Here is a 72,089-nt window from a genome sequence, read left to right as displayed (position 1 = left end):
CACTGCACACGAAGTTATGAAAGGGTTGTTGGCAAAGAAACAAGTAAAGCTAAAGAAAAACCAGTCAGAATCAGTAGGGAAACCAAAGAGGATGAGGGATATGTACCATTCAGGGCTAGATATTGAAGCAAAAAGATCTGAAATGGAGAAAGACCATCAAGTGACCAAAAATGAAAGAAACAGACCAAGAACAGTAACGGCTACCAACTTTGCCAGTGCCGCAGCCAGATTAGGAACATAGCAACCCTCACTTCAATGACAAATTTAATATATAAAAAATTATATAAAAATTACGCCCGAGTCATGTTATTGCTCAAATTGAGACGTTAAAGGAGTTGAGCTTGACTGAGTATGCTTTTTTCATTCGTGATCTCTATGGTTAATAATATGTTTAAAACTTATAGATTTTTCCTCTGCTGAACTTGCTGCAAGGATTGGCAAAATCTAGGCTGCTTGTAAGAGGTGGTATCAATGCAAACAATTGTTTAGGTTACATAGAAGAAAGAGCCAGCCATATCATTGTCACTTCAGTATGTTATTACTTTAATGGTGCTTCATGTTTGAAGCAAGTTTCTTATAAAAGAGTGTTCTACTTGTGACAATGGGTAATATTTACAGTTTCTATAGTTTAAGGTATAATAAGTGGCAAATGATAAGAAATATGTTATCTATTGCTCTGACACAGCTACTTGGAATGAACATGCATTTTTTTATCAGATGACTGCCAATATCTTTAGCGAATTGCCATTTTCACATCTCAATGTGAACAATAACATGACTCAGGCATACTCAACCAGTTAATCATTTTTCCATTTCTAGCAATGCTTATATGAGGAACAGATTAGTTTTTCTGCACACAAATCCATACCTTTATTTTGAACCTGCCAAATTTAATATACACAGATCTTCCATCGAGGCAGCTTATAGCTACCATTATAGCAAACTCAATCTCTGCCAAATTTAATATACAAAAGACTGAAACGTTTACAGTACTTAAAAGAACCACAAATCACTATTAACAATGGATTAAAACAAACCAAAACTGTTGGAAATAAAGTACCAGGGACTGGTTCGAAAAGTGCTATGGGCTCTAGAGATGAAGAGGAAGGAGAGAGATTGACAGATTAAATATTTATTCGTTAATTTATAATTAAAAAATATTGTTAATTAAAAATTAATGCACGTAGCACAAACCTAACTTAACCACAGACCCTAAAGTGCATGAAACCACAAACAATTTTATCTAAAAAATTAAAAGAAGAGCTAAATAATTAAAGAGACAACTCATAATACATAATTATTAGGGAATTGTCATTCAATTAATTGGAATTCCCAAATCTCATCACACACGAAAACCAAACCAAGAACATAACAGATGCAGATCCGATTGTATCATGATTCATAACAAGAAACACAGATTTAGCCTTAGGGACCAACGAAAACATGATCTGCCAAGTAATACAAAGATAATTATTATAATTGAGGGTATAAAAATGAAGAAAATCTTACTATAATTAACAAACACATTTGAGCTTCTTGAGATCTCTAATCCTTTCCTCCCATCGTTACGTTACATCAAGAAGTGAAGTAGAAGACTGGGTGGAGGAAGAGGTGGAGAAGCTTGAAGCAGGTGCATGAGAAAGACAAGAACACCACACCATATACGATCCTCAGAGCCATTGAAGAATTTGCTGCTTAATGTGAAATGTTTGATGCAGACTCAGAGATTTTTAGAGAGAGGGATGGGTTTGGATTTGGAATTTGAAAGCACAAGAAGATAAGGTTTTTTCTTTTTGGGAATTTGAAAGATTTGATATTTTTTTTTTATTTTAATTGCTGAATCACACGTGTATTGAAAAGGAAGTGTTGTGAGTTGCCACGTGGGAATTCTGATAGGAGCGTGACGTATGATTTAAAGCAAATTAAACGTTTAGGAAAATGACAAGTTGAAATCAAAATTAAAATCACAATATTTTTTTTTTATTGTTGGAGATATTTTCAAACCTCGTCTTCTCTCTGTTTTGGAGAGAAAAGTCTCTCGTTTTAGTTTTTCTTTCTCTATTCACTAGGAGCTCTGTTTTGGCCCTTAGCGGCTCTCTCCTGCCCCTTCCGAGCAGAGGCTCTTCCCTAGCGAGTTCTGGGTTTACCCTACTTGTCATCGGGTGAGGTGTGTATATATTATTTTGATTTTTGTGGCTTTGGCATATAGGCTTGAGCAAGCTGAGAGAGTGATTATTTGAAAGACCTGCTTTGCATTTGTGTTGTGTAGGTTAGCGACTTTGGTTCTTTGGTCGTCTGTCGTCTCTGGGAGCTGGTTTCATCTCTATAAGATCTTTGGAGACAACACAAATGGCTTACTTCACCCCTTTCCCATAGAGTACTTGAGAATCTTGATATGTTTTATGATTGCGTATAGATCCTTGGACAGTGCCTTTGTAGAATGCTCTCTAGTTGTTGTTATGGCTCTATCTTTCGTTAGAAAAATATTGTCAAGAGTTATTCTTCAGTTAATTTTTATATATTAAAATTAAATTCTCTTCCCTCATGATCTTAAAAGCACTTCCTTGTATCAATTTGGTGCATTCAAAATAAGTGCTCTTAAATGAAATTAAACCCTAATTGATAAGACAGGAGGAGCTTTCATTCTTATTAAATATATATGCTAATTTCATTAAACAATTCAGTTACACTTAAAACATGAAGAATAAATAATTTAGTATTCTCCTCGATCAACTCGTTTCAATTCTCAATTGTCCAAATGGGGACTAATCTAGAGATATATATTAATGGGTTATGTATGCATACTTGTTATGCAAATTCTCACAAATGCATTGGTCATTAACTAGTAATAAAGTAAAGAGTAGAGTATCGTTCTTATGATTATCGTGTTAAATATAAAATTATAATAATTTTAATTATATAGACTATCGATAAATAAGAATTAAATTTAATTAAAAAAAACTAATAACTAATAGATAAAATATGCTAAGACTAGGGTTTTGTTATATCAACTCACTACTAACCAAGACTTAACTCACTCTTTCATGCATGGCATTGCCTTCAAGGTGAATCATCCTAAAATATCTAATGTCCTCTTTTAAGACACAAAATATGCGTTAGAATTAAAATCTTATCTATTTTCATGATATTAAGTTAATTAAAACTCATTAGACTCTTTGATATTTAGTTTACTAAGGAGTTAATCCTATCTCTAAGTCATAAATTCCTAAGTTCATCAATTGCTAGAGTTCCAACATCAAACTTCATCTTTCGAACATTCATTCAATATCTAAAATTATGCAATTATGGGATCTAAATATAATGTAAGCACTAAGCATATTAGAATTGAATCAAAAGTAAATATCAATCCATTGATTAAGTAAAATTAAATTAAATCCACAGTTGAAGTTAAAGAGCTACATCCCTAACTCCAAAATAAAGAAAATTATTTACTAATGGTTAAAATTAATAAGCAAATTGATCAAATAAAAGAAATAAGACATGAGAAGAAATATTATTGAAGAACTTAGAAAAGATTTACAGCCTTGATCTTCTTGAAGTTTAGCTGGAATCTCCCACTGTGCAGAAAAAGTGATTCTTCTCAAGTTTGATCTCTCATGTGTGCATTGCATAAATACACATATGTATATGTGTATGTATATTTATATATTATAAAATATTGATAATTATGAATGAGATTTGAATTCCTACTCCCTCTTGTGTATTTTAAAGTAAATTATTAAGTAATTATTTAAGAAATTATTATTTAAGAATTTCTTTTATAAAAATAGTGTTATAAAAATATTACTACAAATTAAGATTATGATAGATATAGGAAAAAAAATATTAATAAGCAATTTGCAACTAAACTTAATATGTATTAAAAAAAAATTAGTAGTATTATTTATTTTAATTAATAAGATGAAAAATTAAAATAAATTAACAAAGTGCAAGAAATAGTTTTATTTTAGTTTAAACATTTAAATTATAAGTTTTATTTAAGTCATAAAAAAAGTTAATTAACAATTTCAATTTTTAAGTTTGTGCATAAATTTAATTTATTAAGTGAAAAGAAGTATGGAGTAAATAAAAATTTTTAACATAATTTCAATAAATAAAAAAATTTACCATATAATTTAAAAGTTTTTTTTTTTGGGGTCATTGTAGATCAGGATTCGTTCATATGCCATAAATATAAATAACTTAAGAACAGATGCGCATCAGGGGTCCATAGCTCAGTGGTAGAGCATTTGACTGCAGATCAAGAGGTCACCGGTTCGATCCCGGTTGGGCCCTACTTTTCAATTTTTTTTTCATTTTAATTATTTAATTTGCATCAATTAATTAGATTTTGGAGCCTTTTAGGTCTGGCCCATTAGTAAGCTCCACCCAATGGGCCAAATTATAGCTCTCTCTGCGCACGTAACGATTAATATGCTTCAAAATTTCTGCGAAATTAATTAATTGAAAGCTAAAGGAATCTTTCTTTTCTTTCTTTATTAATGGTGTATCAGTCTTTAAAAGGCTTGAAAACAAAGCAATAGAAGAATTCAGCATCTCATTCTACCCCAAATAACAAAAATTATCTCGTTATGGTGTGTTGTAATCTAATGGTTATGTACTGTCCATGATACAGGCAATTGAAGAGTTTAAGGGCACCTGGCTCTGGAGGAGCATAACGGCTACTACGTGGAGAACCACAAGTTGTCTTGACACTTGACAGCAGCTAATTAGCACATTTGTTTATTATTGTTGTCCTTGGGTGGACGAATAAATGCAGATCGGCTTATAAATAATTTTTATAATCCCTCCATAAATTTTAATTTTATTTTATAAAAAATTTCTATAATTTATTATAAATTAATTATTAAATTTAAAATTTCTTTAAATTATAATGTGATGTTTATAAAAATAATTTTAATATTTTTTAATAAATGATAAATCATTTTTTTAGAATATAAATCATTGTGCTATCATTAATATTTTTTTGATAAATTTAAAATATGAAATGAAAAAAAATAATTTTATTATTATTTTTTAATCTAAAAATCTGTTTTAATAGATTAGAAGGATTTTTGTTAAATAAAATTAAAGTTTAAAAATTTTCTTAATAATAAATTAAAATTAAATGACAAAAATAGAATGTAGACCAAAGTTTAGAGACGGTACATAAAAATTACCCAAGATTATGAGAATGGTTGAGAGATTATGCAGTACCATAAATACAAGATAATCTCCAATACTATCCACCAAGAAAACAACTTTAGAAATGAAAATTTCTCATGGAACACATGTATGAACGTCGGAGCTTTTCCTAAATTTCTATTTGATGTAATCATTTATTAATATATGTATCTTTACATACTTGATGTTCATACATCAATCTTAGAATTACAAAACTGGAATGTTTCTCATTCAATTGATTTTATTTTAATGGATTAAAGTTTATAAAATTGCCATCTGGAGGGAGCACTGGGGTGAAACAAACAAATCTAGAAGAGCCAGGTTGATTGGTCTTTGGCTCCTGATCCTTCCAACCATGTCTGATGTATGTGCATGTAAGTTGCAACCGCTACAGCAGAGTCGGCCGAGTTCTACACAAAAAAATCAACCGTGTCAGAGAAGATGTACTTCTTCAGCATGAATCATAAGTCTCAATTTTACCTTTATATTTATTATAGCAGTGTTCACACAACCTTGCTGCTCCTCACCTGCACGGAGTTGAAAAATGACTACTTGATGGAGAACCGAGAAAAGTTGTGCAGACATAAGCAGAAAACCTTAGCAGTCAATAGGTAGTTTCCAATATTTATCAGATGAAACAAAAAAAAGGGAATATGCAAAGATCCCAAATTGTTAGAAAAATAAATTAGCATGTTATGAAATAAGCAAAATTACACATTAACTATGCTTAAACTACTTCAGTTGCTATCACAAGACAAGTGTCAAATGGAACTATGACACAAATCAAAGTAGAGTTGCTATAAATCTACATATAATATGGACATATTTAAAGATTTAAAAAAAAAAAAAAAAGAAAATCTATTTGTAGGCCTTATCTTCTGATATTTTAATCATACAAAGTATAACAACTCATTACCTAGTTAATAAGATCCCATATTGTCATTATTGCATAATTGTGATAATATGCTCCAATTGCACATTCTTAAAACTACTATGATTTCCAGAGATTGGAAGAAATAATTAAGCGCCTAGAGTGTTGCCTGAAATACTTCACAACAAACATATGCTATTCAGGCTTGTATATCACCGTTTTGCATGGATATATTATCAAGATCTCAAATTATTCTACGTTTAGAAGGTTTCTATTATTCTGGCATCTCCAGCAAAAACACCCTTCTGGCCAATGTCAGTTCAAGCTAAGGATTCAGGTGCAAAGCTTTACAAATAGCAAATCAGTTTAATGTTGATGATACTGTAGTCATGTAATCATAACAAAGAGAAAAGACACAATACAGAACTTATAATCAAACAAGTAATAGTGAGCCACAAATTTCTTATATTTCTTATACCTTCATAGTTGTTTAATAGTGAGCCATAAATTGCTCATATTTCTTATTCTTTCATAGTTGTTTTGATTGAATATGGTTACTTACAGGAAGTTTTTCTCTAGCAGATCCAAACATTCACTGACCCAAATAAAACCACAAAGCATCTCGTTGGCCTACAAATGGATCATACGGGCAGTCTAAATTCAACACATGATCCCGTGGCATATTAAATATTGTTGCACTTCACTCTAGGAAATCATTGAGATCAAGTATTAAATTCACTTTCACTTCCAATCTAGAAGCATCATTCATGTGTGACCTAGAGAGGAAATTGAGAATCCAATACCAATGGCAACAAAATGAGATCCCTGATGAATTAAAAACACCTAAAAATATACTACAGATGAAAACATGGGCTCCAAACACTTACATTGGTAAATAAAATGCAGAAGAAATTATACCTCTGGTTTTACAAAGAAAAAGAAAATGCACCAACAGTATCAGAAAATATATCAGACAATGCACACAAGAGAGACAAGAAAGCACCAAAAGAGAGGACATGTCATCATCATTATTGTTATCACTTAGAAGTCTCACCAGATAACTCCCACTGCTTGAACTTTACTAGCCATGTATCTGAACCAATCTTTGTAGATAATATCTGATCAACCCAAATCCTAAACAGCTTGCCCTGTTTGTCACCATAGTGACTCTTTAACCCATTTATAGCATCATGAAGAGAGAGCTCTGCACCAGAAGGATGGACAAGGATACCAGTTGAATCCTGCCACCAAATAGGGAATGTGTCAAAGATAGAAAACTCATAGCCAAGTTGATGCCCCAAATTAGGAAACATCCATATGGGAAAAAAGCAAATAATCAATGAACTACAGAAATGATAATACAGATGTTTCAATACAAGAGCTGAACTCCATAAAAAACATTTGAAATTTATAACATTTTCAGGAAAATCATCCAATTTACTCAACAGTAACCAATTCTATTCAGCAAGATTCTCATCTCTCTCAATGCCACTGTGCTAGGACATGTACACATAGATCACATTTTGTGCGCACTAGGCAAACCAAAGAAAGGGATTATGCCTGTGTACATACATATGCATCATTGAGACAAACAAATAAGATGATTGTGAACATAAAAATTTTTATAACAACTATGAGACAAATAAATTGTTTCAATTGCACTATCTTAGAAAAAAACTAACAAGCAGTGAAACAATCTGCATTCTGATATTCATCTAATGTGAATAGTAATTTATCATGCATGCCTATAGCTCGCCATAGTTTTAGAAAAATTCACCAAGGTCCTTCACTCAGGAGTTGAGTCAAGTGGATTGGGATTGGCAAGATCTCAGGCTCACCCTTGTCTACCAGACATATAAATTCAAGCCCAAAGTTATTTTGAAAATACTGATGGAATCTTGCTAGTCTGCTATATTGCCATAAGTTTTAGTTATCTCTCTCACTTTTTGGGTCCAAGAATTTTCTTAGATAAATATTCAAAAATACTTTGCATAAAATAGAAGAACCACAAAAAAAAAAAAGGAGACAGAAAGGGGGAGAAAAGGAAAAAGAAAATAGGGAAAGAAAGAAAAGAATATCTGAGAATATTGCATGCTGAAAACATAGAATAACAAAAAGAGGATGGTAAACATACACAATCAGCTTTCATGCTTGCTAAGTACATTTCACAATTCTCAACTTCTGCACGCCTCCACCTCTCAAGGATCAAGAAAAATTTCACCAGCACATTGCTAGGACTAACATTTTCCAACTCATGGTTTGAAAAGTCAGATGAATCTCTTGGAGAAGTATTTGGACCAAGTTTAAAATGACCAATGGCTTGTATGATACCAGCTGCACACCTTTCAGTTGCATGAATTATTTTAGGATTATTTTTAGCATTTTCAGTGTGCCAGCGCAACAATTCTTCTTGTGCATTGCTAACCTAAATAACACAGACAAATTTTGGGAAAAAGTTAGAAAGAGAAACACTTGAAAAGGTAACTTCAATTTTCCCAATGCAGAGATTGGCTGAACAGTAGTTATAGTAAAGAACTAGAAAAAGTTCCTACCATGACTCCATATACATCCGGAATGCTGAATAGTTCAGCATCATTTCCAGAATCACCACAGACAAGAGTGTTGGTAGGTAGTTTTCCCTCAGTCTTAAACTTCTTGTGCAAATATGCAAGAGCCTGTCCTTTGCCAGCACCTTGTGGTAGTATGTCCAAATCCATTCCCCCACTATAAATTATTTTAACATCCAACTGGTGAAGAAAATAGGAAGGGAGAGGGGGGGGAGATGTTGGGAGAGAGAGAGAGATTTTAAGTCAAGTTAATCAACACAACAGTAGTTGAGGACTTGAGCAAAGAAGAAAGAAAATGACAGGATAAAAGGGAGATGGAAGAAAAAATGAAGCGGAAGAAGATCCCAATACTGCCATAGTTTGTATTAAGAAAAAGCACACTTCTACTTGGGAAAAGATATAAAAACTTCAAGCACAATATAATTCATGTACAAAACTTGAATCTTACCCCTCGTTTTCCCAATATCTCTGAAATTGCCGTTGTTACATTCTGAGCCTTGTCTTTATCAACATAAAAGCTAACCTTATGTGGTCGTTGCTCTGTTTCTGACTGCATTACCGGCATTAATTTTAATTATTCATTTATTGCAAATACCAAGATAGCTTTATAATAAGCCACTTACCTTTTATTTTTTTGAGATAATGTCAAGGAAAACGAGAAGAATCAAACTAGATGCCCATTGACAAAGTAAAGCCTTAAATAGGGGAACCAAATGCCAGTATCTTTTAATTTATACCTGAAGAGTAAGTTCAGGGAACTTGCTTGTTTCCTCAGTGACTATTTTCCTATCCCATTTTTTATTCAGAAATTCAACCCAACCATCATCTGGCACCATCTTGTTACCATATGTGATCTCAGTTCCCACAGACATTATGGTTATGTCTGGTGTTAACATGGGCTTCTCTTTCCTCAACTGTTTGTAAAGTGTAGGTGATCTTCCAGTGGAAAAAACCAACAGAGAATCATGACGGTAATGGGCTTCCCATAATGCATTGAACCTAAGAATAGACATGTTCTCAGGATCGTGATGATCAACCTGCAAGAAGACAAGATTGTCCAATAAAACAACTGCAGCAAGGATTGCGAGGTAAACAAGCAGAAACCAAACAAGTATAAAACCTACCATTGTATGATCAAGATCAGAAACTATCATGAGGCGAGCAGGAGCCTTGAGCCGATCCATTTCTACTCTATCCCAAACCTCAACCCCTATAATGAAAAGGCATCATCAAACAATACTTCAACTATAGTTATAAATATCAATCCTAAAGGATTACAACAAAAATTTTCTTCATTTTGTTTCTAAGATGAATCACTGGTATCAGATGTTGAAGCCATGAGAATGGAAAATTGTCCTGTTTTGACATGAAATTGGAAAACCTCCCAAATTTCAGATAAAGTATTATTACAAATCAATGGATTCACTAACCTTCAACTTAATAAGCTGAAGCAGAGTCTCACAAGTTAAGGGGGAAAAAAAATTCCACACACAAAAATTACATGAGTGAAAAATTAGCATTTCTTAGAGCTCAGAAAATTTCAAAAAAAAAAAAAAAGAAGCATGAAATTCAGTGATTAATCAAGATTCACAAACTGTTCTATCAATTGCCAAAAAAAAAAAAAAAAATAAATTAAAACTGATGCTTATACATGATGCAGTATAGTTTCCAAACTCGGCTAAACGAAGACTCCAAATTTAAAAAATTCACTTCCTTTTTCCTTTCCCACGTTTCGAAGCAACCAAACACAATACAGCTATTTAAAAAATCATGAATAATATTAGAGCGAGACATAAGAGCAGAGAAATGTGAAAATTGAAATTTACTGAAATTGAAAGGAAAAGAGAGCAGAAATTACCTTATCGGAATGCCAAGATTGGAATTGCGTTGGGATGGGAGATAAATGGAGGAGAGAATTGGATCCAAATTCGTTGGCGCTTTTTTTTTTTTGTGAAAATAAAAAATATTTATATAAAAAAGGAAGATAAAATGCTAAGCAAGAGATTCAAGAAACAAAAATCATAAAAACTGCACTCGGACACTTGTACCAAAAAGACAGGGCCACATGCCAGATGGCCCCACTATTATATCACCATCATTTACTGTAGAGGAGCATATTCTTGTGCAGGTACTTCCAATTCTAAAAGGTTCAAGCGACGTCGTTTTACTCCCAAAAGCATTCACTGCTATCGCTCTAATGGCCCGTAGCCCAACCCACTAAAATTCAGTGGCCGATTATACCTGAAAAACCGTTAGTATAATCTTGTTTTGTTTGTCCTCGTCTTCCCTCCATTGTGTAAGAATCATGACTTGGAATCACACAAACTCATCCTCCACTACCCGATTCCACTTCTATATTCAGCGATAACACCCAAATAATTTAGCTTTTCACCCACGAAAGCACCTAACAATTGATTGCTTTAAGATCCACAAGCCAAAACCTTTGATTGCCGCAGCTTCAACCTTTACCGAAATGAGTTCAGGACTCAGCAGTATTGTGCAGTTGGGTAGCTTCAGACCCAGAAGCCTGAAATGTAGATTTTTCTCTTTTGAACCTGCCAAACCTTCCATTTCCTTCGATTCTTACAATCTCAATAAATATAATTCCATACCCGGTTTCGATAGTAGTCAGAAGCTTGGTAAAGTGAAGTCAGGCTTTTGCCGGTTGAATAAAGATTTTGTTTTGAGGTCAAAGCCAGTTTTGAGTCTGGATAAAGATGTGGATGTAGAAGGGAATGGAGGAGTCAGCAGGGAGAGTAGCAACTATGATGCCATTGTTATAGGGTCTGGTATTGGCGGTTTGGTTGCTGCCACACAGCTGGCGGTGAAGGGAGCTAGGGTTTTGATTTTGGAGAAGTACGTGATTCCTGGTGGTAGCTCTGGGTACTACCAGAGGGATGGTTATACTTTCGATGTTGGGTCTTCTGTGATGTTTGGTTTCAGTGATAAGGTCTGTAGTTATTTTGCACGTCTTGTTGTTAGAGATTAGATTGATATTATTAGATTGCATTTGAGGATGATTGGATTCTATACTATATATTATGTGAATTTTGAGTTCTAGGATGGTCATTTGAAAGATGAGAAAGATTAAATCTAGGCAATTAGGCTTATGTGTAAATTTAAATCCATTCAACTGGTAATGAGAATGTTGTTGTGGAGCACTTATAAAAAGAACTTGTGGATTACATGCAAATTGCAGAGTACTATTAAATCGGTTGCAGCTATGTGCTTGTTTTCCATTATGAGATTGGACATATGATTCCTCTATTTAACTTCAGTTTTCTATATACTTTATTCAGTCATCACTGCTTCCAGAGTCTTGCAGTTGATAATGATATATGCCTCATATTTGGCAGGGAAACTTGAATTTGATAACACAAGCATTGGCAGCAGTTGGTTGTACAATGGAGGTGATTCCTGATCCAACCACTGTCCATTTTCATCTACCGAATAATCTTTCTGTTCAAGTTCATAGAGAATACAGTGACTTCATCTCAGAACTTACTACTAGATTTCCCCATGAAAAGGAAGGGATCCTTAAATTCTATGGTGAATGTTGGAAGGTCTGTTTTGATTAAGGTGACTGCAATTTCCTATGGGCATTTTGATCTCTACTTCTAGTCCATAACTTACTTTGACTTGTATGTATCCTTGGGTAGATATTCAATGCCTTAAACTCATTGGAATTGAAGTCACTAGAGGAGCCAATTTACTTGTTTGGACAGTTCTTTCAGAAGCCCCTCGAATGTTTGACACTGGGTATTAGTTTCTTACTTTTTCTTTTTCCTTTTGAATCAATTAATCAATTTAAATGTGAATTTTATGGTTAATACATTTTTTTTTCTTGGCTTTTCATAATCTCAATTGCAGTACAGGTATGGGGTTCTTTTAGTTCTCCAACTTCATTTGCTAAGGAAAATCTGTCAGATATTTATATTTATGAATCCATATGGTGCTAGAAAAGTTATTTAAACAAGAGGAAAATACACCATTCAGTTCCATCAAACTTGTAAATGATGAAAGATATATTGATGCGCAAAACTTATTGCTGTTGCAACTTAAAGTATTTTATTTCCTCTCTGCTCAAGGACTTCTCATTGTAATTGTAATGTCTAGGTCATTTTAGCATAACATATGTTTCTTCTGGACTAACCACTTGAACAGACAACATGTTGGTGAAAGAATGGAGACTGGAACATTCATATGATTACAGAAAGTTTGAATGGTTTAGAAAATTTTGCAACTTGTATGAATACGGAGCCTGTTACAAGTGATTATGATGATCTTCTAGGTTAGTTATGATCTAGTAGTGACTGGGACTATCAAGGGTGGAAGTTACAGCACTTTGGACATTAGCTCCTCTGTAATACCTGCTTATATCTCCTGTTTTTAGCAGTGATGACTGCATGAATTTCTAATTTTTCAGATCTCTCTTCTTGTAATTCTTGCTGCCCATGAAATCCTTCTTTTTCAGTGAAACTTGGTACATTGCTCTCTTCTCTCACATTTATGTGGATCCATAGGTAAATTTCATAGGTGGACCACACTTAAATGGAAGAGCAGTGAGCATTGTGCTAGTTTATATAATAATTTCTCCTATCATAATGCTTCTTTTTCTGCAGCTTATTACCTTCCCCAAAATGCTGGAGACATAGCTCGAAAGTACATAAAGGATCCTGAGTTATTGTCTTTTATTGATGCAGAGGTTTGATAAATTTGTTTCTGTGATAATATTGGTATTTGATTTCTTGGTCTTTGGGGATCTGGAAAGGACCTGTTCTGAAACCTCACAAAAAAACAGTTTTATCTTTTATTTCTCTGCAGTGTTTTATAGTGAGCACAGTTAAGGCATTACAGACACCAATGATTAATGCGAGCATGGTAAGTTGTTTATATAAAATTTCAATCTCTTATATATTTTCTTTTTTTTTTGCTTTCCCCCAATAATGTTTTGCATCAGGTTCTATGTGATAGGCATTTTGGAGGGATTAACTACCCTGTTGGTGGTGTTGGTGGTATCGCTAAGTCCTTGGCTAATGGTCTGGTTGAACAGGGGAGTGAGATCCTATACAAGGCAAATGTGACTAATGTCATACTAGAGCATGGAAAGGCTGTGAGTTGACCTTCATGGGTGTGCTAGATATCTATCCTTGGTGGTTATATGAGTAGAGATGATTTTGCTTTCTTCTAAATTTTGGATGAATTTGGTAGGTGGGAGTGAGGCTGTCAGATGGAAGAGAGTTCTTTGCCAAAACCATAATATCCAATGCTACCAGATGGGATACCTTTGGTTAGTTGTGGCAAGAAGCTTCTTGACATTGACTTGACTTTCATCATGGCTTTCAGCTGCTTTCACTAGTACTGGTTTCTTCAGTTCTTATGAACTAGTTAATTGTGTTACAGGAAAGTTGTTAAAAGGAGAAAAGATTCCAAAAGAAGAAGAAAATTTCCAAAATGTTTATGTTAAGGCTCCATCTTTTCTTTCCATTCACATGGGTGTTAAAGCTGATGTTCTGCCACCAGATACAGATTGCCATCATTTTGTGCTTGAGGTACTTCTCCTTTCTGTTAGCTTTTTTGCGTAGCAGCTGCCAGAGAGCATTTATGATCAACTCTACGTTGGGCATTTATCAATAATTATTAACCTGATAAGCTTGTTGTAATTCTTTCGTTTCTGTTTTAGGATGACTGGGCAAGATTAGAGGAGCCTTATGGCAGTATATTTTTAAGCATTCCAACCGTTCTTGATTCATCACTAGCTCCCAAGGGGCACCATATTCTTCACATATTTACAACTTCTTCCATAGAAGACTGGGAGGTGACTTCAGTAACATTTATTATTATTTTTTAAAAAAAGTTACATCCAAGATGGGTATTATTGCCACACAATCCCTACCATCTCCTGTTCCCCCACCCCTCACTCTCTCTCTCTCTCTCTCTCTCTCTCTCTCTAAGTTGCTGGATTTTATTGTTTAGGAACTCCCTCCAAAGGACTATCAGGCAAAGAAGGAGCTTGTGGCAAATGTGATTATAAGCAGATTGGAGAAGAAACTGTTTCCAGGGCTCAGATCATCAATTTATTTTATGGAGGTATATGTCACACTTATATTAGTAATCTAAATTCATTGAAGGGTGTCCTGTCCCAGGAGAATGGCAAATGCAAGGATATAATCTTATCTTGCTGAACTTAAATCCTGAATGGTGAAAATGGATTCACAGACTTGCCTCAAGTAGTTGAGTTGAGTCCTTTGGAAGGCTATGACTCCAATTGGGTATTCTAGTAGCCTTGCATTCACACACACACACACACACACACACACATATATATATTTCTTTTCCGTTGTTCATCCAGCATTACAAAAGTATTAGTTACAAGTGTTTTAGTAACTCATTGCTGTACCAGTAGGACCTCATTCAAATTGACCTCTTATTTCAAGTTGTCATTGAATGCAATAGTCTGCTTTAGATATCTGATGCTCTTGAAACATTGAAATCTGACTTTTCCATAAACTGTTTTAATCATTATAATAGGTGGGGTCACCGAAGACACACAGGCGATACCTAGCTCGTGATAAAGGCACCTATGGACCAATGCCACGTAGAACTCCTAAAGGTTTGCTTGGAATGCCATTCAATACAACAGTAAGTATGAAAGACCTCTGATAAATGATGCAATGCTTGTAGCTTATGATATCTTTCAAGTGTATCAAATAAGCTGTTTCACTTGACAATGAAACTTGCAGGCTATAGATGGTCTTTACTGTGTTGGGGATAGCTGCTTTCCAGGACAGGGTGTGATAGCTGTAGCCTTTTCAGGAGTTATGTGTGCTCATCGAGTAGCTGCTGACATTGGTAAGATAGAGGCCATTTTCATATGTAAAATAAGTTTCGTATTGCCTGGAATAATTCTGCTGTTTATCTACTTCATGATTGGGTCATAGAATATGTAGAAATTTCAATTTAGAAGCAAACTCGTCCCATTGGACAATATTGGAATGTGTTTTGCCGTAGGAGGATATTAAACCTTCCTGTTGCTTTCCCAGTCAACATCGTTTTAGTGTAGTCTTTTGCCTCAAGGTGCAAGGATTGAAAAAGTAACTGAATCATTACTTCTTGGTGTGAAAATCCAAAGGGGAAGAAAAGAAGTAGAAAATAAGTTTTTCCCCCATCTGTTGACTTTCTTTTATTTCAGGACTGGAGAAAAATTCCCCTGTATTGGATGCTGCTCTCCTTCGACTTCTTGGCTGGTTAAGAACATTGGCATGAGTTGTGCGATGGGGAAAGCAAAAAACACAACTTACATTGTGAAATTTTTACTGATAAGCATGGAAGGGTTGCTGAGTGGCAACAACGGTCAAAGCCAAATGAAAATCTCCTAGCTATTGAAGTAAGGCAGGTATCCTGATATGTAACAAATTTTCACGCACTTGAATCATCTTCTGTATTACTCATTTACATGTCCCCGAGGTTGCACCATGTACATAGCTATAGAGCAGTCTTTCTTTCTCTCTTTCATTTCATTTTATTTTTCGTTTATTTTTCCCCCCTTCCATTTGTGCATGATTACCGGTGGTTCTATGTATATGTACATGTATCTAAGTGGCAGCGCTGCAAATTTTCTGGGAAACAAAATCACCAGGTTCAAAAAAGCTTTCATTCTCTAAATACTTAAGAAGTACATTACCAAAATCAATTATTATGGATGATTGATGTTTAGTTAGGTTTGAAAAATATCACATCATTGCATGTAAATAATATGAAAGACCAGCCTGTGAAGATGAGCGTCTGGTGATGTGATAGCATTATTCTCCACAGAAAAAAAATCCTCTTACCTCCTCACATTCCTAAGATAGCTTGTAATGTTCCTATTGATGCTATTATGATGCATAGAACATCCTGGAGGTACAAATCTGATGGTTCCTTGTCAGTTTCCCTTAAAAATCTACCCTGGAATGTGAGCTTTCACAAGATGGCTCGTCAAGCAGTCAAACTCAGAATTGGGGGATAGCATTTCAGATTTATGTTCTTCTGAAATTTGTAGGCTACTAGACTCCACAATTGCGCTTCATCTTCCTCAAAGAAATGTATGCCAAGAGGCGGTAGCCAAAAGCCATAGCCACCAGGGCACTTACTTCCATTAAACCATTGCCTATTCTCAGTCCTCTGATGGGGGGCAGCATGTGCTCATATTGCACCTTGAGAAGAAGCTTGTAAGTATGGTAGTTGAAAGACATATAGCGGATCCAAGCAACGAATATTGGAACTTTCTGCAAAAGGAAGAAAATTCATTCAAAAAAGGCTAATTTTAATCATTAATGTAGATCATGAACTCTAATCAGAATGTCTATGTTTATACCTTCACAAAGTATCCTCCAGCCAGCATAAAGGTCATCACGGTTACAGAAGCCAGTGTTGTAGCTTTCTTCAGGTCCATTAATGTAGCTCCAATAGCCAATCCGAGTCCCTGCTGCCATTAAAGCCATCCTTGGTTATATACACAAATTAGGATTGATTGTTTGAGGTATATATTTAAATTTTATTACTCTTCCCAGAAATTAAGCTTTACCTGCGCGGCAGCAATACAGAGGAAAACTGTGAGAAGGCTAAGAAAAAAGGGACCAGCACTCATTTTCAAGCCTGCCATGAAATATACAACTACAAGGAAAAGCACTGGTAGTATCAGATCAAGTGGTAGATCACTTGTAGTCCTTGCCAAGAAATAAGCACTAAGCCTATACATGTCTGCTGCACGTTCCTTATTTAGCATAGCTCTTTCTTGAGGAAATGTAAAGATGGCAGTGAAGACAGGAAAGAATCCCCAGAAAACAGCAATGAAGAAAAGCAGCCCTGCCTGCAATTTAAACAATGGTTTAAGTTCCTCCGAGTTCTTGGATTGATTGTTCATGTATCCCAAGGATCTGATAGTTGTTTGATTGATTACCTGATCTTGCAGGCCTTTGGGGCTGCTACTATCTGATTGCCACCATAGGAGTCCCAAGATAATTGCAGTGGAAAGAACTTGGGTTATCCTCAACCAGCTGAAATAGTCATGCCTCCGTTCTTTGATTCCTCTACAGAACAATATGGTATATTGTTCCCACCAGCTTGCTCCCCATTGTCGCTTGGGAGAAGACACTTTCAACTTCACCTCCTCATCAAGGGGTATAGGAACCATAAGTTTCTTCTTCTCCTTTTCTGCAACTCGTGTCTCGTAGGCTCCCACGAGATACTGCAGGATAATAGCAATGGAAAAACTATCAGGTTGACTAATAGCTTCTGCAAATTTTGGAGTAAATTAATTTAATTACCTCATGTACATTTTTAGGAGATGGCTTCCCATTTCTTGTTTCGGTATCTGAGTCCTCCGTTTGGACTTTATCCTCCAATTCTGATGGTACAGAAACATCATTTATGTTTCCATTTGCAAGGTCTAGCAAGAACTCAGCTGGGTTCATGGCAATTAGAGGGTTACAACCGATAGATGAGAAGTAGGACATTGCTTCTGATGCTTGTCCAAAATAGAGCAAGCTTCCTTTCCCAAGAAGGATCAACTTGTCAAACTTGTGGAACAGTCTACTTGATGGCTGGTGGATTGTTGTTACCACTGTTTTCCCGGCCTGCATCCATTAGATTATGTTAATATAATAACACACTTACCTCCTTAATTAAGTTAAAGCTTGTAAATTTTAAAGTCAGAAATCAAAAGGAATTGCACTTGTACCTCTGCTATATCCTGCAACATCTGAACTATCCTTAAAGCAGTTGTGGAATCCAAGCCAGAGGTTGCTTCATCAAGAAACAAAACAGAAGGATTTATTATAATCTCATTTCCAATACAAACTCGTTTCCTTTCGCCGCCTGAGACTCCGCGGACGAATGAGCCTCCGATCATGGTGTCTTGGCACCTGCATGTGCAGATCAAGATTCTCATCACTATTTAGCTTACAAGAGTAGTCACTGTTACCATGTAATGATTATATAAATACCTCTCTAAGCCTAGCTCGTAGATGACATCTGTGGCCCGCTTTTCCTTCTGTTCCTTAGTCAGTGTCTTTGGCAATCGAAGGAGGGCTGCATATGTTATTGTTTCTTTCACTGTAAGGTGAGGAAACAAAACATCATCTTGAGTGACAAATCCTATCCTGCAGGATATTTCAAAAAGTTTGATATAGTCCAAAGAAAAATCAAGCAAATTTGTTCTTTTCATTGATTATTGTTATTTTATTTTTTGGTTCATTTCACTCTGATTTAGAATTCGAGACTTCACAACTCTAAAGACAGCTCAATGAGATGAAGCTGCTATTTTTCTTTGAACAAACCTCCATTGTAAGAATGAGATGCTTACCTACTTTTCAGAGACTTGGAATATGGCTGATCATTGTAAGTGATTGAACCGCCAACAGTGGGCTGAATTATTCTGCCACCGAGCAGATTCAAGAGTGTTGTCTTTCCACTTCCTGAAGGTCCCATGAGTGCCAAGACTTGTCCTGGATCCACTGAACCAGTGATTCCATTCAAGATATCCTTCTCCTCCGTCGAGGTCATCCCCTTGATAATCACCTTGTAAGTCACATCTGTGAACTGCACATCCATTCCAGAAAAAAACAATAACAAATCTTTTCTTGATCAGTAAATTTATGGCAATTAATTACATAATTCATGATATAGTAGTAGTGTATGTAAATAACCAACAAAGACTCAATAAACTTATCGACAAAAAATGTCCATAACCTTCTTTCCATAGCAAAGCATAAGCATTACTTGTATATTCAATGCTTGAGCTCTGACTCAGGGCCAACAGCATACTCTAAGACTACTTGAAGGATATCGAAGATAGCTAATCTTCAAATGCATGCTTATTTTAAGGTAATCAAATTTCATTATTTTCATGCAAGTTGGAAGAAATTAATGTACTTGATGAAAGTCCTTAGTCTTGTACAATAACGTGTCATATTAGAACATAAAACTCTCTCTCTGTACAAGACTAAATCTGACCATGCTAGCCTTTTTCTATGGATCGCGTTGATTGCTACATAATTCTCCATCTTTGCCTGTCCAAATAGAATATGCATAGAAGAAGAAGAAGAAGATATAGCTATATGATGATCTATGACTATAATAGCCTGCATGGCAGGCAAAAGACTTTGCTATCATATTATATACCTTGAGATAAATTGGCAAGGTGGGTTCTGTTTGAAACTTCGGTTTTCGCGTCCCGGCTTCAAGATCCTCAGCTGCAACAGCCATAGACATATATGTATATATATATATAGAGAGAGAGAGAGATATGTATGTATAGTTGTTGGTAAACTTACAAATAAAGAATTGAAAACTTAGGATATGAAGCCTATCCTGTCGATAATAATCTAGTTCTTTAATTCATTTCTCATTGAAGATAAAGATGACCAAGAATTGAATGACCTGATGATTGATATATTCTCTAATGATCTTCAGAAATATATGGTTGCAATTTCAAGATTGCCCACAAATAATGATCATCCATATACATATAAAAGTGGTGTGGCATCACTGTAAGCATTGAAATCTTTGTCACAACATCAAATTAATAATCTTTTTCAAAAGTGACATTGATTTGAGTGAGTTTAGCCAAGACAATGGGAGAACTAATGAAAACCCTAACAAGAACTAAAGTAAGTCAAGCCAGTTGTAAGAGTTTGGGGTCCATTGTTACTATTATTTGCTATCTACGTTAGAGGCAGCCTCACCTACATTTGGAACTCTGGGGCCTTGTATGGGTGAGTTGTCTTTTCTTGTTATCACTCTAGTCAAAACACATGCCCTCTGGTTTGAATTTATAGAGGTATTTTCCCATCAAACATGTCCATATGAATGTGTCGATTAAAAGATTAGCTAAAAGCAAAATTTATATAAAAAAAAAAAAATTCATTTCAAATAAATTATTTTAAAAAAATTAATTATCAAAGAAGGAAAAAAGAAGGGCCCTACTTCTCATCTGGGTTCACATTTTTTGCAAGTGGTTGTCAATTCTCAAATGCAAATTGGCCTCACTTTCCTTTTAAAAGTCATTAACTGGCTATTTCTGTTCAGTTGTTTTTTTTTTTTTAATGTCAATTATTACTATTTTTTTTTTTTACATGAGAATTTAAAAAGTGAAAACTTAAATATGATTTTATCAGGTGAGTGATATATTTTCAGCTATTGAATCAAATCAGATGAGGTCTATTTCTATCTTTTTACTCATAACATTATACCTTGCATATACTAAAAATTTTAATTAAGGAGTAATTACTAAACAATGATATGATTAAACAATCAAAATAATTATGATTTATGGAAGTGTTTGGATTTTTAGGCTCTCTTTATTTAATAGAAAATAATATGTACATAAAAAATATTTTTTATGAAAAATATATTCTCATTAAAATATTTTTCATTATTTAATTGCAATGCTAAACTAATAGTATATATTTATATCATATATTTATAAATACTTTTACATTTTAATAAAATTATCAAAATTCATAAAATAGAAAAATAACTTCTTTATTTTCTTTAAAGATGACTTAGTTTTTTATTTGATTAGGACGTTGGTCCCTTTTTTCTTAAGTATTCTAAATATAAAAAAATATAAAAAATATTTTCTAAAAAAAATTTTTTATAAAACAAATGGGGTCTTAATTTTTAATTAATTTCTCTTCACATTAATTTTAGATATAAAAATTAAAGATATGTTTCACATTAAATTTGAAATTAATTTATGAAAAATAGATTCATGTAAACTTTAATTAACTAGATTATTTAACTTAATAACAAAGTTAAGGGTATCAAGATTTGAAAATTTTAGTCCAATTAATTAGACAAATTATAAAATTTTATAGTCAAGATATTTCAAATGTAGTTTCTAATTTATGATTATTAACTGAAATGGAAACGCCAACACTTAACACCACCCATATGCAAATTACTTACGTATATCATCATCGCTAAACGGCTTGGAGTCGGCGATCTCGTCTGGCGGCAAGGTGAAGCCGGTGAAGGAGAAAGACAAGCCCAAGCTGGCACTGGAGGCTCGGCTCAAAGCTGCTCCGCTGCAGACGTCATCTAAGTCAAACTTCATCTGTGCACTCCTTGACTTTCTTATGTGTGTGTTCCTGCCACCTGCACCACCGCGCCCGGGTGACGCTGCCATCATCAAACGTTTGCTGGACTTCCTCGACAGATTTCCACTGCCCTCCGACACTCCTCCCGAAACCTCATTCTTTGGCGGAGATTTATACGCCGCCGCCACAGCCTCCACCAATTGCTCTGATTTTGTTCTCACTAAACTGGAAACGCTTGCTTTCTCCATGCTACAATCTTCAGCAAGAAACACTAAACAGGCAAAAAAAAAAATGAATTTGATAATTAAATATAGTTATGAGACTTCAACTATGAACCCGAAAGTAATTAACAAAAAATATATGCTCGTTCATCATACTAATGATAATAATGATAATTTAAATTACGTACCAAATGAACATTAATTAGTTTAAAAGATGATTATTTAGATTTGTTACTTAATTAGAGAAAAAGCGTAGCATTAAGCCTCCGAGCTAGATGTATGTATGTTGATTAATACAAATAAACCTTGCTCGGTAATATTAATGGTAAGGATTAGTTATTTTAATAGTTATTAATTATTTTTTTAATAATTAATTATTAATAATTAATTATTTATATAATAATTTAAAATAAAAATATTTGATAAAAATTAATTATGATAAATTAAAAAAATAATATTTTAATTAAATTTAAAATACTAAATGGTATATTGAAAGTTATTATCGAACAGAATACAATCATATTCTTGTGATTTTGAAGATTTGTAAGGTTAACATGCATTATTGAGTTATTTATATAATATAATTAGTAATAACCAGCAGAAGGCCAAGGCTTCAAGTTAACAAGAAACAAGATCTTCAAGCAAAACCCAATATTTATCTTTCTCTGCAACTAGGAGAGGATCTCTTCTTGGCAGAGATAGCAAGATATCAAGAAAGAAGAGAGCTCTTTATATGACGAAACTATAATTTCTTCTAAAAAAAGAAAATAATGGGAAATGTTCATTGAAGCAAATGAGAGGAACAAAAGAAAGAAACAGAGAAAAAATTTATCAGACTATCATTTGAGGAGGATGATCAAATCAATCATACCTTTCCTTTCCCTTATCTTTTTCTGCTGCTAAAAGTGAAGGAACTTGGGAGAGAAGATGATAAAAGTAGGTGATCTCAACCGAAACAAACCAGGTGCAGCCACTACTTATACGATGCAATTAAGAGGGTACTCTCTACTTTTCCCAAAATACCCCTGAATTATATCAAAATTTACGACATGGACATATACGTACAAATCCCGCAAATGATAAAATTCTGAAAATAACTAGACTAGAAGGAGCACATTTGATGGCCGTAATATGAACATCAATTTCAATTGAGTACTGTATACCATCTTCACCGTACACGTGTTCGGACAGTACTTTGTGTACCTTAGATTACTGTGTGAGAAAAATAAAAATCGGTTTAAAAAAGGGTCAATTAGGACACTTTTTAACAACAAATGTTGTTTAACCTTATTGGGGAAGTTGAATGAACAAGGGTAGAGCTACAATGGCTAATGGGACAGAGGGCCTTTAAGTCCTATTCTGCTGTAATCAGACGACCTTCATTGCGTTGCATCTGTGTCAGTATGTCACGACTCAGGGCAACTTGAGGCTTTCCTTCTCTCTCACTTTACCTGTTCAGGAGGGAACTAAGTTTTTGGAATTTTGTTGGAATCATCTGAATTATCTAAGAGTTTTTTTTTTTTGGGTTAGGGTGGTGATGATGTGAGAAGAAGAATTATGAATTGCATGCAATGCAATATTGTAGTCTTATCAACCACCTATTGGGTCCTCCTTATTGCCTGCATTCTTGATGTGAGCCTCATTATTATCACCTTTTTCTTGTTCTTAGGCTCTCTGATTAATTTTTTTATATTTAAATTACTTTAATTTTTTAATTTTTTCTTTTTATATTTCTTTCCTTTTACGTCCACCCACGCTTTCTCCCTCTCATTGTCTTCTTATTTTTATCATTTGATAAAAAAAAATTGGTACATGGGCCAAGGCAATAATCTAGGAGCTTTTTTCACAACGAAGAAAATACAAAATAATACTTAATTAAATAAAAATATTTAAATAATTTAATAAAAATACAAATTCATAGTTAGTTTCAATATAGAAAAATTTCTATTTTCATCTATAAATATGTTTTCAAAATATTACATTTTCAAAATATATGAATTAATTAATTAATTTTAATAAAATAAAAATATTAAATAGTAGTATTTTTTAGAATATATATTAAATTAATTAATTTTATTAAAATAAAAAGACTAAAAAATAGTTTGGTTAGTATTAAATTTATCGATTTATAAAAAATTTGATAGATAGACTAAAAGTTTAACAAAATAAACTATAGGGATTAAATAATTTTTTTTCTTTTTATTATATATTTATAATTTTTTACCATTAATTTTTCAATTATTTTTTTGCTTGAAATTAATTTTGTGAAATTTGTTTTGTGGAGGAAAAGCACATACATAGGTTTTTATGTTTGTTTTTATTTACATTTCATTAATATGAGCATAGCATACTTACACATTCCATTAATATGGAGGAAAAGCATTCACATGGCATGTGTACACTATATGCCAATTTATATTTTTATATATTTTTTCATTAAGAGGATTAGATGATAGAGAGATTTATGTTTTATAATCATGAATACTAAACATCATCATAAAGCATCTCTCACTCTCACTCTCTCTCTCTCTCTCTCTCTCTCTATATATATATATATATATATATATATATATATATATATATATATATTATTTTTTATATAATTTATATAAATTATTTCCGGGTGATAAGAAGCTGTCTCTCTCGGCTCCTTTTCTCTTTGCTTCGTCAATCCACGAACCACCACAACTCGACACGTGCCCTTCTACTCCAATAAAATTATTATTATTATTTAACACCAATAGCTTATTCACTCTTTAAATTGTCTCTCTCAATTACTATATTAGCCCTCTAGAACTTGCTCGTCCTCGGTTTATATTCTTTAGGTGAATATACAACAATTATATATAATAGAAATAAATTTTGACCAGAAATTATAATAAATTTATGTAAAATCTGTTATTATCAATTATTAATATAATCATTCTTTTAAAAAATTAGTTAAATATAATTATTATATTCTAAAATCTTTCAGGTTAATACACTCGTAAGCTTATCTAAGAACTTTCTTTTTTTTTTTCTCTCTCTTTTATGTTATATATATATATATATATATATATATATATATATATATATATATATAAATAAACCTGTTCGATTGCTAAGTAATGATCGCTATTTATGTTTTATTATAAACATTTATATTAAAATTTATATAAAATTAAATAAATATATATATATATATAATATATAAATCTAAATTTAAATAATTATTTTAATAATTATTAAACTTTTTATTATGTAAAATCTAACTTCTAATAACTGTATCTATCTATATATATATATATTAAAAAAAATATGTGATTTCACTCATTTTCACTTTAAGCATGTAATTTACTTTATGACAAAGTGGTATCCTATGATTTCGCACCTTTAATAAAAGATAACTTTCTATTTTATTTCTGCTAAAAGGTGTTGACATGGGATAACAAAAATAAAAATTATAAAAAAAATCATATAATTTAACTTATTTTTGTTTTAAAATATGTGGTTTATCATGTGATGAAATGATATCATAAGATTCTGCATCATTAACAAATCAAGTGAATTATTTAACTCTAAAAAATAATTAAAATTTGATATCCTTCGCCTTGGAAATATTATAAAAAAATTTATATATATTTTCTTTGAAAACTTAATTTGCCAATTTCAGTATTTTCTGGTGGCCAAATCTTTAGGTTAGAAGTATTTGACATAGTGTCCACAAGTGCTAAGGAGTTCAAGGGTAGTTTCAGCGACAAACTCCTCAAAATAGTGCTGATGGAAGTCATGCCCAAAGTTGTCACGACCCAACCTATGGGCCGGACCGGCACTAGGACCTGGGCCAGCCTAAAGCCCCCGAGGCCCGTAGTAAGCCTAACTATTCACTTAACCCAACTCTAAGGCCCATTTGGGCCTAATTTCAAGAAATCAACCGGACAGAATCCGACCATAAAATGGACCTACCAACGGGGAGTTTATGATTCACCCGACCTGTAAACACAGTAAATACTCAATTGGGGAGCTCAGCTCACCCTCCACATACTCATCAGCATAAAAATAAATGGGAGCTCAGCTCCCTCATCCAATCCATCAAACATGCATAGAATATTAAGTTTACAGGTCCACAATAATAATTTAGTTTACAGACCCAAATCAAATAAACATTTCTAACACATGTGGAAATCCTAAGATTTAACAAGTTTATACAAACATTAATAATCGATGTCACGACCCAACCTATGGGCCGGACCGGCACTAGGACCTGGGCCAGCCTAAAGCCCCCGAGGCCCGTAGCAAGCCTAACTGTTCATTAACCCAACTCTAAGGCCCATTTGGGCCCAAATTCAAGAAAACAAATGGACAGAGTCCGGCCATAAAATGGACTTCCCAACGGGGAGTTTTCGACTCTCCCGACCTATAAACATAATAAATACTCAATTGGGGAGCTCAGCTCACCCTCCACATACTCATATCCTCATAAAAATAAATGGGAGCTCAGCTCCCTCATCCAATCCATCAAACATGCATATCATTATACGTTTACAGGTCCAACATGATAATAATATTACAGACCATAATAAAATAAATACTTCTAACACATGCGAAAATTCTAGGAGTAAATAAAATTACACAATTATCGATAAACAACCTGCGAAGGAGAAAAGCAGGTTAACCAAAATAAAATCCTCCTGTGCTTTGAAAAAATATTGAACAGAGTGAGCGTCGACTCGAGAGTAAAATATCAATTTTAACCATAATCTCTATAACTATCTATAACTAATGCTACCTGTGGAATGAAATTCAACATCAGCAATAAATTCACATCATAGCATCAATAATGTAACTTGGAGCACTCACACACCCTGTAGTATCAATCATAACATATGGGAGCCGATCCCTATACGACTCTCTTAAATCCAACTCGTGCCGTGAATTACTCAAGCTCGGACTTCCACTTAATAACCAAATCGAGGGTCCCAATTACTCAAGCCGTGACTACCCTCGAAGGATCGGGTCGATGAATTACTCAAGCCGTGACTACCCCGTCCTATCCATAGTCCACACCACATCACACGCCAACGCACGACACGCTCCAAATTACCACAACAACATCCATGGCACATCAATTATGAATGCAACATAAATCGTGCCTAGAGTTTAACTACATAAATATATGCATATAAGTGATGCATGGGCATCTTGAACATATAATAATATCGAAATTACAATTAAAATTAATATTTTACTCACGACTTGACAAATCATCATGGGCGGTGGGCGGAGGAAGAAAGGTCAGCTCACCGACAATTATATTACAATTATTTAATACAAATGACTCAATACAAATCAAGAAAAGACCCAATACGTCCTAAGTCGTGCCGAAAATCCGACAGAGTCTCCCCTATACCTAGGACCTACCCAACCTGCAAAAGGGCTCAAAACACACTTCTATATCCACAATCCATATATCCACAACTCAATCACATCACACAGCCCCTCCTGGGCCCATCAAATCAATCATCCATCACAATATGTAAAATTTCAATTTAGTCCTTATAATTGATCATTTTTGCAAAAACTGCTCAAATAAGCTCTAAAAATTATAAAACTCTGCCCCGCGGTCCTTAGAAATATTACTAAGCTATTGCAAAAAGAATCATAATTTTCTAAGCTACCACGAATATTTTATGGATTTAAGCACTAGAAAATTACGAAAAAGCAAGGTTCGGGTTTACCTTTGCCGATTCCGACTTCGGGAACGCGCTCGAGATGCATGACAATGGTGGGGTAGCCAAAACCTCGATCCAATTCGGAGACTTTTCCGTAGTGGTCTGTTCGCGAGAAAATTCACGAATCCAGGACAAGCTCGAATTTCCGCGAATTGAGGATACCTACACGAAGCCCAATAATAATATATAAAAAAATCAGGGGTGTTACATTCTTCCCCCCTTACAGAAAATTCATCCTCGAATTTTACACAAGGCAGAATAAAGTACATAATTACACATTAAACAGATAAGGGTACTTGCTACGCATGTCCCGTTCTGACTCCCAGGTGCACTCTTCCACTGACTGGCTCCTCCACAAAACCTTAACCATAGGGATCTGTTTTGATCTTAGCTGTCTCACTTGGTAGTCCACTATGGCTACAGGTTGCTCCTCAAATGTCAAGTTCTCCTTTAGTTCTATTACATCCGATTGTAGTACATGAGAAGGATCGAGAATGTATTTCCTGAGCATAGAGATGTGAAACACGGGATGAACGTGAGAAAGGTTGGGTGGTAGCTCCAACCGGTAGGCAACTGCTCCAACTCTATCAGTAACCTCAAAATGTCCAATATACCGAGGTGCCAACTTGCCCTTCTTTCCAAATCTCATGACTCCCTTCATTGGAGAAATCTTCAGGAATACATAGTCGCCATCGCAAACTCCACATCCCTCCGTCTGGGTCTGCATAACTCTTACGCCATCGAAAGTCTGTTTTTGTCGTTCCTCGATTAAAGGAACTATCTCTGAAGTGTACTGCACTAGGTCTACATCATGCACCTTCGCTTCCCCCATTTCCGTCCAACACAGAGGAGACCTATACTTTCTTCCATATAGTGCCTCATAGGGTGGCATCCCTATACTGGAGTGATAACTGTTGTTGTAAGCAAACTCCATCAAAGCTAGCTGCTCATCCCATTGACCTCCAAAATCCAAAACACTCATGCGAAGCATGTCTTCCAGTGTTTGGATTGTCCTTCAATTTGTCCGTGCATGCGAGGTGGAAAGCGTCATGAAGTTCAACTGTGTACCAAGTGCCTCCTGCAACTTTCTCCAAAACCGAGAAGTGAACTGGGGCCCTCTGTCAGATATTATGGAAGTCGGAACTCCATGCAATCTGACTATATCTCGAATGTAGAGCCGGGCGTATTGTGCCACAGAATATGTAGTCTTCACAGGCAAGAAATGAGCTGATTTGGTTAGGCGGTCTACAATTACCCATATCGAATCATATCCTCGCGTGGTACAAGGCAACCCAGTCACAAAATCCATAGAAATCATTTCCCACTTCCATTCTGGGATAGGGAGCTCTTGCAACTTCTCTGACGGTCTTTGGTGTTCAAACTTCACCTTCTGACAAGTCAAGCACTTGGACACAAAGTCTGCTATGCCTCTCTTCATGCCATTCCACCAATAGCTATCTCTCACATCATGGTACATCTTGGTGGAACCTGGGTGGACACTGTACAGTGTATAGTGTGCCTCTCGCATGATTTCATTCCTGAGGTTCCCACATTGGGCACACATATCCTAGAACCTTGCACTAGGGCGCCATCATTGGCAAATCCAAACTCACCACCTTCACCCTGCTGTACTCTTTCTATGATCTTCATTAATTGTTGGTCTCTGTGTTGGGAAACTCTAACTCCATCTTGCAAGTCTGGCCTCACTGAAAAATGAGCCAACAAGACCCCCTCATCTGAAAGATCTAGGATTAAACCTTGATCCATCAACTCATGTACTTTCTGAATCAACGGTCTCTTCTCTGCTGAAATGTGAGCTAAACTGCCAGAAGATTTTCTGCTTAAAGCATCTGCTACTACATTGGCCTTCCCAGGGTGGTACTGGATGGTGCAATCATAGTCTTCCAGAAGCTCCATCCATCTCCTCTGTCTCAAGTTTAAATCCCTCTGTTGGAAGATGTACTTCAAACTCTTATAGTCGGTGTATATCTCGCACACTTCACCATACAGGTAGTGTCTCCAGATTTTTAGTGCAAAGACTATAGCCGCCATTTCCAAATCATGGGTGAGATAGTTCTGCTCATGCCTCTTCAGCTGCCTTGAAGCATAAGCCACTACTTTTCCATTCCGCATCAAAACACACCCTAGGCCAACTCTGAAGGCGTCACAGTACACGGTGTATCCTTCACCGCTCATAGGTAGTGTTAACACTGGGGCAGTGGTTAGACACTCCTTATCCTCATCATTATAACTGACTCTATCTAGCTCTCTTCCTGTCCTTTGCATCTTATCCACTTCCCTTTTCCTATTTTTGGTATTGTTGGTATCTTTTCAACCTGCTGTACTTATTTCTTAATTTTAGTCCTATCTCATCCTTACACCTTTTCCTTCAAAGATGTCTATCCCATCATCAACTTTAACTTTCTTTTTATTTTTTAGTCTTATCTTGATTACTAGTTTCATTACTTCGAGAATTCTAACCCTATGATTTACTCCTACCAGCACATTCTTCACCTCATGTAACACTTATAATTACCCATAGAAAATTTTTCTTGTATCCCCTTTTTTCCAACTTAACTATCAGAACATTATCATTCCCTACCAGCCTTAGTAGGAAATTGCTTATCCTGGATGAATATGAGCCCCATAAACTATAAGTTCCATCTGAACTAACACGGCTGTAGGAAATATGTGTCATGCCTTAATTCCAAACAAGATACTTCACGTGTTCATTCTCCTTAATATAATCATATATACTTCCCATAGCTTTCTAAACTTCAACCTCAAATTACCCATCAGCAACAATTTCATCTATTGAAACTCATCCATAAATAGTACTTCATCTAGCTCATAGTTTAAAACAGTCACAAGCCTTAGTAGCTAACTCAATTTAACTCCTGTCATTACTCTGCTCCTTATATAACGCTCTGGAATCAAAAACACGAGCTAAACTTGAAAAGAAAGAAAAATATCCTTTATATTCAACTACGCTCGATTGTCCATATAATAACGTTTAACCTATGTTTCTTAGTCTTTCTCTTCAAATTTCATCATCTCCTAGCATAATTGTGCTCTACCTATAAGGTATCATCTGTATGAACCCTTTACTGTACCATCGTCCTTCCTGACATAATATTTTATAATTTATTAACTTTACTTATACTCGACCTATGATTCATATCTATCATCGTTTATATTGTGCCCTTAACCCTTGTTGAATCCTGAAAGATTTCTCTCTCTAATAGTTCTTCAAACACTAATTCCACCCTTATCTATGGTCATTAATTTGATCCTTAAACTTTCTAGTGATTTATTACCATCCATACTTGTCACTTTTTATTCTACCCCTACTATTGCTCTGTCGTTATTGCGTCACTGCAAAGTGATTGATCACACTAAAAATGTTTGCCTGACATTCATAACGAACCTCTAACTACCTTCTCACTATCTCAAAAGTCTAACCTAAAACCTATGTGTCATTATCTATCATTCTTTTCCTCTCATCATACCTATTTGATCCCTTAGACTGACTTTTATTCAACTTAATGCTTACTAACTTCTCTTTCTCTACCTATTTAGGTAGTCCGCAATACCATCGCACACCTTCTAACATTTACTCATTATTATTGTATTCCATACCTCCATCACTTTTCTCACTAATGTGGTCCCATTTTGGGTTTTCCATCCTTGTCATTCTCCTTGCCAAGAATAACACTTAGCCTATCCTATATCTTAACTTTGTTCCTTTTATTATGCGCTCTTTAGGTTGCCCTTTCATTTATTTCCTTTGTCTTACCCAAAATAGAACTTGACTATTCTATCCTTGGTTCCATTCTTCTTCCTAACATAATAGCTGTACTTGCTAACTATATCTTTCAGAGTCTCTATCGCGTTATCATATGTCTGTGCTACTCAGATTTGGTCCTTTGACCACTCTAGCTAGTACTTCCACTAGCATTTAGATTATATTGCATCTGCAATCAATTGTCCAAACTTTCATTCTGCACTTTCTTTATCCATTGGCCTTCTGTAATTTATCTTCGCTAATTTATTACTCTTAACACTATTATAATTAGATTATACTATTGTTTTGAATAATTTGAAATTAGAAAGGAACTCAGCAAATTACAGTCATACTTTTATTGTATGATCTCTATTCTTATCCTTTAGCTTACATAATACCCTTACCACCTCGAGAACTGATTCTGTAGTAATTTTATTTATTTGTTATTATTATTATTATCCATGTTTACTCAATTAGCCAAAACTTAAGGTTCCGGGCACCCAAACCCGTCATCCAATTCAAAGGATTTACATCCATCGTGATCTGATTATATATGATTCCTATAATAGAACTTGCATCCTCCGCAGGATACCTGAGCCAACTTCTCTCTACCACACTCTACAGTCCCATCTGGGGCACTATTTTGTTGGTCACCATTATTAGTAATAACTTTCGATCCCTTCTGAAAAGATAGGACTATACCCTAACTTGCTGCAACAAAGATACTACATTTACCACCTTGCCCAAAACCATGTCAAATTAATGACTCTCCTATCATATTATAGCTCTGTGAATCATCAATTCATAGTTCCGACTTTCCCTAGGTAGTAGGGTTGTACTTTATTTCATACTGATACACACAAGGTATACTATTCTCACTAAGTTCTAACCAAATGTTTGTCATACTGCAAAAACCATCCAAAATTCCATACTGAATACTAGATAATCTCACTCTATAGGTGTCACATTTACTTTGCAACTAATCCGAAACCTCTGGTCTGATGGCAATTCTTATTGTAACTCTAGCTCATGCTAGGGTAACTGAGTCACTGACTCTAGTTATCATCCCACTGTGACCTCTCAATATTCTAACTCTAGACCCCTAACTAGGAATTCCCAACTCCTCTGCAGATATAGAACTCCGTTATGGTATTACTATACCAAAACAGAGACTGCCTGCAACATCCTCATCATAAGCACTACAGGGAAGTACACAGCTCTACACAATAATCTCATGTCGGTACTATAATCTGCAGCTTACAGAACAGACATCGAGAATATTGTATAGTTACTACTATACGTCCTGGCAGACTAGGTCTCTTAATCTCTTATCTCTCTTGAATCTTCTATTATCATAAACTTATTCTGTCTGGGTCATCCACTGATGATCACAAAGAATGGTATCCTCATCCTTATCTAGGGCAACTGTACTTTCAAGACTCACTTTTATGTACTCGTGCCTTGCACGAAATGGGTACACCATTTAAACCCATACTGACGAAAATATAGTATTTATTGGAGTACGTGTTTTCAACGTAGACCTCAATAAGTTTGCTAAATCTATTTCATGTTTCTATGTACTCCACGAAAATCAAGACACTAACTGAGGTAATCTTATATTTCCCGAGGTATAACGTAGAATCTAGAAACAAAGAATTACAGGAAAAGACGAAACAGAATCCTATAATTCGCATGTGACTCCTAGTAGACTCTTCCCAACACTTAGATAATTTTTCCCTATGAATCTGGAGCCTAAGCTCTGATACCACATCTGTCACGACCCAACCTATGGGCCGGACCGGCACTAGGACCTGGGCCAGCCTAAAGCCCCCGAGGCCCGTAGTAAGCCTAACTGTTCATTAACCCAACTCTAAGGCCCATTTGGGCCCAAATTCAAGAAAACAAACGGACAGAGTCCGGCCATAAAATGGACTTCCCAACGGGGAGTTTTCGACTCACCCGACCTGTAAACATAATAAATACTCAATTGGGGAGCTCAACTCACCCTCCACATACTCATATCCTCATAAAAATAAATGGGAGCTCAGCTCCCTCATCCAATCCATCAAACATGCATATCATTATACGTTTACAGGTCCAACATGATAATAATATTACAGACCATAATCAAATAAATACTTCTAACACATGTGGAAATTCTAGGAGTAAATAAAATTACACAATTATCGATAAACAACCTGCGAAGGAGAAAAGCAGGTTAACCAAAATAAAATCCTCCTGTAGCCTGAAAAAAATATTGAATAGGAGTGAGCGTTCGACTCAGAGAGTAAAATATCAATTTTAACCATAATCTCTATAACTATCTAAAACTAATGCAACCTGTGGAATGAAATGCAACATATCAGCAATAAATTCACATCATAGCATCAAAAAGGTAATTTGGAGCACTCACACACCCTGTAGTATCAATCATAACATATGGGAGCTGATCCCCTATACAGCTCTCTTAAATCCAACCTGGTGCCAGCGAATTACTCAAGCTCGGACTTCCACTTAATAACCAAATCGAGGGTCCCAGTGAATTACTCAAGCCGTGACTACCCCTCGAAGGATCGGGTCCCAGCGAATTACTCAAGCCGTGACTACCCCGTCCTATCCATAGTCCACACCACATCACACGCACGCCAACGCACGCACACTGCTTCAAATTACCACAACAACATCCATGGCACATCAACAGTTATGAATGCAACATAAATCGTGCCTAGAGTTTAACTACATAAATATATGCATATAAGTGATGCATGGGCATGCTGAACATATAATAATATCGAAATTACAATTAAAATTAATATTTTACTCACAGACTTGTGGCAATCATCGTGGCGGGCGGAGGAAGAAGGCTGTCCCGGCTCACCTGACAATTATATTACAATTATTTAATACAAATGACTCAATACAAATCAAGAAAAGACCCAATACGTCCTAAGTCGTGCCGAAAATCCGGCAGAGTCTCCCCTATACCTAGGACCTACCCAACCTGCAAAAGGGCTCAAAACACACTTCTATATCCACAATCCATATATCCACAACTCAATCACATCACACAGCCCCTCCTGGGCCCATCAAATCAATCATCCATCACAATATGTAAAATTTCAATTTAGTCCTTATAATTGATCATTTTTGCAAAAACTGCTCAAATAAGCTCTAAAAATTATAAAACTCTGCCCCGCGGTCCTTAGAAATATTACTAAGCTATTGCAAAAAGAATCGTAATTTTCTAAGCTACCACGAATATTTTATGGATTTAAGCACTAGAAAATTACGAAAAAGCAAGGTTCGGGTTTACCTTTGCCGATTCCGACTTCGGGAACGCGCTCGGGATGCATGACAATGGTGGGGTAGCCAAAACCTCGATCCAATTCGGAGACTTTTCCGGTAGCTGGTCTGTCTGGCCGGAAATTCACAGATCCGGACAACTGTCGAATTTCCGCGAATTGAGGATACCTACACGAAGCCCAATAATAATATATAAAAAAATCAGGGGTGTTACAATCGACCTGCTAGAGAGAAAGCAGGTTAGCCTCAAAAATATCCTCCTGTGGCCTGGGAAAAATATTGAACAGGAGTGAGTGTTCGACTCAGAGAGTAAAATATCAGTTTTAACCATAATCTCTATAACTATCTAAAACTAATGCACCCTGTGGAGTGAAATGCAACACCAGCAATAATTTCACATCATAACATCAAAAAGGTAATTTGGAGCACTCACACACCCAGTAACATCAATCATAATATATATGGGAGCTGATCCCCTATACAGCTCTCTTAATTCCAACTATGCCAGCGAAGAACTCAGCTCGGACTTCCACTTAATAACCAAATCGGGGTCCCAGCGAAGAACTCAAGCCGTGTCTACCCCGAAGGACCGGGTCCCAGCGAAGATCTCAAGCCGTGTCTACCCGTCCTATCCATAGTCCACACCACATCACACGCACGCCAACGCACGCACACTGCTCCAAATTACCACAACAACATACATGGCACTTTCACAGTTATGAATGCAACATAAATCGTGCCTAAAGTTTATCTACATAGATATATGCATATAAGTGATGCATGGGCATGCTTGAACATATAATAATAGTGAAATTACAATTAAAATTAATATTTTACTCACAGACTTGACAACGGTCACTGTGGCGGCTGGGCGGAGGAAGAAGGCTGTCCCGGCTCACCTGACAATTACATTACAATTATTTAATACAAATGACTCAATACAATTCAAGAAAAGACCAAATACGTCCTAAGTCGTGCCGAAAATCCGGCAGAGTCTCCCCTATACCTAGGACCTACCCAACCTGCAAAAGGGCTCAAAACACACTTCTATATTCACAACCCATATATCCACAACTCAATCTCATCACACAGCCCCTCCTGGGCCCATCAAATCAATCATCCATCACAATATGTAAAATTTCAATTTAGTCCTTATAATTGATCATTTTTGCAAAAACTACCCAAACAAGCTCTAAAAATTCTAAAACTTTGCCCCGCGGTCCTTAGCAATATTACTAGTCTATTGCAAAAAGAATCATAATTTTCTGAGCTACCACGAATATTTTATAGATTTTTAATCCTATTTAAGCACTAGAAAATTATGAAAAAGCAAGGTTCGGGTTTACCTTTGCCGATTCTGACTTCGGGGACGCGCTCGGGACGTCTGACAATGGTGGGTAGCCAAAACCTCGGTCCAATTCGGAGACTTTTCCGGTAACGGGTTTGTCTGGCCGGAAATTCACAGACCTGGTCAACTGTCGAATTTCCGTGAATTGAGAATACCTACACGAAGCCCACAACACGGGGGTTAGTACATAAATTTTTCAGAATTTTCTAAGCTCATTTAATGCTCGAAAAGACACTGCGAAGTTCCGTGGGACCCACTAAAAAACGGTGTCGAAAAATTTTGAAATTTATATCCCCGCGAAGCTCTCGACGAGTGGAGCGCTCTGGTACTCTCGGTTTTCTCGTTGGATTCACGGTTTGCGAGAAATCTAGCCCGAAAGTCAAAATGGGCTAAAACTTCCCAGGCAAAAATTGGACAAACCGCTCGATGGATTTCGGTATTCTTGGTGTCTATGGAAAGTTTTCGACGAGTAGATGATTTTAGACACAAGACCCGGTCCAATTGGTGGCCGGATCGGCCGGATTTTGGCCGGGAAGCTGAGGAGTCGCGCGCGCAAGCGTTGTTCTGGGCTTTCCGCGTTCAGAGGCGGCCGGCCGTGGGGGAGGGCTGAGGCGGCGCGCCGGCGAGGTGGGAAGGCAGGGGGAGATGGCGGCGCGGCAAGGGGAGGAGGGAGGAGAGAGAAAAGAGAGAGAGAATGGGAGGAGGTCGGGACACACGGAAGAAAAGAGAAGAAGAAAAAAGGAGCCGGTCCGATCCGGTCCGGTTCGATTCGGAATACAAAATTTTGAATTTTTTTACTATGTCTCGGGACCGAAAACGAGGTTCAAAATTTTCAAAAAATTTCCAGAAAACTCAGAAAAATACGTAGACGCCAAATATATTTTTAGTTTTGCCACGTGGTCTTTAAATTAATTTTTAAAAATCATCAAAGTTTATATTTTAGGAAAATCGAACCCGATTTTTAAAATCCGAAAAATCTCAAAAAAATTCCTAAAATTTAAATAAAAATTAAAATACCAAAAATGCTCATAAAATAATAAAATTTAAAATTTTAGAGTGTTACAAAAGTGAAGAAAGGTATCAGCCACCTCATAGAAAGAAAGAATAGATGGCTAGCCAGCTAAGAGTACCGGTTCAATCTAATCGCTGCAATGACAGAATTGTTGCTCTGCCCAAATTCTTAGTAACATTAATTCAGCAACTCACCTGAGAGTTTATGCCACATCAGCAATCTTTTTGTAGTGATTTTGAAAGTGAAGATACAAATTTCAGGTTCAAAAAATCTGTTAATAAAGATATCAAAAGATAGGATTTTTATGCAAAATTCCACATCAATATATCTTCACCTTCGGAATCATTGTGCCCAAAGTGAATAAAGTTTTTTTCTTGAATGAAATATCTTGGCGGTGTATAAAATATTTTTTATTTTTTATTATTAAAAATAATTAAAATATTATTTTAATGACACATTAATAAAAATTGATAGTGACAAATAAAATATTATAATTTACTAACATAGCGTTACCATAAAGTACTACTTTATTACAAGGTAAATATCATATCTTGAAATTAAAAATGGATGAAACCACCTTGTAATTTTTTATAATTTTTCACTATTTTCGCTTAAGTGTCAGCAACTCTTTCTTCTATATCAGCACCTTTTAATAGAGATAAAGACAAAAAATTATTATTCGCTAAGTTATTCAATACAAATTCATCACTATGCCTTATCAGTCACTAGAAACATTTAACAATAAATTTATAAAAAATTTCAAATTTTAATATTATTATAATTAATGTAAATTAACATTTTAATGGTAATTGTACTTATAATAAAAATCCTATTATAGTTATATACAAGCATGAAGCCCGCACTGACACTGCGATTTTATTTTTTTATATTTTCTATATCAATATAATTAATAAAAATTACATTAAAAATTTATTTAACTATATTTTTTAATAATATAAAATATTATACTTATATCTTATAAATAAAATTTTTATCTATCAATAATTATTAAAATTATTTAATTATTTTAAATGAAATTAAATTTTATTTTTTCACTACATTGTTTATGCAAAATATAATTTTAATTTAAGATCCATATATTTAAATGTGGATTCTAATTATAAAATAAATAATGATAATATTAGTTAAAAAAATAAATAAATTAATCCATCTAAAATAAAGAATAATACTGTTCATTCAGAAAATTCAATTGATTAAAAAATAGAATAATATATTAAAATTTTCAAAATATATCATATAAAAACTAAAAATAATAAAATAAAATTTAAAAAATTTATTTTTAAAAATAAAATAAAAGTTTTTTTTTTTAAATAAAGACATTAAAAATAAGAATCTTAATCGGAGGCAAAATAATCACAATATTATTATTAGAACAATAAATTATATTATATTTTATTATAAATAAAATTATTTTAATAAAATAAAGGAGAGCATATAGAGAAAAAAAATTAGAAAGTGGAAGAAGCAAAATAGAGGGGCAAGAGGGTCTTTTTATTGTGCTTAATAACAGTAAAAGTGTAATCTCTTTTAATATAATATAATAATTTTTAATTCTATAATCATTATTAATTCATAAAAAAATTATTTAGTTCATTACAATAAAATTAATAAACAATATCAAACACCGAATTTCACTTATATTAATTTATTTTTTTAATTATTTTAAATATTTATAAATTTATAATATTAAATATAAAGATACTTTTAAAAAATAACTATTTAATTAATATAATTATAAAATTATTATTAAAAATTAAATATTTAATTAAATAAAAAATTTGTATTTATATCAATAAATATAAAATTCTAATTCTATTTAATGACAAATATTTTATTCATTATAAATTTGTAGCTATTTTTTAAAAATATTGGTAATTGATAGTTTTTACATTTACACACATTATTTCATGCAATAAGATTCAAACTTAATTAATTTTCATCAAGAATCTTTGTACCATTTACAGCTCATAAGGGTCTTGGCTGTCTTCAAAATATTGTCCTTCTATATCGGTATCACTGTCACTATCTTCTTTTTTTTCTTGCTTTTGAGCATTCAGCAGAATCTTTGGCTTTTGAGCTGGCAACTTTTGAGCTAGCTTCTTTGTCATCTTCTGATAGTGCGTTAAAAAGTTGTCGGCGAAGCTCTTCTTTTGATACTGACTTTAATAAATCTTTAAATAAGTCTGTCAGATTTGCAGAGGTTGATGGACTTGGAACTGTTGGCTTTTTAGCCAAGTAGATTAGTCCTTTAGAGGAATAAACTGAAGGTGGTTCAAAAAATTCATATTTATCCCACCACTTAATAAGGACTCTTCGAGTTAGCCATAAAACTTATTCTGTGGAAAACTCGGAAAATTTTTTATATTTTTTCTTTGAGATAATATAATCCCATCTGACTATCCAAGGTATTTTATATAGGATAGTAAATAATAATCTTAGATCCTTTAAAGATTTATTTGAGTCTGCAAATTATTCATAAATTTATCTGACCTTATTAGGTAGAGCTATTGAGAAAAGTTTCCAGTTAAAAAACCATTCATAAAACCATGATGGGAAATCCCATGATTCTTTGTCTAGATGAAATTGAATAAACCAGCTAAATTTTCTTTGCTTGTTCTCATAGATTAAGGTTCCAGTCCAGGCTTGCATATAATCAAAATAATTAAAGTACCTGGATTTTTCAAAATTTAATTCTCTTTGTTTGAATAGAGAATCTCCCCAATCATCATAGGATATTATCCTTTTGATTATGAATTTATTGAATGCCCACTCATTAGCAGACATTTCTGTTTGGGAAAAAATAATTGAGTCTATTTTAGCAAAAATTGCTTGTTAATAAGTATAATCATTGGATAAATAAGGAATTACTGTATGATGTTTAGTATAAAAATTAACAACCTCATAAGGTTTTAGATCTTTATGCTTTTTGTCAATAGGCATAAAAAAGCAGTAGCTGATAGGGATATAGGAGTAATTAACATTTTTTGCATTGTTGGCTTCGATGCTGACAGCATAAGCATTTTCTCTGAGTTTATCCACCGTTTTAGGCGGAGGATGCGAAACCTCATGGGTTCTTTTGGAGGGAGTTATCGATGCCTTAAAACTCATGTCCTGTAAGAAATTCACGAGTTAGAAAATCAGGCAACGAATTATTTTCTCCTTTTATGAATTATATGTTAAAACTCCGCCTAAGTAGTTTGCACTTAGCCGGTCCCAAGCCCGGATAAAGGAGGAGGGTTGCGGTAGGTGACAACCAGCGTAAAAATTTCGTCATACCCTATGATATGGATTCAAAAGATATAAACGTTGGGGCGTCCTCTACTAACGATGCGCTACATCAGAGCCCGGGTGTAGTGATAAATATGCAAGGGTGTAGGGCGTTCACCGAAAGCGACGCGCCATGCCGGCGCCCGGGTGTGGTGTTAAGTGAGCAAGGGTTCCCACATCATGGACGGGTGTGGGTAAAGAAGTTAGTCCATAGGACAGATAGTAGAACAAATAGTGGAATAGAACACAAGATAGACATAGAAAACAATAGAAGATATCATAGAAGGAGACCAATTAGGAAGGAGCAGGATAGGAGGAGGATTAGGGTTGGTACTTGGAATGTTGGATCACTTACAGGAAAATTAATGGAGCTTGTGGATACCTTGGAAAGGAGAAGGGTGAATATTGCTTGCATTCAGGAGACTAAATGGATAGGAGAGAAAAGTAAGGAAGTGGGTAATTCAGGGTACAAACTGTGGTTTACCAGAAAGGAAGAAACAAGAACGGAGTGGGTATAATCATAGACAAAACTTTGAAAGACGCAGTAGTAGCTGTGAAAAGAGTAGAAGATAGAATTATACTAGTAAAGCTAGTACTAGAAGGAGAAACAATAAATATAGTTAGTGCTTATGCCCCACAAATAGGACTAGACAGTGAGAGTAAACAAAGGTTTTGGGAAGATATGGATGATTTAATGCAAAGCATACCGAATGAAGAGAATGTTTTCATTGGTGGAGATTTGAATAGACATGTAGGAAGTGATAGGCAAGGTTATGAGAATGTTCATGGAGGTTTTGGTTTTGGCAGTCGAAATGAGGAGGGAAAAAGCATCCTGGATTTTCCTATTGCATACGATCTAATACTAGCAAATACCTACTTTATAAAAAGAGAGTCACATTTAGTGACTTTCAAAAATGGGCAACATAGAAGCCAAATCGACTTCCTCTTAACCAGGAAGACAAATAGAGCTCTATGCAAGGATTGCAAGGTCATTCCAGGAGAGGCTTTAACAAGTCAACATAGGTTGGTGGTCTTGGATGTCAAGTTTAGGAACAATTCAAGTAAGGTCAGAAGAAATAGTGTAGCTCGAACAAAGTGGTGGGAGTTCAAAGGAGTAAAGCAAGTGAAGTTCAAAAATGAGCTTCTCGAGTCCGAAGTATGGAAGCTAGATATGGAGGCCAATGATATGTGGATACAGATGGCATCAAAGATTAGAGAAGTACTTGGAGAGTCTAAAGGACATGGACCACCCTCAAAAGAGAGATGGTGGTGGAATGAGGAAGTACAAAAGGTAGTGAAGAGAAAAAGGGAATGGTATAAGAAATTACCTAAATGTGATAATAATGAGGCATATGAACAATACAAGATAGCAAAGAAAGAGGCAAAAAAGGCAGTTAGTCAAGCAAGAGCACAGGCCTTTGAAAAGTTATATGAGAAACTTGGAACTAAAGAAGGGGAGAAAGATATTTATAGATTAGCAAGGAGTAGAGAAAGGAAATGTCAAGATCTCAATCAAGTTAGGTGCATTAAGGATAAAGAAGGAAAAGTGTTGGTGAAAGATGAGGACATTAAAGAAAGATGGAGAAATTATTTTAATGATCTCTTTAATAATAGTCAAAATGGAAATAACGTGAATATAGATTATAGAACAATAGAAAAGAATGTAAATTATACTAGAAGGATTAGATCTTTAGAAGTAAAGGAAGCACTTAAGAGAATGAAAGTGGGTAAAGCCTGTGGACCCGATGAAATACCAATTGAAGTGTGGAAGTATTTGGGAGATATGGGAGTGGCATGGTTAACTAAATTATTTAATAAGATTCTAAACTCAAAGAAAATGCCTGATGAATGGAGGAAGAGTATTTTAGTACCTATTTTTAAAAATAAGAAGACATATAGAGTTGCTCAAACTATAGGGGAATTAAACTCGTGAGTCATACTATGAAGTTGTGGGAGAGAGTTGTGGAGCATCGACTACGCCATGATACTTCTATCTCTCTCAATCAATTTGGTTTCATGCCCATTGCTCAACTATGGAAGCGATCTTTCTCATTAGAAGCTTGATGGAGAAATATAGAGATGTGAAGAAAGATCTACACATGGTTTTTATTGATTTGGAGAAGGCTTATGATAGTGTTCCAAGAGAGGTCTTATGGAATGTGTTAGAACAAAAGAGGGTATATATTAGGTACATACAAGTATTGAAAGATATGTATGAAGGAGCAACTACTATTGTGCGCATAAAGTGAGGGGACACAAGAGATTTTCCGATCTCAATTGGATTACACCAAGGATCAGCCATAAGCCCTTACCTTTTTACATTAGTTTTAGATGAACTGACGAAACATATACAAGAGAGTATTCCTTGGTGCATGATGTTTGAGGATGATATTGTTCTGATAGATGAGACACGATAAGGAGTCAATAGGAAGCTAGAACTTTGGAGAAGTACTCTAGAGTCAAAGGGTTTTAAGTTAAGTAGAACGAAGACAGAATACATGCATTGCAAGTTCAGTGAAGGCCAAACTGGTGATAGGGAAGGAGTTAGTTTGAATGGAGTGGTACTGTTTCAAAGTAATCACTTTAAATATCTAGGCTCAGTCCTTCAAGTAGATGGGGGATGTGAGGAGAATGTTAGTCATAGGATTAAAGCCGGATGGTTGAAGTGGAGACGTGCCACGGGAGTTTTATGTGATCGTAAGATTTCCAATAAATTAAAAGGAAAATTTTACCGTACAGCCATACGACCGGCTATGTTATATGGTAGTGAGTGTTGGGCACTGAAAGAGTCGTATGCATCTAAGTTAAGAGTTGCAGAGATGAGAATGTTAAGGTGGATGAGTGGCCATACTAGACTAGATAAAGTCCGTAATGAAAGTATTAGAGAAAAGGTAGGAGTGGTGCCAATTGAAGATAAGTTGAGAGAAGGGAGATTAAGATGGTTTGGTCATGTGAAGCGTAGACATACGGAGGCTCCAGTTAGACAAGTAGAGCACATTAGGTTAGAGGATAGAAAGAAAAAAAGGGATAGACCTAAATTGACTTGGAGGAGAGTAGTACAACATGACTTAGAAGAATTACACATTTCTGAGGATTTAACCCAAAATCGTTCAGAGTGGAAAAAGCGAATCCATTTAGCCGACCCCAAATTTTTGGGATAAAGGCTTAGTTGAGTTGAGTTGAGTATGAATTATATGTTAAAATCGAATGCTGATAAGATGGCTTGCCATCTAGCAAATATCTATTTTGATACTTTTAATATCTTTCAAGAGTATCTCTTTAGCACTCTTGCAATCAATTCTTATAAGAAATTTCTAATTTATTAAATCAGATTCAAACTTTTGCATATAGAGAACTATAGATAAGATCTCTTTTTTTATGGTAGAGTAATTAACTCTTGGGCCTGTCCATATACCACTTGTAAATCGTATTAAGGTTTCTTTGTTGGCAATCCTTAGCTTTAGGATTCCTTTGTACCTTTTGTCTGAAGCATCTGTTTCTACTATCTTAAAGGCTTCAGGATTAGGTAAGGCTAGACAGGGTAAGGTTTTGACCTTTTGTTTTATTCTTTTGACAGCTAGAGTGTGCTCTGGGGTCCATGATGGTGGATTCTTTTTTAACCTTTGAAAAAGTAATTTGGCATCTTGAGCTAGACTTTCATAAAAGTCAAGTACATAATTAAGACTGCCTAAAAATCTCTGCAATTGGGTTTTATCTTTTATTTCATCAGGAAATTTGTCAGCAAATTCAATGGCTCGATCCATAGGGATAATAGATCCATTTTCTATATTATGATCCAAAAATCTAACTTTCGTCTGAAAGAGTTTAATCTACAATTAAGCCATTTGACTGAATAATTTTTTTGAACACTTTTAAGTATTTAAAATGTTGATCAATTGTCTTAGAAAATATAAGGACATCATCAATGTATACTATGGTAAATGTTGTATAAGCATTGAATATTTCATTCATAATTTTTTGAAATTCTGATGGGGCGTTTTTAAGCCCGAATGGCATTACATTCCATTCATAATGCCCAAATGGTACAGTAAAGGTAGTTTTATACCTATCTTTTTTAGCTACTTGGATTTGCTAATAGCCAGACTTCATATCCAACTTTGAAAATATTTGGGCCTCATAGAGTCTGCTTAATAGATCTCTTTTATTAAGCAATGGATATCTAATCCATCTAAGGGCCTTGTTTAAAGGCTTATAATTGATTACTAACCTAGGAACACCTCGTTCCAATTCTGCAGCGTTTTCTACATAAAAGGCTGGGCAACTCCATGGGTTTTGACTTTTGTTAATAAGTCCTTTTTTCTCTAGGTCAACAATTTCTTGCTTATAAATCTCTAAATGTATTGGTCCCACTGCTATGGGCCGGGCCTTGGTTGGAATCATACTTTCATCAAAAGTGGGCTCATATGGTAATTTAACCACATGTTTCTTTCTGGTCCAAAAGGCATTAGGAACTTCTGCACAAATGCTATTAAGCATTTCGTCGTATATGCTTTTGATTTTTGTTTGTAAAATAGTTTCATTAACCTTTTCTTCGATAGTTTTGGAGGATATTTCTCTTTTTAGAGAATTAATAAAATTTTCTTTATTTTTGATATTGCTTTTAAACACATCAATTTCCTTTTCTTTTGGTAAAGAGATGAATTCAAAAATAATTTCTTTCCCTTCTATTTCCGATACGATTCCCTCTTCTGATACTGATTTAATTGGACACAGCATGTGTACGAATGGATTTCTTAATATAACAGGATTAGATAATCCTTTAATTAGGATAAAAGGTATTTCAAAGCATATTCCTTTATTACAAACAACAGTATTGTTTAGTTTATATTTTACATGCATTTTACTGCTATCTACTGTATATAATTCTTCTAATGTTTTAAACAAGTACTTTAAAGGTATCAATCCTTCATTTATGCAGCACAAGTCAGCGCCTGAATCTATTAAGGCGATAGTACTGAATATGTATTCTTTATGGACTACTACTGTTACTTTAGTATGCCATTTATGAGTAATAACTCTATCAATTCGATTAATATACTGAAGATTGTTAATACTGTTAGTATTTTCTTCAACTTCAACTTCTTCTTATGTATAAGCTTTTAGCTGAGGATCACCTTTTATTTCGAGTAAAATTACTCTTTCTTTTAACTTTTGTAATTCAGTTTTTACTGAATTAACTTCTTGCCTTAATTCTTTTACTGTTGGTTCTCTTGGCATTTTAGCCCTTTTTATCTTTTTCATGATCTCTTTAAGATCATACAGGCTTTGTTTTTCTTCCATTCTTTTCTTTAAAGGACTTTTATCTTTATACAGATTTAAATATTCCTTCTTTCTTCCTGATCCTTAATCTTATCTATAAGATATGAGATTAGAGTTTCTTCTTTTGTTAGGACACACAAACCATTTAAGGTACACAGTGATTTATAATAGTCACAATTTCCATCACTCTGATTGATTATCAGATTCACTATAAGACTCTTTTCCCTCCAAAGTATAATCTACTGCATTGATTTCTGAGTCTTCTGATTTACTATCATTTAAAAATATTTTTATTAATGATTCTTTAAGATTTTCATCAATTGATAGTGCCTGTATTTGTTGTTTTACTTTACAATTATTAGCGTAATGTCCTGTTTTTCCACATTTATAACAGACTACTTATGTATCCTTTTTCTTTCTTTTAGAAGATTTTGTTTTCTTTTTCTTTGTCCAAGATTCTCCTTTATCTTTTTTGTCTTTCTTATAATACCTTTTAGTATTATAATTTTTCTTTTTCTTTCCTACTTTACCCCCCTTAACTTTCCTTCTATGAGGAAAAGTTATAGGCGGAAATCCTATCTGTTCGCAAAAATTACCAAGTATTCTTTTACCTGTGATTTTTTCCTTTTGCATCTGTTTATGAATTTTTAATTCATTACACAGAGCGACTCTTGCAGACACTACTTCAGAGGCTAATTCACCAAAAGTGTACCGATGATAATGGATTGTTTCTTCATTTTGTCCCTAATTTGTTTTTTAACTCATTCAACAAATAACGAGGGTAATCCAGAAAGAAATTTTTCTTTCCAGAAATCATATTGGTTATCTTCCCTAGTAAAAATAAGGGCAAAAAAGGTATCTTTATACCATTTAAAATGACACAGATCAGGACACCTTAGATTCATTAATTGTTTTTGAGATCTATCCATATACAAATTGACAGATCTTATGAAATGTATACCTATAGTGTATAATAAGGTATTAACACAGTTTGGGACAGTTATTTGACCATCGGTTCTTACTTCTGGTTTAACAGAATTAAAAACTTGGGCTTTACCTTCTCCTAATAAAAAGAAGTCCCACAAACCTTTTAGTTGTCCTGTAAAGCAGGCTATAATAGCTTTTGCTATTGCCTAATCACTATTTCCTTTAGCTCTAGAGGTTGTTGCATACATGGTCATATATTGAATTACATTTTTAATTTAATAATTAGATAATCCATCAATATTCCATTCCACAATCGAAGTACCATCATATTGCATGTAATTATAACTAGTATCTTCATATTGTAGATTGACTGGAGACGGCCTAGGGTAATAAGGCGTTATATCCATCACTGCTCTTGGTTTATGATGAATAATCCTATCAATTTGAGTTGGTTGATCTGATTCTTTAAGAATTGACTCAATTTTATTAATTTATACTTTAGAAATTTCTTCTTCTTCAGAAGTTACTTCTATTGAATCTAATCCATTAGATTCTCCTTCCTTGGTTAACGGGGCTAAATTGAGATTATTTAACCTTTTAGTTAACTCATCTATCATGTTTGAATCCTTTGTTAAAGGAGCTGCATATTTCTTTTTGGGATCAATTCCTAATTCGGCTAACCTTTTAGTTAGTTCCTCTATCATTTTTGAATGATCTTCTTTGGCTAATTTCAAGCCTAAGTCTTCAGATTCCATTGGCTTAAATAAAACCTTTTTGTTTGTACTTGTTTTGGATTATTCTCCTTTTTCAGGATAATAATTTCTCGATTAGAAATTTTGAACTTGATTTTCTACTCTTGACAACTGCTGTCCTATAGTGTGCAAACTTAGGTTAGTAAAATTTTGCTGTTTATCTATTCTAGAGAAAGGACTACAGTCAATTTCTTGATTTTCATTCACCTTATAAGATGAATCTACCAAGGGTGGATGTATACCTTTTAGCAGTTTTTCTTTGGATGAGACGAAGTTCTTATAGGCTGATTCTAAAGTTATTAAGAATATTCTGTCTTCGAAATTGGGAAATTCTTTTCCTCTTAAGGAAAGCATATGTTTTAGAAAGTTAGGGAAATTTTTAATTCCTCTTTTTGCTTATACCAAGAGAATTATTTTAAATAAGATTTCTGTTGTTGGGTTGAAAAATTTATCTGAAACCATTTTTCAAATGGGGAATCTTCTTTGGATGACACCATAATTTTATATGGTTCTTTTAAACTCTCTTTATCATAGCCCATATTAGAAGGAGTTGGGCTTTCTGGCCTTTTTAGACTTGTTAGATTTCGTAATCCTATTGGGCTTGACAAGATACTTTCAGTGTTTTCATACAATGGCTAAGCTATTTGTTCCTCGGTTTTTTGAATTCCTCCTATAGAGCTTGCTTTTCTAGAGTTTCTATAATCGACATTGAGGACCTAGGTGGTATAGGTGCAGAACATATAGATCTTCCTAAGAATGAATGTCTATACCTAATCCTTGCAAAATATATAGCTACAGTTCCTTACTTGGTTTCTATTATTGACTGAAGGTCACTTGTTTCCTTCTTTTTAGGTGGAATTGCTTCTTCTAGAATCCAATTTTCAGGTAGTTTAACCTGTTCTCATTCAATAGACTTTGGAACTATTAAATTTCCTTTTCCTAAGTCTATGACAAAGAAAGTTGTGGTTCCTTTGGGGGAAATTATTTTAGTGGTATCCTCCCTTAAATTAGGGACTACAGTATTCATTTCCTTATAATGAATTTTGTAAATAAGAAATATATTCTCAGATTCTAGTAACATATCATAACCAGATGTTTTAATATCCAAGGACAAAGCTTTCATTATGTGAGGATCTTCTATAGACAAAGTGAAATTTGGATAGCACGAAAAATAAATTGGCACATCACAAAGAGATGATTCTACTATTCCTAATAAGGAATCATTGAAATTATTGTGTCTCTTATCTCGAACACAAATCAGGGTTGAGGTATTTAATTCTAGCCTTGTTGCTGGTTTTAGGGCGACTTGAATCATTCCTATATAAAGGAAAGAATATTCCTTTTGATGCTTTTTTAAAAGATCTTCTGAAAAAAGACTCTTAGAGTGTAATCCTTCATGGATAGGAGTTGCTTGTTCAACAGTTTTGGCCACATATTCAGATTTAAACAAAAAAAAACTAGTATTTGACTTACAAATGAGATTAGAAGAGATGGGAGATAACTTCCAATTATTTAAGTTATTTTCTATATTAGATAGTAATAATATTTCTTTATTTTTTGACTTTTTTTCTTTTCCTTTTCTTCAAACCTAGCACTATAACTCCTAGAGCTACCAGAGAGATTAGCAAATATCTTATCCATTAATCTTAGATCACTGTCAACGATGTTACTCCAATGGCCAAACACACCTTTCTCACGGCTTCAACGGCTCTTCTGGATACTCGACTTGGGTTTCACTAGTCAATCTTAGTTTATTTGTTGATTTTGACCCTAAGATAATAAAAAAGTCTAATTATATTTTTCGTATATATTTATATGAAAAGTTATGTTACTCTCAATATTAATTTTCAAGTTTTTATTTTTAAATTTTTAAAATAATAAAAATGAGAAGAAGATTAAAAAAAAAGAAAAGAAAATGATTACTTAAGAGTATTAATTATATAATTAGTATGAATTAATTAAAAATGTATCATCAAATTTATTTTTATATTTTAATCTATAATGCATTTATAATATATATAATATAATTTATAATTTAAAAAATAATTATTAAATATATTAAATAAATTTTAAAATTATTTATATTAAAAAATATATGCATTTTAAAAATTATTATGTTTTCTAGTTTTATAAATAATTTTTTTTCATATTAATTTAAGTTATGTAATCTCATTATGAAAATTAATATTATTTTAAATTATAAAAAAATATAATATAAGTAAATTAAACTTTTTAAGTAAAAAAAATTAATAAATTTAATATAATAAGCTAAATTACATTTTTTTATTAATTTATTTTAATTTTTAAACATTGTCACCCATTTATAGTTTTAAAACTTATTATTATTTTAATTTTTTATATTACATTTAAATTTATAATTATATTATTATTAAATACACCACATAATTTTCATAAAAGTGTGATTCAATTAAAATATAATTATTTTAAATTAATAAATTTTTTTACTTATATAATTAAAATAATATTAAAATTAATATTTTAATTTAAACAATTAAATATAATATTTATAATACAATAATAATACAATCACAAACACTTAAAAAAATAGTTGAAATAAATAAAAAAGCATTCCTTTCAAGTGTATCTCACTAAAGATCGGGGAGAAAGAGGCCAGGATGGGGGCGGTGCCGCCTGAAAGAGGGCAAGCCACGTGAGAGGGACGTGACTGTGAAGGGATTAGTTTGCATTTCTAGCTGTTAACAACCCTGCTTAATTAGCCGTCATTCCACTGCCACGTGCAGGGTCTTTGGTGGCTGTGAGTTTACTACGTGAAATTATGTTATTTTTTTATAAATAAGAATTTTTGTTTGGCTCAGTCATCTGACACGTGGATTCTCTTAACTGTATTTACATTTTGGGCACTTCCACGTGGTTCGGATCATAAATCTAATCTTTTTCTTCAAGCTGGCACGTGGCAAACCAATTTCTTTTGTGGTTGATAATGTTTGATTGTAGGGTTATAATAAATATATTTTTATATTTATTTATTAAATTATTAATTATTAATTATTATTTTTATATATATAAATATTAAATATAATTGTTTAAAGTATATTATTAATTTTGATATTAATTTTTCTAAATCCTGTGAATAAAATTATTTATTGTTTTATAAACTACTATTTATAAGACATTAAAAATTATTTTATCTTTAATTATGTTATAATTCTTTTAAAAAATATATCATAATTAATCTAATTATTAGCATATAATATTAATATAATTATTAGACATAAAACAATAAAATAAAAATAATAATATAATTGATATTATGTCTTTAAAAATGACAAATTAATATTATATATAAGTAACTCATGCCATTAAATTCATACAAAATTCATTTTTAAAATTTTTTTTAAATATATAAATTCACAAATACACAATTCTTTTTTATAGGCTATTATAGAATAATAATTAAATTAAAATAAAAATAAAATAAAATTAATAATTAAGTTCAAATTAATATATTATTTAAAAATGATGTTTTTTTTTAGAATACTTATAAATAAAGAAAAATAAATATATTTTCTCTTCACTTTTTTTTTTTATTTTTCATTCATCTAAATAAAGGAAAAAAAATGAAAAATATAAAAATTGTTTTCCTTTTATTAATTTTCTTTCCCTTTCATTATGTACTTATACACCTTATAAACATCAGATTTATACAATTTATAAGGATAAAAATAGCAATAATGGTATCCATTCTCTATATATTGGATGGGTATATTCTTGATTATATATGTATATAAAAAAATCGTTTAATTATATTTAAATTTAAAATCTCACATTTTGTGGATGATTATATAATTTATTATCTGACCATATTGCATTATCAGTTAATTTATAATAAATTGAATTTAAATAAAAAATATATATATATATATATATCTTAATTTTTATTAAAATTAAATATGCATGCACACAGGTTTAGGAAAGGGATGGGCTCCTTAATAAAAGGATTTCATATCCCTCCCAATTAAAAAAAATGACTAAAACAATGGGTAAGAAAGAGAAGGGATTAATAAGAGCAAAAAGGGCATATTGAGCAGTGATCATAGAGAAAAACAAAATACATTATCTGCATGGGTGTGATCAGTGATCACAATTCACAAAAGCTATGATGTGGGCATATATAGATTGATTGAGAACTGAGAACAGAAGCAATCAAGAAAAGGGGTAACTGGGCAAGCAAAGAATTTTTTTTTTTTTTTTTAAAAAGCACATCAATCACCACTCACCAGCCTGTTGCCTTTGTCTCTGTGTAGAAACTAGAGATTAAAGGAAAGTTTTAAAAAAAAAAAGATGGACCACATGATATAATGGGATTGAAATTGACATGAGGATGATGTGTGAGGACTAACCACAAACACCCTTTTTTATTTTTGCCTTTGCTCACACACACTTCCCTCCCAGAAAGTCTTGAAAACGAAGCATGCATGGATTATAGCTTGAGATAGGTTGGTGACGGTGGGGTTTCAAAAAGGTTTCAGGATTTAATGCAAAAGATGGTTTGGTGTTAGGTCAAGTTATCATGTGCTTTGGGTTTCTGCTCAAAGAGATTTCACAAAAGGAAAAGAAAATAATACACCCACTTGTAAGATATTATCTATCTTTTCAAGTACAAGAATGAATTTTTTTTATTAATTATTTTCCCCCTATTTTCACATTATGTATACAAAAGTTATTTTAATTATAGCCTAACTTACAGGGTGCAAGTTCAATGGTTACTTTGACACAGTTTCTGGAATACAAGACAACTGAAGAAACCCTCCAGGCCATGGCACATATCAAGTGGGTGCATTGGCACGTAGTTCTCTTTTTTGTCCTATGAACAATCCATGAGCAAATGCAAGTGTAATATCGGGTACATCCTTCTAAGAAACTACCCAGAACTCTCCTTGAAATGGACACAACACCAGCAAATTCACAAGGCCAAACTCCTCTATGACGTGACTATCTGCGGCCTTGTTCAATGCTTCTGGTGCAAATGACTCTGGTAATCTCCAATGTGTCTGTCTTTAATAGAACAAGATAAAGGCGTCTAAAAATGTTCAACGCCGGCTTCACTTGAGGGTACTTACCAGATTTGTGTTTCCAGCAGATGGATGATGAACATACCGATGAATTTTATCACTAATCAATGGAGATTTATGATTGAGTGCATGCAAGCATTCACTACTTGAGAATTGAAAGATCTCTAAGTATGTGTTTGGTATGTCGTAATTGAATGTTTTATTAAATTTTAAATGAAATATTTCCACTAAACAATTAATTCATTTTTTTTTTAATTTACCACAGGGAATCACAACCAGGAGTTGCTAGTCCAACAATACAGTTCATCTTGATCTAGTTCCACCATTTGAAAGCAAATTTGGGTAGAAATTTGTACATTAACCAAGAATAGTATCTCATATTGAAGATGGGGTGAAACCATAAAAACCATTTGTATATCTTCAACTTCTAGAAACATCAAGTAGCAAGTAGTACTACAAGCAAAACTAATGTAACAGAAATATATTATTGATTATTTAAGAAAAATAAGGATTAATTATGAACAATGATGCTCTGAACTTGGAAAACTGCAATCTAATCCAACTTAATATACTCAATAGTCAACTGAAAAGTAAATACATGAAGAAAAGAATAAAATGAAAAAGACACTCATTCTCCCACCCTTTCTGAAGCCTGCCTGATCTTTACAATGGGATGCACTCCATATCTGTTTAACTTATCACAGAAATGCTAGTTAGAAACTACAATATTAACTACCGACTCTGTTGGCATACCAGGTCAGGTACTAATGCTTGCAAGGCATCTTCGAATCCAATACATTAAGTTATTTTGTTGTCCGGTCTGACCAGCGAGTATCTTGCATCATATCCACAAATTCACTGTAATCAATGCGTCCATCCTGAAAGAGCATAAAAGGTGCAGAACATAAATCATATTGAATACAGTAAGCTGTTTTATGGCTGAATATGGCAAGTTATTTACGTTATCTTGGTCAACTTCACGTATTAGATCTGCCAGTTGAATATCGCCCAAGCCAAATTGGTCACAAGCCTGTTGGAGCTCATCTTGAGTGATGTACCCACTCCCATCTTTATCAAAGTATGAGAAGGCTGAAAATAGATGATCCTTCTTGTCAATCTTGTTTAGATGAAGCATCGCTGCTATGAATTCACCATAGTCTATGGTACCACTGTTGTCAATATCTGCCTGAAATTTTTAAAATATATAAAATTAACCAGAATTAAAATCAGAAGGATGAGAGGAAATACCAAATTACCAATGTTGTCAAATCCAAGACCTTCACTTGGGAGATCATAGGTGCCTGAGCAGTGATCATGTTACTTAAGGCCCTTAAATCATAAACCAGAAAATAACTTTAGCCAAAATAAATGAATTTCCTCATGTCCTCTTCATCTACATTTTAGATTCTAGACTAGTTTCTTGCAAGGTCTATGACTATGCGCGCACGAGTTCACAAATCTTAGTATGTGTGCACGCACAAACATCTGCTCCTGTTACCCTGGCCATAATCATCCAAATGAGACTCTGTTTTCTCTCCCAATTTGTACTTACCATTATAGCCAAACCAAACAATATGTTACTTATGATTTGTTTGAGTAGACAATTTCCGAAAGAAATGAACTATAAGAAGACTTTAGGCATAGTCACAGTTTTCAAGGTACTCAGCTAACTCCATCTTTGCTCATGGGAGTTGCAATAACTCTGATCATTTCTACTCATATGATCTCAACCTCAAAAACAGAGGATCAGTATCATATCACTTCTAACCCAGTGGATAGTTTGCAACGTAGTTTAAAGTTAAAATAAACAAATACAAAGAAAGAAAGCTGTCATCATCATTATATGTTATAAGCCAACATAAAGATCAGAATTTCAATCTTGGACTGGCACTTACTGCTTGCATCAACCCAATAATTTCAGAATCCTTGAGATTAGCTCCCACTCTTTCCAAACCCTTCTTCAGTTCCTCAAGAGTAATCTGTCCACTATTGTCTGCGTCTATCATCTTGAACATTTCTTTTAGGCCTGCAATTTCTTCTTCAGACAGGCTTTCGGCAATGACCTGTTTAGAAGAAGAAAATGGCAGTCATCCCCAGAGAATCTAGGTGGTAGCATATAACAAGTCAGCAAAGCAGATATTTAGATAGGAACCTCTTTAAACACTAAAAGCTGACAATAATTTTACTTCTTTCTTATCTCAGATTTTCAAAAACCTCCGTGCAATTCAACCAAGATGCCTCAATAAAGAAGAAAAAGAAGAGAAAATGATTCTGTTAAAAATTTGGAATATCTGCTTGCAAAATCAATATTTTGCTGGCAGACATTTCACATGCCCTGGTAAATGTACTCAAAATAGAAGAGCACCCTTGACAACACTTCATATGATAACTTTTCTGGAATGGTCATGACCAACTTTTTGAAGGAAGATAAGAACTCACTCGAATGGCAATTCTCTTGATTTTGTTCATGGCTGAGAATTGCTTCAAACGACTTAGAACTGCAGAATCAAGAGGTTTATCAGGGGCAATGCCATCCACCTGAACCCAAGGGTGGCCTGCAAAAGAACAAAAATAATGGGTAATAAATTCCTATACCTTCAATCAGTAAAATGAAGATTCTTAACAAACATCTGACTCTTCTAAACCATTATGAAGCATGGCTTTGATCCACGAATGATAGCATAACCACTAGACCACTGAATTACACAAACTTTCTCATTCAGCAAAAGAAACATCTGCATTTCACCTTACATATAGTTGCTGTCACTTGAAACAAAAACAATAGAATAATATTATCCCAAAAATATTTAAGAATGACATGGCCCACGAGACAATGTCACAATATGAATTCATACACAGCACAACCAATGAAAGAGAAATCAAAGACAAAAGTATAATTAAACTAATGCTTTATCTTGTAAAAACAGATTAAAGATTATATTGTAACAGCATGTACTTACAGAGAACTTCATGGGCCGTCATCCGCTTTTTAGGGTCCCTCACTAGCATTCTTCTGACCAGATCTTTTGCACTTTCAGATATATTAGGCCACGGTTCTGATATGAAGTCTAGTTCACCTCTTAAAACCTGTTCAAATATTCCTTGTTCCGTTTCTGATACCAAACATGACACAAGATGCCACAAAAATTAGATGTGGTTAAAGTTCCTAGAATCATTAGGAACTAATAAAAAAAGCAATAAAGCCAAAAATCATGCTTCTCACCATCCCAGAATGGGGGAACACCACTTAGTAAAATATAAATGATGACCCCGGCACTCCAAACATCACATTCTCGACCATAATGTTTTTTCAACACTTCTGGGGCTACATAGTAGGGGCTCCCAACTACATCAGAGAAAGTTTCACCTGACATGATAAAAGAAAATAGTTGTCTATCAGATATATAAGATCAACTAACACTAATAAAGTGAAGATAAAAATAAAGCAATGCTCACTAAGCTTCAAATAAGAAAATTTATTACTTCCGAATGAAAGCAAGCAGCTTAAGACATATCATACTAGCCATATCAGCATTGCATTGAAATATTTCCAAAGAAAATTTTACATTTCCAGCACAGTCAATGAAGGAACTTTATTCTTGCACATAGAAATGAAAAGCTGCAAGGGAGCAGTATATTTTCACAATCATAAAACATAAGTGGTTCATTCAAAATAAATCTTCAGCAATTAAAGTGCTATATCTTCAACAAGTATCAGAAGTTGATATGTCCAAAATTTTGAGGTCCAATCAAAACCCTGTAAGGAATCTTCCTATTTTATCTGATATGAGCTCTACATAGATCCCTGATCTTTCTCACTCACTTCTCATGCATTCATTTCATACAGATTATTTTTGTCTAATTTTATTGCATGTCTCCAGAGAGCTGCTTAATTTAATACAAAAAACAGGATTTAATCACATATTCTGTATTTTTGGTAAGTAAAAATATATAGCAGGAGTTAGCTGAAGAAAAATGTTCAACCAAAGGCACCCCCTCCAAGAGCTTAGTGCCCTTCAAAAATATTCTTAGGAAAGAAATCAATTATCAAATCTAGCCTCAAGCAAAAAGTAACCCAATTGATCTCCTATATTATTCTCCTTATAATCTCCATTTAAGGCTAAGAATAAGGCCAAAAGCAATCACATAGGAGCTGTGATAAAAAACATTATCCATGAGGACTTATTATAAATGTGGTATCCAACATCTAAAGGAACAAGACATAAAGCCTTTGAATAGCATTACCAGGAGTTCTTAGCCACTACCAGATTATCAGCCTTATATTTTTCTGGTTGAAACTAATTAAACAAACAAGCTAGAGTACAACTATTACAACTCTCAAGCATAAGAGAAATTTCATCCAACGGCATGTCAGAACTAGTATAAGCTTATTGGAAACTCGAAGGAAACATTTGCCAGAGTTGGCTCAAAAAGGCTTTCTCAAAAAATATACTGCAACTAGATATCCAATCCTTTGCTTAAAAGCTTGAGGCAAATGATTCTTCAGGTTTGAAAGATCTACATCACTTGAAAAACTCTAAACTACCGCTAGAACTGAGGAATGTACATCTAAATTAGCAAACACAACCCGATCAAAGATTAAACATTATACAAATCAATCTCCACATTCTTAACTATTATTCAAATCAATTTGATAAAATTACATACAAAACGGTAGGCTTGGTCAATGGGTGTAGTAGTAGTAGTATTTGTAAATACTCTACATGTACACTTCCTTATTTCTACAGCTTATATCCATATAAATATAGAGCCAACCCTTAGAGAGGGTTGAAACAATTCTCATCAGACCTTTTCGTAATCTCCCTCTTGACCTACCAATTAAAATATCCACTGTCCACCTACAGGCACTATAGCAACCACACCTCGTTTCCATGACAATATTTCTAACAGTTGCTGAGCATTCTGCCATCCTGCTCTAAATCTCCTATGAAGTCAACTGCAATAACAATACTCACCTTGCCCCAAAAAAATTTTTATTTTTTGGTGGGGTGGGGGGTTGGAAATTTGATACTTAAGAATTACTAGAACAAAAAGGTGACAGCTTATAGGTGTACCTGGCCTGAAGAAAACTGAGAGCCCAAAATCTATTGTTTTAAGCGGTGCCTCCTCGTCCTGACTGACAAATAGAAAATTCTCAGGCTTCAAGTCGCGGTGCATAACACCTAAAGAATGGCATGCTTCCACAACGCCAACTATCAACCTTGCAAGCTCAGCAGCCTTTCTCTCAGTATAATGCCCCCTCTGAATAATTCTATCAAAAAGTTCCCCACCTGCACAAAGTTCCATAACAACATGAACTGCAACAGCATCCTCATAAGCATCCAAAATCTTTATCACATTGGGGTGACCCTCCAAATGGTGCATTATCTGAATTTCCCTCCTAACATCCTCAACATCCTCATGCGCAGTCAACTTCCTCTTTGCAATGGATTTGCATGCAAACTCTTTCCCAGTTGCTTTCTCAATGCAGAGAAACGTGGTCCCAAATTGCCCTTGTCCAAGCCTTCTCCCCAAGCTATAAATCTCCTTTAAATTCCCAGTTTTCCTTCCTAACACCGATTCCGTCTGAAGGCCAGCGCTCGTACTTCTCTTCACATTATTGGGTTTCTTGGGCTTCGGATCCTCCGCAGGCTTATTGATCGCCACATCCCTCATCTCAGGCTTAATCGATTTTTCATGGTCCATCAATTTAGGTAGTGTTTGATTGGGGATCTCAACAGTTTCAGGTGGGGTATTTTGAATCGAGGCATTGTCTTTGTCCGATCCTTTCTTAGAACCCTCAGATTTTTTTGATTCATCACCATTGCTGCTGTTTTCTTCTTTGGAAGGAGGCGGCAACCTGTCCTCCGGTGGCCGCGTACGCCAAACAGCAGCAGTAACAGATTGTAAGAATCCATTAGAACTAAGATTGGGTCCTACACAATTGTTCCCCATCAAAATACAAACTCAATCTCAAGTCCTTATTAGCTCTCTTCCCTGAAATGTAGCTTCCAAATTATCCAGATTACTGGTCTCTAATAATCCCATCAATAGAAACCAATTTGGCTCCAAACAACAACAATTGTTAGAAAACCCTAATTTGCAACCTTTCTCCTCTAAATGCACTCTCCCAAATCAATCAACGATATCAAAACTCCAAATTATATGCTAATTCAACGGAGATTTGCTCATAAATATTGTAATTTATAATGAATCTGATTTGAAATTAAATAACTATAAACATTTAAAGAATTGGAATCCAATCTGATAATTTACAAACTAGAAGCAGAGTTAGAGAGATGAAAAGCATGGAATTATTTACTCGTTCAAAAATGGAGATCAAAGAAACGAGAGAGAATCTGAGAGAACATTTCCCCAAAAAAAATTCACATGATTGTATGATATTAAAAATCATATCTTATTTTTAACGATTTCTGTTCCAATGATTTTGGAGTGCATGGGATTAAAGGACCATCCACTTCATTATCAGCTTAATCATGCATGATTAGCGAGTGGGATTAGGCGTGATACTGTACACGTTCCTCCATGCCCTTATCGTACATATAATGTTCTGCACACACGCGCCTGCTGAAAGTTGAAACGAATCAGGTGGTTAAATAACTAACCAGTTCAGCGTTTTGACGTAAAATTACAGACAAACCCCTAATATTTTGTCTCAAATGACGTTTTGATTCCTATAATTTCAAAATTAATATTTTTATACCCAAAGTATTATTATGGATGAACAATATAATATTTTTGAGAAATAAAAAATTTTATAATATGATGATTTAAAACCATATTAGAATTGAAGTCTAAAAATTTTAAGCTTAAAATATAAGTTAATTTAACTAAAATATATTAAAAAATATTTAATGGTCCGATAAGAATATGATATATATGAATTTGTATCTCATAAAATAAGTTCTTTCATAAATGTATAATATTTTTTTTATATATAATTATATAATGAGAATAACACACTCTCGTTAGTTTACATGTTTGATATAAGTAATGAAATGGTATGTAATCAATTATATAACAAAATCAAATTATAATATAATGCAAAACATTACATTATTTGGAATAACAAAAATGTAATGTAATTACCATATTACAATATCATATTTGTTGATGGAATATAATCAAATTAGTAAAATATTTTATTAGATATTATTTTAATTTAAGATTATTAATATTTTCATTATTATCATCATCACTTGGTGGTAGTTGTGGTGGCGATGCTAGTTGATGCAACCCACACTAGTGATGGCAATGACGATGTTCATGCGATGGTGATAATGGTGGTATCAGGGTGGGGGTGATGGTGATAGTAGCGGCAATGATGGCTAAGTGGCAATGGAGTGGTAATGGTGGTGGCAGAGTGATGACAATGATAGTGGTAACAAGATTGATTGAGTAGTAGTTTAATGGTTATGTTGATAAGAAATTAAAAAAAAAATAAATAATTATAATTACATCAATTTTTATATATAATAATGACTATACTATTTAAAAATAATTAATTATATTATATAATTATTATTTTCTTACATTAAAATTTTTTTTGTTATCGAATAAAATAATTAAATATATAATATGATTATAATTACATTACATCTTTTTACATCATACTAAACATGAACTTATATCATCTGCAATTAGCAAGATTAAACCTTAGCGTATCAAAATAGTTGTAAGGTTTATTTAATCCATAGCTTTTATGATTTTGTATAAAAACCTTGTTAGCCCAATAATTTAAATGAGCTTCATTTTGATTATAGTAAATTTTAATGGAATAAATTTAATGGACCGATCATCTTCTATTTGAGTTACATTTCCGATCATCTTCTAAAATAGGCTTTAATGGACCGAGCATATCATAAATTGACAAGCTTAAAGATGCTTCAAAAATGCTTATTGATGATTCAAGAAGATCAAGATTAATCAAGTATATGGAAGACTCAATTAATTAATTGTTATTTTTCATTTTTCATAGGCATAAATAAAAAGGTAAGAGAGAGTAATCTTTTATCAAATTTGAATTACCCATGTTTTATTTCTCAAATTCTAACGTTTGGCAAAGTTTTAGAAAGTGTTATTAAGAATCTTAATGAGTCAAAATAATTTTTTAAATGTGCTTTTTTTAAAATTTACTTTTTTTTTTAAGAAATTATTTTCTTACACATAGTTATTAGTATCTTACATTGATTTGAGATAACAGTAATATACTCCTTATAAAGTCTTAGACAGTCCACTCCTCTTAATTAAATTTTTGCCTTTTGTTTGGATTGAGGGATTATAATGGTAAAGGAAAGTAAGGGATGATTTTAAGGAATTTTTTACTTGTTTGGGATGGAGGGTTAAGGGAGAGGGAGGGTTTTGGGGGGTTTAAAACCTTCCAATTTCTAACCCACCAATTTGGTGGGTTGGGAAGGGTTGAAAAAGTTTTTATTTTTTGATTTCCTATATTACCCATATCAATTTTAAAAAATCTTCAAAATATCCTTCTTACTATAAAATAATAAGTTTCATAAACAAGATAGTTTTGTAATTTTTATATTTAACCTTACCTTTCAATATCATCCAACCAAACAAAACAAGATTATAAACCTTTTTTTATGTTACGTTCCTCCCAAATATAAATAAAACTATTATCTTACCATACCATACTATATCTTCATTTACCTTACCTTACCTTATTTTACTAAATCTTCCTTCACCCCATCTAAACAAACCCTTAAGGTGAATTAGACCTGACCCATTTTTTTAAGATGGTCTCAAAACCTCCCATAATTACTTTAGGTGTTATTGAGAATGTTAATGAGCCAAATAATTTTTGAAGTATTTTTTTGAAAACTCACGTATTTTTTTAATAAATTATTTTCTTACATATAATTGTTAATATTCTACATTTGTTTGAGATATGAGTAATGTACCATTTATAAAGTCTTACACACTCCTCATTGAGCAAGCTTTTGATTATGAGTTAGACTGCCTACCATAAATATTTCATGCTCCAAGTGTTCGGCTTTGAGCGTGAAGGGGACTTATTAATATCTCAGATTGGTTTGGCATAATGGTGATATATCTTTTTGTAAAACCTTGATACTCATCTCTATTGAGCTAACTTTTGAAAATGAGTTAAGCCGGCCCATTTTCTTAATAATAGTTATAAACAGGTGGTGGTCATATACCAATTTTATGAGATCCATATTTCTTATTTTGAATTGTGAAAAAATATAACTTTTCAGATATGATGATTATAACCCCTTAAACTTGAGGTTTAGGTCACTAGTTGACGTGCTCGTATTAACTCAACTCTATAGAAAGAGACTTACTACCAAATCCGAGATAACACATAATGAGACAAACTATTGAACAATCCACTATCAACATTCCTTATACTCTTAAAACAGAGACAACATTTATTCATTATACTAATGTGGAGAGTCAAATCAGAGTGAGATAAGTCTGCCTCACTAGGCTACCATGCTCAGTGACCCATATTTCCATTATTGATAAAATTAGTCAGCTTATAATTTGCTAACTCATTCATTAATTAAAATAGTATGTACATAATACATAAAATTTGTGCCATTCTTATCATTAAGCCCAAGAACCAACCCAAGTTATTATTAATTGCTATTCATCCTCTTATATCCTATGACCTCCAATTTTGAAATTGATTTGGGTTTTAGGAACCAAATTCATGCAATATATTATTGATAATTATAGTTTGTCTTTTTCCATCCGTGAGTGCATTAAATAAATTAAACCTGCTTTTGATTAGAATTAGTAAAAACTAGAAGTTAATTATTCAAGAATTTGGACCATTTCTTCACATGCTTTCTTCTAATCAGTAGTAATTTTATACCCACTTGACATTAATTTTTATTTTTCTTTTAAATTTTAGGTGAATTTTCAATTTTCTCTTCTATTAATTTTATCAAATATTATGAATATTATTAAATAATTAATGGTAAAAAAAATCACAGTTAATTGTAAAAGTCAAACGATAAGGATATATGTATACATAGAACAGTTGACTTTTACAAAAGCAACATTTTGATTTCCATAGACTTTCAAGTCACCTTTTCAAGTCCAGTCATTTGAATATCCTCAAAAGCACCAGTCATTTGCTCAAAAGCATGTGTTTTTTAACATATTCTTTTAATTCTATTAATTCTAATTCAAACTATTATTTTAATCTATTTAATAACTTGAAATTATATATATGTAATTGATTTTTGTGGATCATGAATGTTGGGTTCAAAAATAAGATTTGCAAAAGAGAAAAGTACCAAATAAATTAGATGATCATTTCTTCCATAACTAAGTTAGTAATGAGAACTGGACTAGGATAGGATAGCCAAAAACCGATTAGTCGTGCTGTCTGATAGCCCTTAGGTTTCGATGTAGATTCTCGTTATGATTATGAGTCTGTAATTGAGTAGGACTAAAAGTCTACTTTAGTAGTTTTTATACGAATAGAACTATGACTATGACATTACTCGTTACTCGATTTTTCGTTACTCATTACTTAGCATTATTTTAGTGGTTATAATACCAGTAATGCCTATAAAATTATTTGAATAATACAAATAAATATGATTTTTATTATTTATCAATTATGGTAATAAAAATTATATTTTTTTATTTTTTTTAAATTAGTATCTTTTATTTTCTATTTATAAAAAAAAGGTTTAAAAAATATTTTTAAAAGAAAAAAATTTGTAAAAAATGGAATGTATTCGACAAAGGAAGGTTTAGAATGATAAACAAAAAGAAATAATTATTTGACATTGCAAGATTCATCACATATAAGAAAAGTAGCAGAAAGCAAGACTTTGACTTGACTGACCAATAACATCTGAAAATAAAATAAATAAAAAACATTATGATGAAGCGCCGGCAAATTTAAGCTAAAACGACAAATATTTAACACGAAAAACGACCAATTCAAAGCAGACCAAGAACTTGGCCATTTCAAAACTTATTCCCACTCAAACTCATATAAAAATATCTAGACCCTAACTCAAACATACCCAAGATTTTACAACAGCAAGCTCTCAAGATAATGGCTTCCTCTGTGAGAAGACAATTGCAAGGTCCAAGGCCTGCACCGCTTATGGTGAGCAGGAACTCTTCAAAGATCAAGAAACCATGGCTTCCGAATCGTCAGAGACGCTCTCCTGTTGTAATTTATCTGAAATCACCTGATATTATTCACGTTAAACCTGAGGAGTTCATGGGTCTCGTGCAACGTCTTACTGGGAAACAAGCACAGAGTAGTGTTTCTGCTTCATCGTCTTCTTCAACTTCTTGTGCAGTGGCTGATACTGAGTCCATGGAAAAGGGTCCTTCGAGCATGGCGGAACAACAAGAGTTGGATAGTGAATTAGCTCAATTTCCCAGTTTCTTTTTAAACATTTTCACAGATCATTGGAGTGAATTTCAGTAGGGTATGCATATATATATTTGTAAAGAAACATGATTTGGTTTTTCATTTTTCGATTTGGCTCAGGCCGGATTTCAAATCATTGGCAATGATGTAGTTTTTCTTTTACTTTCTTTTTTTTTTTACTTTATTGATGGCCTTTGTGCCAAAACCCCATTTACACTTTTTTTTATAAAATTTTCTTGCCTCAATTTATCTATTAATTCAAGATATAAAATTATATATTCAATACTTCAACATATAAATATATAATAATAAAATATATGGACTTAAATTTATTACACAAAATTCTGATATTTAATTTAATCAATATAAAATTTTCTATAAAATAATTAAAAATCATATTTTATGGTTGATCTCTCTATCTTCTCTCTTCTCCCTCTACCCTCTGTCTCCCCACCGCCTCTCCCCCTCCGGCTATTTGTTACTTGTGATGATGGGAATGAGCTCAAAGCAAGCTTAGTTTTTGGATGCAAGTGGTTTTGCTAGTACTTTAATCGATTATGATAAGCCAAGAAACCATGGGTATGAGATTGCTCATGGTATATTAGCAGAAGTGGATTGTCACCCATTTTTATGGATTGGATTAGAGATCACATGCAAAACGAGTGAGGTAGAGAGAGGAGAAGCTGATGGTGAATTGTAGCGGGAGAAGATGCTATAGGTAGAGAGAGGATAGAGGAGGAGAGAAAAAAAATAAGAGAATTATAAAATATTATTTTTAATTAATTTGTAGTATTATTTTTTTAATTAATTATAAAATATTATTGTGAGTGTCACGTCAATAAAAAAATTTAAAATCTCTTAAAAATTAATTATTTAAGATTATAGAGAATTTTGTATTAATTAAATTAAATATTTTAAATTATAAATTAAAGTTAATGTCTGATTGTTATACGTTATTAAGTTGAAATATTAAAATGTTAAAGAGTAAATCAAAATAAATTAATTTAATTATCGTTAGTTTAACCCTAATTTTTGACAAGAAGCTGGAACCAATCCGAATGCTCTTGCTATTTTCTTTTATTGAAAAAGAAAATATCATTAAAGAAATGGAAGTACAAGATTCTAGGCGAAGCCCACTAACCAAAGATATATAACTGCACTTCCACCAGACGCCAAACCCGCTAACAACAAAAGCACCATGCTATCGTTGGATGATAAATTTCATTGGTGGTCACTATACTTGTATGGTATTTATAGTCATTTAACTTCAATTTTTTAATTTTTACCACAAAAAAATAACTTTGATCAATTTTCGACAATAGCTCCAGTAATATAATGACGTGGCTAAATAACATGACATTTTTACTCATTTCACTAGAGGGACGTGGCTAAATAATGTGACATTTTTACTCATTTCACTAGAGGAATTTTCTCTCTTTCTCTTTTCCATTGTAAGCATAACTCTATTTTCCAAAACTGCAACCCATTATTTCTTTTTCAAAGCTTTGAACATTCAATCATCTCCTTTTATTTTTTGTTTTCCTTTAGCTATTGATTTGCAATTTCCAATGTTGTTAAAAAACCAAAATTATTCTTTGTCTTAGAAGAATAGGTCAAATTGAAAACGTGTATAACGGTGTGTGAAAAAGGTTTGTGTTGTTTTTTTTTTTATTTAGTTTCACTGTCTCTCTTTTATGCATAACGTTAACGTGAGTATTGTGGGACCACTATAGGAGGCGAAGGGTGGTGTTATTATTCTCAACGTGTGGGGAAAAGGATGTTAGTAGACCCATATGGCAAATTCGCAAATAGGTAACCCATGTGTATTAAATTCATTTTTTATACTTAGTGTTCTTAATATAGTATTTTATGGGTGTAAATTAATGTGTTTAACTGTGTGTACAATAGGGAATAATAAATTAGGGTTTTAAGAAGGTTTTACAAATTTATTTTAAGAAAAATATTTAGTTTGTAAGTTAATTGTGCATAATTTTGTAATTGGGTATTAATTTGTGAACATGGTAGGGTCTGAAAACCAAAAATATTTTACATTGGTTTTACATGTTGTCACGACCCAACCTATGGGCCGGACCAGCACTAGGACCTGGGCCAGCCTAAAGCCCCGAGGCCCGTAGTAAGCCTAACTATTCATTAACCCAACTCTAAGGCCCATTTGGGCCCAATTTCAAGAAATCAACCAGACAGAGTTCGGCCATAAAATGGACCTACCAACGGGGAGTTTTTGACTCACCTGACCTGTAAACACAATAAATACTCAATTGGGGAGCTCAGCTCACCCTCCACATACTCATCAGCATAAAAATAAATGGGAGCTCAGCTCCCTCATCCAATCCATCAAACATGCATAGCATATTAAGTTTACAGGTCCAAAATAATAATTTAGTTTACAGACCCATATCAAACAAACATTTCTAACACATGTGGAAATTCTAAGATTTAACAAGTTTATACAAACGTTAATAATCGACCTGCGAGGAAGAAAGCAGGTTAATCTCAAAAATATCCTCCTGTGGCCTGAAAAAAAATATTAAACAGGAGTGAGCGTTCGACTCAGAGAGTAAAATATCAATTTTAACCATAATCTCTATAACTATCTAAAACTAATGCACCTTGTAGAGTGAAATACAACATCAATAACATTTTCACATCATAACATCATAAAGGTAATTTGGAGCACTCACACACCCTGTAATATCAATCATAATATATGGGAGCTGATCCCCTATACAACTCTCTTAAATCCAACCTGGTGCCAGCGAAGAATTCAAGCCGGACTTTCGCTTAATAAACCAAATCGGGGGTCCCAGTGAAGAACTCAAGCCGTGACTACCCCCCGAAGGATCGGGTCCCAGCGAAGATCTCAAACCGTGACTACCCGTCCTATCCATAGTCCACACCACATCACACGTACGCCAACGCACGCACACTGCTCCAAATTACCACAGCAACATACATGGCACTTTCACAGTTATGAATGCAACATAAATCGTGCCTAAAGTTTATCTACATAGATATATGCATATAAGTGATGCATGGGCATGCTTGAACATATAATAATAGTGAAATTACAATTAAAATTAATATTTTACTCACATACTTAATAACAATTACTGTGGCGACTGGGCGGAGGAAGAAGGCTGTCCCGGCTCACCTGACAATCATATTACAATTATTTAATACAAACGACTCAATACAAATCATGAAAAGACCAAATACGTCCTAAGTTGTGCCGAAAATCCGGCAGAGTCTCCCCTATACCTAGGACCTACCCAACCTGCAAAATGGCTCAAAACACACTTCTATATTCACAATCCATATATCCATAACTCAATCACATCACACAGCCCCTCCTGGGCTCATCAAATCAGTCATCCATCACAATATGTAAAATTTCAATTTAGTTCTTATAATTGATCATTTTTGCAAAAACTACCCAAACAAGCTCTAAAAATTCTAAAACTTTGCCCCGCGGTCCTTAGCAATATTACTAGGCTATTGCAAAAAGAATCATAATTTTCTGAGCTGCCACTAATATTTTATGGATTTTTAATCCTATTTAAGCACTAGAAAATTACGAAAAAGTAAGGTTCGGGTTTACCTTTGCAGATTCCGACTTTGGGAATGCGCTCGGGGCGTTTGACAATGTGGGGGTAGCCAAAACCTCGGTCCAATTCAGAAACTTTTCCGGTAACGGATCTGTCTGGCCGGAAATTCATAGACTGGGCAACTGTCGAATTTCCGCTAATTGAAGATACCTACACGAAGCCCACGACACGGGGGTTAGTACATAAATTTTTCAGAATTTTCTAAGCTCATTTAATGCTCGAAAAGACACTGCGAAGTTCCGTGGGACCAATCAAAAAACGGTGTCGGAAAAATTCGAAATTTATGTCGCCGTGAAGCTCTCGACGAGTGGAGCGCTCTGGTACTCTCGGTTTTCTCGTGGGATTCACGGTTTGCGAGAAATCTAGCCCGAAAGTCAAAATGGGCTAAAACTTCCCGGGCAAAAATTGGACAAACCGCTCGATGGATTTCGGTGTTCTTGGTGTCTATGGAAAGCTCTCGACGAGTAGATGAGTTTAGATACAAGACCCGGTCCGATTGGTGGCCGGATCGGCCGGATTTTGGCTGGGAAGGTGAACGATCGCACGCGCACTGCGCGTCGCTTCTGGAGCCGTTTTCCGGCGTTCCAGGTGGCAGCCGGCCGTGGGGGAGGGCTGAGACGGTGCGCCGACGAGGTGGGGAGGCAGGGGAGGTGGCGGCACGGCAAGGGGAGGAGGGAGGAGAGAGAAAAGAGAGAGAGAGAAGGGGAGGAGGTCGGACGCAAAAGGCCGGTTCGATTCGATCGGTCCGATCCGGTCCGGTTTGATTCGGCCAGTTCGATTCAGGATACAAAATTTTTGAATTTTTACTCTACCTCGGGACCTAAAACGAGGTCCAAAAATTCCGAAAAAATTCCAGAAAACTCAGAAAAAATTCGTAGATTCCAAATATATTTTTAGTTTTGCCACGTGGTCTTTAAATTAATTTTTAAAAATCATCAAAGTTTATATTTTCGGAAAATCGAACCTGATTTTTAAAATCCGAAAAATCTCCAAAAAAATTCCTAAAATTTAAATAAAATTAAAATACCAAAAATGCTCATAAAATAATAAAATTTAAAATTTTGGGGAGTTACATTCTTCCCCCCTTACAGAAAATTCATCCTCGAATTTTACACAAGGCAGAATAAAGCACATGATTATACATTGAACAAATAAAGGTACTTGCTACGCATGTCCCGTTCTGACTCCCAGGTGCACTCTTCCACCGACTGACTCCTCCACAAAACCTTAATCATAGGGATCTGTTTGGATCTTAGCTGTTTCACTTGGTAGTCCACTATGGCTATAGGTTGCTTCTCAAATGTCAAGTTCTCTTTTAGCTCTATTACATCTGGTTGTAGTACATGAGAAGGATCTGGAATGTATTTCCTGAGCATGGAGATGTGAAATATGGGATGAACGTGAGAAAGGTTGGGTGGTAGCTCCAACCGGTAGGCAACTGCTCCAACTCTATCCGTAACCTCAAAAGGTCCGATATACCGAGGTGCCAACTTGCCATTCTTTCCAAATCTCATGACTCCCTTCATCAGAGAAACCTTCAGGAATACATAGTCGCCTACTGCAAACTCCACATCCCTCCGTCTGGGGTCTGCATAACTCTTCTGCCTACTGAAAGCTGTTTTCAATCGTTCCCTGATTAAAGGAACTACCTCTGAAGTGTACTGCACTAGGTCTACATCATGCACCTTCGCTTCTCCCATTTCCGTCCAACACAGAGGAGACCTACACTTTCTTCCATATAGTGCCTCATAGGGTGCCATTCTTATGCTGGAATGGTAACTGTTGTTGTAGGCAAACTCCACTAAAGCTAGCTGATCATCCCATTGACCTCCAAAATCCAAAACACTCATGCAAAGCATGTCTTCCAGTGTTTGGATTGTCCTTCAATTTGTCCGTCTGCATGCGAGGGTGGAAGGCCGTCTTGAAGTTCAGCGTGTGCCAAGTGCCTCCTGCAACTTTCTCCAAAACCGAGAAGTGAACTGGGGCCCTCTGTCAGATATTATGGAAGCTGGAACTCCATGCAATCTGACTATTTCTCGAATGTAGAGTCGGGCGTACTGTGCCACCGAATACGTAGTCTTCACAGGCAAAAAGTGAGCTGATTTGGTTAGACGGTCCACAATTACCCATATCGAATCATATCCTCGCGTGGTACGAGGCAACCCAGTCACAAAATCCATAGTGATCATTTCCCACTTCCATTCTGGGATAGGGAGCTCTTCTGATGTTCAAACTTCACCCTCTGACAAGTCAAGCACTTGGACACAAAGTCTGCTATGTCTCTCTTCATGCCATTCCACCAGTAGCTATCTTTCACATCATGGTACATCTTGGTGGAACCTGGGTGGACACTGTACAGTGTATAGTGTGCCTCTTGCATGATTTCATTTCTGAGATTGTCCACATCGGGCACACATATCCTTGAACCTTGCACTAGGACGCCATCATTGACAAATCCAAAGTCACCACCTTCACCTTGCTGTACTCTTTCTATGATCTTCATCAATTGTTGGTCTCTGTGCTGGGAAACTCTAACTCTGTCTCTCAAGTCTGGCCTCACTGAAAAATGAGCCAGCAATACCCCCTCATATGAAAGATCTAGGATTAAACCTTGATCCATCAACTCATGTATTGCCTGAATCAACGATCTCTTTTCTACTGAAATGTGCGCCAAACTGCCAGAAGATTTTCTGCTCAAAGCATCTGCTACCACATTGGCTTTCCCCGGGTGGTACTGGATGGTGCAATCATAGTCTTTTAGAAGCTCCATCCATCTCCTCTGTCTCAAATTTAAATCCCTCTGTTGGAAGATGTACTTCAAACTCTTGTGGTCGGTGTATATCTCGCATACTTCACCATACAGGTAGTGCCTCCAGATTTTTAGTGCAAAGACTACAGCTGCCATTTCCAAATCATGGGTGGGGTAGTTTTGCTCATGCCTCTTCAGCTGTTTTGAAGCATAAGCCAATATTTTTCCATTCTGCATCAAAACACACCCTAGGCCAACTCTGGAGGCGTCACAGTACACGGTGTATCCTTCACCACTCATAGGTAGTGTCAACACAGGAGCGGTGGTTAGACACTCCTTAAGCTTCTGGAAACTCCTCTCACAGTCATCTGTCCAAATGAATGGAAAATTCTTCCGAGTTAATTTAGTTAGGGGAGCCGCTATCCTGGAAAAATCTTGCACAAAACGCCTATAGTAGCCAGCTAAACCCAGAAAACTTCGCACCTCAGTGACTGTTGTAGGCCTAAGCCAATCGATTCTGACTTCAATTTTCTTGGGATCCACTTGAATGCCGTCACTAGAAACCACGTGTCCCAAGAATGAGATGCTTTCTAGCCAAAATTCACATTTTGAAAATTTGGCATATAGCTGGTGCTCCCTCAAAGTTTGCAACACCATTCTCAAGTGCCACACGTGTTCTTCCTCGGTCCGAGAGTATACCAAAATGTCATCTATGAATACGATGACAAAACGGTCCAAAAATGGCTTGAACACCCTGTTCATCAAGTCCATGAAGGCTGCTGGTGCATTAGTGAGTCCAAAAGACATCACCAAGAACTCATAATGACCATATCTTGTCCTGAATGCCGTTTTGGACACGTCCTCATTCCTGATTCTCAACTGATGGTAGCCTGATCGCAGGTCTATCTTGGAAAAGAATCTAGCCCCTTGGAGCTGATCAAACAGGTCATCGATCCGAGGAAGTGAATACTTGTTCTTCACAGTTACCTTGTTCAGCTGTCTATAGTCAATACACAACCTCAATGACCCATCTTTCTTTCTTACAAATAGCACAGGAGCACCCCAGGGTGAAGTGCTCGGACGTATGAAACCCTTGTCCAAAAGCTCCTGTAGTTGCTCCTTTAACTCTTTCAATTCTGCTGGTGCCATCCTGTAAGGTGGCATTGATATGGGGTTTGTACCCGGAATAACATCAATGCAGAACTCTATTCCCCTTTCTGGTGGCAACCCTGGAAGCTCTTCAGGGAAGACATCCATGAATTCTCTGACAACAGGAACATTTTCCATGTTGACACCTTCTACAGATGTATCTCTCACCAATGCCAAATACCCTTGGCATCCACGCCTCAACATTTTTCTAGCACTAATTGCTGACACCAAGTTATATGGAGCCACGCTCCTGTCACCATCAAAGCTAAACTCTTCCACACCGGGTATGTGGAAATACACCTTTTTGTTCCTGCAGTCTAAAGTGGCATAATGAGTTGCCAACCAATCCATCCCCAAGATTACATCAAAATCTATCACTGGTAGAGGAACCAAGTCTGCTGGGAGGATCTTTCCATCCACCACTACTGGGCTACCCGAAAAAATCATATCTACATCTATGTTGTCACTAAGTGGGGTAGCTACCGACAAAGGACATTCTGAGGTTGTAGGGTTTCTACCCAACCTCATGGCAAACACAGGGGAGACAAATGAGTGCGTAGCACCCGGATCTATTAAAACACGAGCCTCATAGGAACAGGACTGGAAGAATACACCACAATCGCATTTGAAGCTTGAGCATCCTGGTGGGTCACGGTGAAAACCCGAGCTTGACCCCTACCCTGAGTGGCAGAACCCTGATACTGACTTCTACCTCCTAATCTGCCTCCAAATCCATGCCCCCCTTGTCCTCGGCCCTGTTGTACTTGGCCCGAC

At 34.4% G+C, this 72,089-nt stretch overlaps 5 protein-coding genes and 1 non-coding gene across 8 annotated transcripts; 3 read left to right on the top strand and 3 right to left on the bottom strand.

Moving 5' to 3' along the window:
• The first annotated feature begins 4,224 nt into the window (after positions 1 to 4,224).
• Positions 4,225 to 4,296, top strand: TRNAC-GCA (transfer RNA cysteine (anticodon GCA)). Its single transcript has one exon. It is a non-coding gene; the product is annotated as a tRNA-Cys (tRNA).
• A 1,013-nt stretch (positions 4,297 to 5,309) lies between these two features.
• Positions 5,310 to 10,639, bottom strand: LOC110655835 (sucrose-phosphatase 1). Its single transcript, XM_021812292.2, has 9 exons — positions 10,481 to 10,639; positions 9,747 to 9,832; positions 9,360 to 9,659; positions 9,071 to 9,172; positions 8,608 to 8,802; positions 8,190 to 8,480; positions 7,110 to 7,296; positions 5,665 to 5,711; positions 5,310 to 5,594 (listed from the first exon to the last, which is right to left on the bottom strand). Exons 2-9 carry the CDS (start codon positions 9,804 to 9,806, stop codon positions 5,493 to 5,495), a joined length of 1,284 nt encoding a protein of 427 aa, XP_021667984.1. The 5' UTR covers positions 9,807 to 9,832; positions 10,481 to 10,639; the 3' UTR covers positions 5,310 to 5,492.
• Positions 10,640 to 10,856: 217 nt separating this feature from the next.
• LOC110655834 (prolycopene isomerase, chloroplastic) lies at positions 10,857 to 16,137 on the top strand. Its single transcript, XM_058147346.1, has 13 exons — positions 10,857 to 11,572; positions 11,979 to 12,185; positions 12,282 to 12,381; positions 13,245 to 13,327; positions 13,447 to 13,503; positions 13,583 to 13,735; positions 13,834 to 13,912; positions 14,026 to 14,174; positions 14,306 to 14,440; positions 14,599 to 14,712; positions 15,154 to 15,264; positions 15,366 to 15,474; positions 15,815 to 16,137. The coding sequence occupies exons 1-13, from the start codon at positions 11,096 to 11,098 to the stop codon at positions 15,886 to 15,888; spliced, it is 1,848 nt and encodes a 615-aa protein (XP_058003329.1). The 5' UTR covers positions 10,857 to 11,095; the 3' UTR covers positions 15,889 to 16,137.
• Positions 16,138 to 16,394: 257 nt separating this feature from the next.
• On the bottom strand, positions 16,395 to 22,928 carry LOC110655836 (ABC transporter G family member 22). Of its 3 annotated transcripts, XM_058147344.1 has the most exons (11): positions 22,797 to 22,928; positions 21,574 to 21,975; positions 19,786 to 19,856; positions 18,968 to 19,203; positions 18,609 to 18,764; positions 18,344 to 18,527; positions 17,931 to 18,239; positions 17,564 to 17,851; positions 17,189 to 17,473; positions 16,979 to 17,086; positions 16,395 to 16,889 (listed from the first exon to the last, which is right to left on the bottom strand). In XM_058147344.1, exons 2-11 carry the CDS (start codon positions 21,950 to 21,952, stop codon positions 16,668 to 16,670), a joined length of 2,238 nt encoding a protein of 745 aa, XP_058003327.1. In that variant the 5' UTR covers positions 21,953 to 21,975; positions 22,797 to 22,928; the 3' UTR covers positions 16,395 to 16,667. The 3 variants fall into 3 exon arrangements, with proteins under 3 accessions (XP_058003327.1, XP_058003326.1, XP_058003328.1); XM_058147343.1 differs by having other exon boundaries at positions 17,189 to 17,851; XM_058147345.1 differs by lacking the exons at positions 21,574 to 21,975; positions 22,797 to 22,928 and adding an exon at positions 19,938 to 20,493 and having other exon boundaries at positions 17,189 to 17,851.
• A 29,994-nt stretch (positions 22,929 to 52,922) lies between these two features.
• Positions 52,923 to 58,790, bottom strand: LOC110643036 (calcium-dependent protein kinase 20). The gene is made up of 7 exons (XM_021795259.2): positions 57,460 to 58,790; positions 55,608 to 55,751; positions 55,345 to 55,497; positions 54,824 to 54,939; positions 54,280 to 54,447; positions 53,346 to 53,570; positions 52,923 to 53,262 (listed from the first exon to the last, which is right to left on the bottom strand). Exons 1-7 carry the CDS (start codon positions 58,337 to 58,339, stop codon positions 53,188 to 53,190), a joined length of 1,761 nt encoding a protein of 586 aa, XP_021650951.2. The 5' UTR covers positions 58,340 to 58,790; the 3' UTR covers positions 52,923 to 53,187.
• A 4,674-nt stretch (positions 58,791 to 63,464) lies between these two features.
• LOC110643304 (protein MKS1-like) lies at positions 63,465 to 63,848 on the top strand. The gene has a single exon (XM_021795654.2). It carries the CDS (start codon positions 63,465 to 63,467, stop codon positions 63,846 to 63,848), a length of 384 nt encoding a protein of 127 aa, XP_021651346.1.
• Positions 63,849 to 72,089: the final 8,241 nt, after the last annotated feature.

Source organism: Hevea brasiliensis, chromosome 5, assembly GCF_030052815.1.
Source record: "Hevea brasiliensis isolate MT/VB/25A 57/8 chromosome 5, ASM3005281v1, whole genome shotgun sequence".
Classification (NCBI taxonomy): Eukaryota; Viridiplantae; Streptophyta; class Magnoliopsida; order Malpighiales; family Euphorbiaceae; genus Hevea; species Hevea brasiliensis.
Note: the sequence above shows the minus strand (reverse complement) of the source record. Positions and strands in the feature narration are given on the sequence as shown.

Bases quoted from the DNA above. Each gene is read 5' to 3' on its own strand.
- LOC110655835 (XM_021812292.2), bottom strand. From the start codon at position 9,806: ATGGATCGGCTCAAGGCTCCTGCTCGCCTCATGATAGTTTCTGATCTT. The intron at 8,481-8,607 runs GTAGGAACTTTT...TGTGTTATTTAG, and splicing joins CGGATGTATATGGAGTCATG to GTTAGCAATGCACAAGAAGA. The intron at 5,712-7,109 runs GTGAGACTTCTA...AACTCCGTGCAG, and splicing joins CAAGCAGTGGGAGTTATCTG to GTGAGGAGCAGCAAGGTTGT.
- LOC110655834 (XM_058147346.1), top strand. From the start codon at position 11,096: ATGAGTTCAGGACTCAGCAGTATTGTGCAGTTGGGTAGCTTCAGACCC. The intron at 13,913-14,025 runs GTTAGTTGTGGC...ATTGTGTTACAG, and splicing joins TACCAGATGGGATACCTTTG to GAAAGTTGTTAAAAGGAGAA. The intron at 15,265-15,365 runs GTAAGTATGAAA...TGAAACTTGCAG, and splicing joins GAATGCCATTCAATACAACA to GCTATAGATGGTCTTTACTG.
- LOC110655836 (XM_058147343.1), bottom strand. From the start codon at position 21,952: ATGGAGAAAGCAAGCGTTTCCAGTTTAGTGAGAACAAAATCAGAGCAA. The intron at 18,765-18,967 runs GTAAGCATCTCA...AATATCCTGCAG, and splicing joins TCCAAGTCTCTGAAAAGTAG to GATAGGATTTGTCACTCAAG. The intron at 18,528-18,608 runs GTATTTATATAA...CTGCACATGCAG, and splicing joins TACGAGCTAGGCTTAGAGAG to GTGCCAAGACACCATGATCG.
- LOC110643036 (XM_021795259.2), bottom strand. From the start codon at position 58,339: ATGGGGAACAATTGTGTAGGACCCAATCTTAGTTCTAATGGATTCTTA. The intron at 54,940-55,344 runs GTAAGTACATGC...GTTCTTTTGCAG, and splicing joins GACGGCCCATGAAGTTCTCT to GCCACCCTTGGGTTCAGGTG. The intron at 54,448-54,823 runs GTGAGTTCTTAT...TCTTCTAAACAG, and splicing joins TCAAGAGAATTGCCATTCGA to GTCATTGCCGAAAGCCTGTC.
- LOC110643304 (XM_021795654.2), top strand. From the start codon at position 63,465: ATGGCTTCCTCTGTGAGAAGACAATTGCAAGGTCCAAGGCCTGCACCG.